This window comes from Carex rostrata, chromosome 34 (assembly GCF_964058835.1).
Source record: "Carex rostrata chromosome 34, lpCarRost1.2, whole genome shotgun sequence".
Classification (NCBI taxonomy): domain Eukaryota; kingdom Viridiplantae; phylum Streptophyta; class Magnoliopsida; order Poales; family Cyperaceae; genus Carex; species Carex rostrata.
In genome coordinates this window covers 4,846,711-4,907,658 of record NC_135951.1, presented here as the reverse complement: position 1 = coordinate 4,907,658, position 60,948 = coordinate 4,846,711, and the positions used below count along the sequence as shown (strand labels likewise).

The window sequence follows — 60,948 nt, the reverse complement described above, 5'->3', positions numbered from 1 at the left end:
GTAATTTATGGAGGTCTTTTTTGAATAGTTCGCAAAATTGGAATCAAAGTCGGACTCAGTCACTTGACTGTGAAATCGAAATTCATCCTGAGTAGGCCACAGAAATTCATCCTGAGTTACGCATCCAGTTGGAATGCATGTGTTTGTTGAAATGTGGGCCTGTGCCTTCTAAACATACTTAGTTCAACACGCCAGCTTTGACTAATCTCACGTATACTGACACACAAGACAACACTGTCCTCTCTCTCTCTCTCTCTCTTCCAAAAATTGCAAGAAGAATCCATGGCGGATCCGTTGACCACCACAGCAATCAGCTGGGGGTTCTCGGCCGCCAGTTGGCTGATCTCTCCTATTCTAATCCGTTTCTTGAACAAATGCTTTGATGCACTCGGCATAAATCAGCAGTTCCAGTCTCAAAAGCAAATCCTCCTTGTAAAATTGGAAAAGCTCCAGACCACACTCCTCCCTCAGCTCCTCATCCTCACAGATGCTGCACAACAGAGCCCCCACCGGCCGTTCCTCGACAAGTGGCTTCAGAAACTCAAGTCCGCTTTCTATGAGGCCGAGCACATGCTCGGTTTAGTTGAGTACCAGCGACTAGAAAAGGAGGTCCATTCCCTCTTTCCTTCTACTTCTAAATCTTTTTTGAAGAAATTAAAACACAAGTTTTCATCTGAGAAGACAAATCTCATTAAAAGCCTTGAGAATTTGGAAAAAATTGTTAATGAAGCAATGGAATTTGTTCCCCTACTGAACCTACCGAGCAGTAGTAGCAATAGGTCAACTCGGAGCTCTAATGAACAATATAGGAAAACCATTTCTGCGCCAGGTTTCACGGTTATTGGTCGTGAAAAGGACAGGGATTACATTGTAAAATTGTTGCGGGAGGATTTTCCAGAATCATTTAGTAATTCTAAGAGCTACTCCGTTATCGGAATATGGGGCATGGGTGGGTCAGGAAAGACAACCTTGGCACAGTTTGTTTGTGAACATGAGAAAAAAGCCAAGTATTTTGACTATATCATTTGGGTATACGTTTCTGAGAAATTTAATGTCCATGCTATTATGAGAAACATCTGGGAGTCGGTTTCAGGGAGCAGCTGCCTTAGTTACGAAAATTTGGATGTGCTAATATCCCAACTTGCTGAGCAATTAAGAGGGAAAAAGTATTTGTTGGTGTTGGATGATGTTTGGTGTGAGAAAGGAGTTAGTGAGCAAGAAATCAACCAATTTTTTGCTCCTTTAAGATATGGTGAGCGAGGTAGCAAAATATTGGTGACAACTCGGAATGAAGAAGCTGCAAGAGTTTTGGGCGCTATGGATCTAATGAAATTGCCAGAAATTACAGATGAGGATTTTTTATCATTATTTATGAGCCATGCATTACGTGATGTAAAAGTCACTGCGAATTTAAAGAAAAGATTAAGAGAAATAGGGGAGAAGATTGTGGGAAAATTATGCCATTCGCCACTAGCTGCAACAACAGTGGTAGGCCAATTGCGTACAAGGCCAGATCTAGAATTTTGGTCATCCATGCTAAACAAAAGCTTGTTAAATTATACAATGGGAGCCTTGTTTTTGAGTTATCAGCACCTCCCTCCCCCATTGCAACGATGTTTTGCATTTTGCAGTTTGTTTCCTAAAGGGCATCAATTTGGACATGACCATCTGGTTAATTTATGGATTGCAGAGGGCTTCATTGAAACCGAAGATAGTAATGAACATATGAAGGATATCGGTAATCGTTATATTTTGGAGTTAATTTCTAGCTCTTTCTTTCAAGATTACAAACAGGGTTATTACTTTACTATGCATGACCTAATCCATGATCTAGCCCAACATGTTTCTGATGGTGAATATATTAGAATTGAAAGTGGTGAGAACAAGGAAATCCCTGCCCATACTTGCCACATATATTTTGAAAAAAATCATATGCCTGGGGAGTATGTGGAGAAAATATTTAAACTCAAAGATCTACGTACAATTATTGCTTGCGGATCATGGTATTCTTTTTATGCCCTTTTTACGAAGTTAAGAAAATTATATGTAGTGGAAATAGAAGGGATATTGCTTGATGTTAAAAGAGTTTCTAAGTCCATGGTTCAGTTGAGAAACTTACGCTACCTCAATTTTAAGTATTCTAATTTAGATGCACATTATGTATCACTCTGCTATCAGTTACGTTTCTTATCTACTGAAAGTGAGAACCCTATTCCTAATGTTGGGAGACTAATATCACTTCACGAGCTGACATGTTATTGTGTTAGAATGGAAATGGGGTTTGAGCTAAAACAGTTAGAGCTTCTCAAAGACCTTTATGGATCGTTATCTATATCTGGTCTAAATAATGTCAAAAGTAAGGAAGAGGCAGATCGAGCGAAGTTATCTGACAAAAAAGGCCTCCGTAAATTACTTTTTGAGTGGGATTATGTAAGAGGAGATGTCTTTAGAGACAATGATGTTGAAATTATAGATAGCCTTTGTCCACCACCCCAAATAAAAGAGCTGGTTATTAAAAGATATAGTGGTAAGAGTTTCCCTAGTTGGATTTCAAAAAATAATGATAACGTTATTCATCTTCAGCATCTTGAATTTTCTGGCTGTGATGGCTTGGAAGCCCTACACAAAATAAATGAACTATCAGATCTTCTATCTCTTACCATCCGTTCTCTTCCTAGGCTCAAGAGTTGGGTACCTCTTCCCTTGAATCTAACTCAACTAGAAATTTCTAGTTGTCTCTCTCTTGTGTTTGCTGTGAAAGAAGACTTAGATATGATAATGTCAACAAAGGGTTACCGAATATCCCGAATTGTGACTTTCAAGGAAATGATGAATGATTTTATAGAGGATTCTGTTTCCAGCTTTTTTTCTGTTGTTCTCTCCATTGATTATCAGTTCAATGAAATTATGGAAATGATGAAATATGGTGATGATATAAAAGAAGAAACATTATCAACCATTTCAAAAGATATAAATAAATGCTTAGAGAAAAGATTAGACCTCATCTGCCAGCTTAAAGATGTTTATGGTGAACCATTCCTATCCCCCGCCCTCGAGAGGCTTTCAATTAAATTCTGCTTCATCACAGACAAAATCTTAGCTGTGTCTTTGCAAGGACTTACCTCCCTGACCCACCTGAGATTAGAGCATATCATAACTATCACATGTATATCTAAAGAGGTCCTTAGTTCCCTGACCAATCTCCTAAATTTTAAAATTCACGGATGCTTGTTGCTTACCTCAATTGGTGGATTAGACACTCATAGCACCCTTGAAACCCTCCATATATCACTCTGCCCCAACCTCACTACCTTTGAAACATCATTAGTTGTTGCAAGCTGCAGTGACACTATTGAATTAACATCATCATCACGCGAGAGGAGAACCAGATCTAGTACTCTAAAATGTGTTGAACTATTGGGTTGTATGCTTTCGGATGATATGTTACAAGGTTTCATATCCCTAGAAGAATTATGTGTTGTGAACATCCCAACCATGGTAAATCCTTATATCGATCATTTCAAGGTAATCAGTTTCCTAAAACTAAGTAATTGCCCAAACCTTGCTTCACTAAGGGGCTTAAATGAGTTGACCAATCTAAGAGATCTTGAGATCCTTGGGTGTAAAAATCTAAGTTCTCTTCCAGATGTGCCACCATCAGTCAACCATATTACAATTTGTGGTTGCAATGAAGAGTTCACAAGGAGTTGCAAGGATCCAAATCATCCAAATTGGCATAAGATTTCTCACATTCCTCACAAGGATATACGGCAATATTAAAAAGGTAATTTCTATTTGCACAAGCCAAAGAATTTTGTTTTTGCAGCTTTTGTATAATTAATGTAGTTATTTACATTCCTATCAAATTAATGCTTCCGCCCACGAATCTTAGTTTCATATTCTGGAGGCAAAAATCTATTCAATTGACCTCATATAAAGAAGTTTTTTTTTTTTTTTTTGAGATTTTGTTAGAAACTAAATATATGACTGCATTGACCTCATATAAAGGAGCAATAAAATAGGTAGCGAAAAAGAACCTAGGAAAACATGCAAGAAACATTAATAATTCAATTGGGACCAATGATTATGTAGCAGGTACAAATAAAAAAGTTTCAAGTACTACACTTGTACAGGTGCAAACCCGAAATCCATTGTTTTCCATCTTTTACTATAAAGGATGAAAAAATTTAGGTTGTCATAACAATTAATTATGGTGCATTTTATTAATGTATTTTATTACGCTTGCCAAGTTATAATTAACAGCAATTAATGTAAAGTGATTTATGCATCACTACTTAATTATGTCTCTAAATTATATATCAAATTATGACATAATTAATTTGTTGTTCTCTATATTTTGATTTGATTGATTGTCATTTTGGTGCTACTGCAAATATTAATCAACAATTTCTTCAACTATCTGCAGATTCAAGATGAAGTTTCAATTGTGCTGAAAATAAAAGGAGAGAAAAAAATAATATTTTTCTTTGTATTTGTTATTTTATTAAAAACAAGATAAAAAGAAGAAAAATGAAAAAAAAAATTAGCATTTTGTCTTGGTTGGTTGGAAGTTATGTGTTGTGTAGTGTTTTTATGTGGCAATTTATGTTGTTGTACCTAGTCATGTAATTAGTGTTATGCTTATTTGGGTTTTAACCCAAATTAAAAAAAATGGAGCTGGATTGGAGAACCCTTGGAACCCTAATTTGCTTTTGGTGTTTGTGTATCTTGCCAAGGACGAACTTATTAAGGTACATCACAATAAATTAAATTCTTTCTTTTAGATATCCAAATGCTCTTATTATAATTGTTTATAATTAAGCTTAATTATTTCATTTGTTTCTCTTTTTTGAAATTCCATATCTCATGTAGGTCCTTAATTTGATGCGGTCATCCTTTCAAGTTTCAACTATTTTCCTTTAGCCGGATGTGCATTTTGCTTTGGTGTGCTTCAAACAATGAAAAATTAAAGTTTGCTTTAATTGGATCGACTTTTTTTTTTTCTATTAATTGTTGCTCCCTTTCTTAACAAAGCACTTTGTATTGGTTTTATTAATTGTGTTATTGTAATAAACGGTTATTGAACTTATGGCATGCGTGATAAACCTCGTTGAAGTGTGTGAAAATGTTTTTTTTTTTCCTTTTGGTGGACAACTAGATGAATCTTGAGTGTGTTATTAACTCGGGATTTTTCGTTGATTTCATTTTTAGTTTTTAATACGGTTTTATGATATGTTTTTTTGTTAATTATTCCAAAATGCACGGGAACCATTTGATCTGAATTGGTCCATCAGAATATTTTCCATGAACCTAGCCCTAGCTAGTAAACGAAATTCAAAAGAACCAGTGTTGGTACTGAACTGGCATAGAAAATCGATCACGACATTTAATTTCATCAGCTCATACGCATAGATATATAATTTATTTCAAAAATAAAATAAAAGGCTGCAATCTTGTTTATGGAAACTAAAGAAAGAAAGAAAGAAAGAAAGAACGAACGAACGAACGAAATGTGTGAGAAGCAAGAGAGCGGAGATTTCAGGGGGCAACCACGCCTTCCTCACTTCGCCGCTCCTCGCCGCTACGATCTCTTCCTCAACCCCAATTTATCTTCCTGCGAATTCTCGGGATCGGTGGCGATAACCGTTGACGTCATTTCTCCCACGCGATTTCTCGTCCTCAACTCCGCTGATCTCAGCATCGATGCCACTTCCGTCTCACTTGGGGGAAAAGGAATCTCTCCTTCTAAGACAGAATTGGTGGAGGATGTCGAGATCTTGGTTCTGGAATTCGATTCTCAGCTTCCCTTGGGAGAATCTCTTCTTCGGATTGACTTCACTGGTACGCTCAACGATCAGATGAGGGGTTTCTACCGAAGTAAGTATGAGTACAAGGGGGATGTCGAGAACATGGCTGTCACGCAATTCGAGTCGGTTGATGCGAGACGGTGCTTCCCTTGTTGGGATGAACCTGGATTTAAGGCTCAATTTAAGATCACTTTGGAGGTTCCTTCTCAATTGGTGGCATTGTCAAACATGCCTGTCTCAGAAGAAAAAATCAATGGGGATGGTGTATTGAAAATCATCTCCTTTGAAGAATCTCCTCTCATGTCAACCTATCTTGTTGCTATAGTTATCGGCCATTTCGATTACATTCAAGGCATCACATCTGATGGTAATTTAATTTACTCATCAATTTTCATCTTACAATTGCAACTTATTTTTGGTGGTAACAGTACCAAACCGAATTAAAATAGGCAAACCAATGGTATATAATTGAGTTTGAAAACCATCTTACAATTGCAAAACTTGTTTGAATCTGTTCAGGTATCCAAGTTCGGGTATACACTCAAGTTGGCATGAGTGAACAAGGGAGGTTTTCCTTAGATGTTGCTCTCAAGTCCTTGAATCTATATAAAGAGTATGTACATCAAATCAATTCTTCCCTTTCCTTCCCCTCTTTTCTTTAAATCCTAGCTTTTTACCATATTAATTTTTGACTGAAAAAATCAAAGTTATTTTGCGGTTCCGTACCCACTTCCTAAACTGGACATGGTTGCAATTCCTGATTTTGCTGCTGGAGCAATGGAGAACTACGGTTTAGTTACTTACCGGGAAAGTGCATTGCTTTATGATGAAAAATTATCGTCGGCCTCTAACAAACAAAATGTACATAATTCCTTCTCTCTCTAAATTTTTTTATGTTATATTTTACTTTGTAGAGGAAAGTAATGCCAATCGATTAAAATATTTGTGTGTCTCAGGTGGCTATAACAGTAGCACATGAGTTGGCACACCAATGGTTTGGAAACCTTGTGACAATGGAGTGGTGGACCCACTTGTGGCTAAATGAGGGATTTGCCTCTTGGGTACGCATATATATATATATATATATATATATATATTTTTTTTTTTATATTCCAACTCTATCCTTGGTGCATCACACACCATTTGTGCTGTTAATTTGAGAATAGATTTTGACCAACAGGTGAGCTACTTAGCGGTTGATGCAATATTCCCTGAATGGACGATATGGACTCAATTTCTTGATGAGACAGCTTCTGGTATGAAGTTAGATGCACTCTCTGAATCCCATCCTATTGAGGTATTGATTTTACAATTTTTAAACAACCAACCTATACAAGTATGATTAACCCTTAATTTGGGTAATGTTGTTTTTGTTTTTCAACTTGTGATAATAATAAAGGTGGAGATAAAGCATGCAAGTGAGGTGGATGCAATATTTGACTCAATAAGCTATGACAAGGGAGCATCTGTTATCCGTATGCTCCAAAGCTACTTAGGTGCTGATTGCTTTCAGGTGAAACAAAAACTCTTCTTAGTTTTGTATATTCTCTACTTGGGAACTCAAGTATGATGGTAATGAACAGTGATGATTGAATAAGTCTTAGTTGTAAATGTATCAATTGACCATGTCTCAATACTTTTTTTGCTTGTAGAAAGCACTGGCTTCGTATATAAAGAAATATGCATATGGAAATGCAACAACAGATGATCTATGGGCCGTCCTGGAGGAAGAATCTGGCGAACCCGTGAGGGACCTGATGAGCTCTTGGACCAAACAACAAGGTTATCCTGTTGTCTTTATCAACATGGATTCCAACAAATTGCATCTTTACCAGGTCTATTCCTCCTTTCTCTCTATGTTCCCCTTTTCCTGTTCTATGTTCCCCTTAAGCTAGAAAATTTATGGAAAAGTATTTTTTTTTTTTTATTTTATATTATAGGAACAATTTTTGTCAGATGGGTCCTCTGGCTCTGGCACATGGATTGTGCCTCTCACATTATGCTGTTCTTCGTATGATATTTCCAAGAAGTTCATTCTGAAATCGAAATCAGATGAGTTGGATGTAGACAATCTAATTTTACATAAAGAGGGGAATCAAGAGACCTTTTGGATGAAGCTAAATACCGACCAGACTGGTTTCTATAGGGTAAAATATGATGATGAATTGGCATTGGGACTTAAATACGCAATTCAGGCTGATAAGCTTTCATTGATGGATAAGATTGGTAATATCTGCAACCCTTTCTTACACTCAAAAATCTTAATCTGATATTTGTTTTTAAAAAAGAATGTGGATATTTCTATGTAAAATCTAATTTAAAGATATTTCTATGATCAAAATGCAGGCATAATAGATGATGCAAGTGCTCTGTCTGTTGCTTGCAAAGTGACTTTGTCGTCACTTCTTTCTCTCTTGGATGCCTATTCCACGCAATCTCATTATACTGTGCTTTCTCGTGTCATCTCAGTATGTATTGCTTCATTCTTTTTTCTCCCCTCTAAAAAAATAGCATACCATTGGTCACAAGTGTTAGTGAATTGTCTCAGTATCTTTTGCTTTATTTTGGATTTCTCAGGTGAGTCTTAAGATTGCAAATTTGGTTGACGAGGCCACTCCTGATTTATCTGATGACATCAAATTGTTCTTGATCAAACTTCTCAAATCTCCAGCAGAGTAAGTTTTAGTATTTCCAACCCTTTTGCTTGCTTCTATATGATATGTGTATTGCTTTCATATGTTGACTTTTGAATGTGTATATATATATATATATGAAATAGGAAACTAGGTTGGGATGTAAAAGAAGGAGAGAGCCACCTTGACACAATGCTCAGAGCTGAAATACTGATGGCTCTTGTCAGACTTGGCAACAAAAGTACTGTCGATGAAGGAATAAGACGCTTTGCCATTTTCTTAAATGACAGGAACTCATCCGTTCTACTGCCTGATACCAGAAAGGTTTACTTTTTATCTTCTTTTCTCTTTTAGTTTTACAAAAACAAAAGAAAGTTGATATTTTTCTCTTGTAGGCTGCATATGTTGCAGTAATGCAACACTGCACCATGTCTGATAAATCGGGGTACGAGTCCCTTCTGAAAATATACCGAGAGACCGATCAGAGCCAGGAAAAAGTGCGGGTTATAGGTTAGTCAACTCATAGATTGTATTTCGTAAGCTTTTGGTCTAAAAATATGAATTGATTTGGAAGCTTTGTTTATATATATCCTTGTTTTTTTATAGGAAGTTTGGCATCCTGCCCTGATAAAGGCATTGTTCTTGATGCCTTGAACTTCTTATTAACTGATGAGGTTATCTTTCTTTATTTTTTTTCTGTTAACTATTACCTCTATGAATATCATCTCTAGTCTACCATTTTGCTCATTTTTTATCTTATTATAATTATTTGCTCACACCCGGAGCCCCTCCAATTTTCTCTACTTCAGGTTAGAAATCAGGATGCTGTTTATGGACTGAATGTTGTCATTCAAGGGCGTGAAACTGCATGGGAATGGTTGAAGGTACATTCAACAGTGGCAATTCTTAATGTTATATAGCATAATTCTGAGGTTTTTTAGTTTTCTATCAAACTGCACCCAATATTTGATAGTGTCAGCAATGAAAAGCAAACTTGCAACTGTAGGAAATTATACTACAAACTATCATGCTTATTTACAGAAGAAACTTTTTAAGTAATGAACTCTGATTTTGACAGGAAAATTGGGAATATATATCAAAGACATGGCCATCAAGCAGCCTTATTTCTAGCATCGTCAGTTCTGTTGTGTCTCCGGTAATTAGTAACAGAAGCTCTCTTTCTTTTGTCAGTTCTCTTTTGCTATACAATATTTGCCGATTTATTATTTTTGTTTCTGTTTACTTTCCACTGTAGTTTGCATCTTACGAGAAGAGTGAAGAGATTGAAAAGTTTTTTGCAAGTCGGATGAAGCCAACATTTGAAAGGGCATTGAAGCAGAGCCTGGAGAGGGTTAAGATCAATGCGCACTGGATCGAAGGTGTCGGGAACGACAAATCACTTGCTGAGGTGGTATCCCATTTGGTGCAGAAAGCATGAATTATGCATAGAGGTGACTTCACCTTCACTAACGCAACACATGCATTCAAAGGAGAGAAAGAAAGAGAAACTGATAGTTGAATAATCATGTATTCTGAAATTATGTTTACTTGTATTGGTATCAACAGTGAAACCTAATGCTTAATGGTAGGGCTACACCCTGTTGCTCTCTCTCCCTCTCTTACACACAAAAATACAGTTAGTACAGTCTAATCCATTGACATGATCCACAGCACAACGACCTAATAAAGTGCCCCATATATACCAGCACCATATATGATATTTCATGTGGCACACATATACCAGCAGACGTCAATGAAAATCCCCCATCCACCTCAAATCTGACATCAAGAGTCTCCTTCCTATCCAATAGCTGAACAAAATGTTCGTCTATACTAAACGGTTAAACAAACCGCTTCGGTACTTAATTGTAGAACTCGTTGAGTATCATTACACTGCAGACAAATGTAATTACAAAGGCCGGCTATCATAATCATTCCAACCTTCTGGATCAAAGGTTGGCCATACTTATCCAACAGGCCTAATGTGCAAAAAAAAAAAAAAAAAAAAAATTCACTTCCTTGTAGACCTTCATAGACACATGAAATAAAAATATAAACCTGAAATAGTCTATTTCATAGCCTAATAAAATGAAAGTGAAGTCTCATATATATACATGAAATAAAAAAAGAAAACCCTGAAGTAGTCTATTACAATTCAGATTTTCTATCCCATTCACACATCAAAAAGAAAATATAGACAAACAGTTGCAAACACATATAAACAAACAAACAGATAGAAGCATGCAGATATTAAAATTCAGTTTCAGTCAGCCTTGACATTTTGAGCCTGGAGGAGGCCATCACGTATCTGGGTTGCGACGTCCCTGACAGCGCCAGGTCCGTGGGGAATGAACACAGCTGACGACTTGGAGGAGGCACCGATCTCTTTCATGGTGTCAAAGTACTGAGTCACAAGGACCATGTCCATGATGTCCTTAGCCGAAGTACCAGGTACATTCCCAGAGAAGGCAAGCACACTATCACGCAAGCCATCAGTAATGGCCTGGCGCTGACGTGCTATACCAAGTCCAGACAGGTATTTGGCTTCTGCCTCTCCTTCCGCACGCTTAATCTGCAAGATCTTCTCCGCCTCCGCCTTATCATTAGCCGCCAGCCGCATCCGTGCTGCAGCATTGATCTCATTCATTGCCCGTTTTACGTGCTCATCTGGCTCTATGTCCACTATCAACGTCTGAACTATCTCGTACCCGTACATCGACATTGCCTTCTCCAGCTCGTTTTCGACAGACTTGGCGATGTCGTTCTTCTGTTCAAACACATCATCCAGTAACAACTTGGGAACACTGGCTCGGATCACTGTGAAAAAAGTAAATTTCGCAGAGGTCGCTAAAATTTGTCCTTTGTCATGAATTGGTTACTCGAGTTTGATTTGTCTCTATGTAGTGTATGAACTTTTCATTTATCCCAATCAAGTCACTCTCTGACTTTTCCGTCCAAATTTTTTTATAAAATATAACTTTTCCACTAGTATTTTGGATGGAATGAGCATATTCCGTTAGTATATTGAACAGAATGAGTATATTCTGTTAGTGTTCTGAATGGAACGAGTATATTCCCTTAATTGTTTGGATGGAAAAGTTGGAGAGGACTTAATTGGAACAAATGAAAAGTTCAATGACTATAGAAAGACAAATCAAACTTGAGTGATCAATTCATGACAAAGGATAAAGTTTAGTAACCTCCAGCAAAATTTATCCAAAAGTTTTTTATAAGGCAAATTCAAGTGAAAAAGGAACAGAGAGAGATAGAACATGAGCAGAGAAGATACATACCATCAAAGACATAAGACTGGATCTGCTCACGGGTGTTGGTGAGCTTGTAGAAGGCATCAGAGGCCTTGTCAGCCATCGCACGGTATTGCACCGATGCAACCACGGTGATAAACACGTTATCCTGTAAAATCAAAAAAAAAATAATAATAATTAGGATCCAATATATGTAGATTTGTGATGTAGAAATGCATGCAATTACCTTGGTCTTGGTCTCGCAATGGACATCGAGCTGCTGGACTCGAAGAGATAGATAACCTGCAATTTGTTTGCCTATAATCCAGGGCAAGCAGTGACAACCGGGAGTAAGCACCTCCTCAAACTTCCCAAAGCTCTCCTTGATCGCCACATTCGACTGGTCAACCTGTATGCAGCACAAAGCCGGCCCCATTTCTCTTGATTTCCTCTTAATTGATTACCTTGATCTATACAAATACCAAAATACTCATCATTTAGTTAACTCTACATAGATACAATATGTACAAATACCAAAATCCATGGCAAGTAGGAAATAAATATGTTGTTATTCCTTTGAATAACATGAACCTGTTATTCTGATCCCAACCGTTGGTCTTTGTTGAGATTTGTGCATGAAAAACTTACTTTCGTTGAGCTTGAGCATGGAAAAGTTTGAATGGTTATATATGTGTGTGTGTGTGTACAGGTTGGCTAAGATCAAAGTGATAGTTCAAATAATCAGTCTGAATATGTTTTTCATATTAAAATGTGCTTGAGTTCCAAATTTTATATTTTTTGAAACCTTTTTACTATTTTTATGGGTTCTTAAAAATTACTGTTTGAATAATTAGAAAGATGGAGGTGTTATTTGCATGATTGCATATAAGAAAAAGTTAAAAGTAGTGAACCTTGTGAGCAGGAAACTTGAAGAAGAGAAGAAATTACACCTTGGAGGGCTGAATTACAAGGAGAATTGAATTGGTGAGAGGAGATTGAGAGGCGTTGCTTACTCTGCTTGCTTCAGGAGCAAAGCGAAGAAGTTGAGACCTTTCGAGTCGTTACTAGAATTTGAGAGCACTGCGAATTTAGAATGAATTGAAGAATAAGAATTGGCTTTGGCCTTTGCTGTATATAAGGGACCCGTTAATTTGGAAGGATCCAATAAGGAAACAAAGTAAAAAAATTGGTAGAGAAAAATCTGTGAAAGGCAACAGCAACAGGGGACCCAAGAGTATTAATGGGCAACTAGTGCATGTCCATTATCCATTAGAAGTTTGCACAATGAATAAAATGTCTCTGTAGCGTTCGTGCAACGAATAAAATAGAAAGTGATCGATACTTTGATTTGACCCGTAACCACCCAATTTTGAATAAAAGGAACACGTATCCTCTGCATTCACTCAAAAGAGAATTATTAATTCTCTTTTGAGTTAATGTATCTCTTGTTTTTAAAAAGAGAAAAATTTAATCGTTTAATTTTAATATTAGTGTGAATTTAATTTGCACGGATCTTAAAACTAATTACATAATCGACATGCATTAACTCAAAAGAAAAAAAATTTAGTTAATGCAGAGGATACAAATTCTTGAAGGAAGTGCCACTTAGTGTGCTTGTAATTATTATTAGCTGCCCATGATTCTTTCTTTTATCGATACTTTTAAGTGCCACGCAAAAAAGTTATCCATACTTATAAAGGAATTTTATTTATAAACCATAATTAGAAAAAATGTTTTTATGAAATCAACATAATTATTTTCTTTTTACAAAAATCATAAGAATTAAAATGCTATTTCGGTCCTCTTTTTTCTTGGAGACCGAAATGATATTTCGGTCCCAACTGTTTTTGTAAATTTCATGAAAAAAAACATTGAAAAATTGTAAAACTATCTGGGACCGAAATTTTTATTCACAAACTCAATTAAAAAGAATTATGCAAATGCCTTTGATTTTTTTTTTTTTTAAATGCCTCTATTGTTCATATCTTATTCCATAAACATTGATGTTTTTGCATTAAAACATATATATAGTTGTACTAAAATTAACTAGGGTATAAAATGTTGGCACGTCATCAATGTTTTTGCATTGAAACATGGATGGGGAATTAATTGATGTATTTTTTTTTTTTTTGAAAATTCTCAAACAAATAGCATATAGATGGAGGGTTAATTAAGTAAAATTGTTCATTAATTAATTAATTTAATGATGAATATCAACCTCACAATATATAATTCTGATTAAATGTTAATCAGAACAAAACATAAACACTGTATTAGTTTAACTAAAAAAAGAAAGCAAATGATGCTTCTTATTTTTTGTAATATTAATACTCAATTTTAGAATATTTATTATCGAAAAATATAATGAATAATTAACGGATCATGAATCAGAAATAATTTTAGAATGTTGATATTGTGTGCAACATGTGCTGAAGAAACTCAGTTTAATTGTTGCATGTGATGCACACAAATCAGAAATAATCATGCACAAAATGTATGATATCTCCATATTATACCTTAATTACGGCCCTGATTTACACTAAAACCTGTGTTTTAATGCCTATAAGTGTGGACTTTTACTTATATTTCGATGAAATGTGGTACTGCTATGCTTTGTCTGGTATTTTGCAGGAAAAAAGGCAAAAAAATGGATCTGACAATTTTTCATACGGCCCGTATGACATTCCCTACGGGCTGTACAAGATCTGCCCAACCACAGAAGGTTTCCACAACAGAGGCACAAAGTCTCCAAGACAAAGCACAGCCCTACGGGCCGTACGGGCTCCCCTACGGCCCGTAGGACGCTAATTCGGAAAATCCAGCTGGAATCTGAAATGAGCATAATTTAAGGAGGCCGAAAAGGAAGCCTTTTAGGGCGCGATCTGAAGCATTAATTGAGATATTTCCTCACCAAAAAAAAGGATTCACCACTGGAACTTGGACAAGCTTTCTTGGAGCAAAAGACAAGAAGAGGAGAAGAGGAAGAGAAGTGAAAAACGCGAGTTTGCAACGGATCTTCGGATTTCTCCACTGTTTTGTCATGAACTCTTTTATTTTCTGTTATTTGTGTTATCTTGTGAACATGAGTAGCTAATTTACTTTGTTTCTAGGGTTAAGATGTAATTTCTAGTTAGGTTTTATTTGCATGCTACTTGGATTTTGTGTTGAATGCTTTGTTTTTACCTTGTTGAGTAGTATTTTGATTGCTTTATTTGTGCTTGCTTGAATTGATTAGTCATCCCGTTAGATGAATGCGCACATCTAAGTGTTAGGAGCCAAGTCTATGACATTTAATCCAACCGAATAAAGTATATGAAGTAGGGTGAAACCAAGGAGTACCCGAAAGGTGAAACTTTCCTTGAGGCGAAAGTCCTTGGATACTTTTAGTAAACCAACAAGTAACTTAGATAAATTAGGCCAAAATGCGAAAGTTGAGGTTTAACGCATCTAAGAGGGAAGTATTTGAGTCCGGTAATCGGGTACTAGGCCAAAATGCGAAAGTTGAGGTTAGGTATCTAGATCTGGTCGATAGAAACCCTAAACATTAGCATCAACACAGAAAACAGTAGCTGCAGCATTAACTCGGGGTCCCCTACGGGCCGTATGGGCCGTATGCCTTGGGGCTGAACATAAATGAAATCTGAACCCTGAAAACGTCTTTTTATTAATTGAAAACAACTTTAACTCTCTTTATTGTCTTTTAAACTTGTCATAAATCATTAGAATTGTTATAACCAAACCAAACCAATTTCTCTCACTTCTAGAATCTCAAGTGATTTTAGGATAAGTCCGGTCATTTTCTTCCATCCCTGTGGATCGATACCTGAGCATACTCATCGATAGGATAGTACACTTGCTATCTGATTTGACAGAGTATAACAAAGGTTTAAAAGGTATAGCTTGCTATACTGAAACTTTGTAGCATATATTCTGTGCGAACAATGTACTTCATGAATTTTGCCATACTGTTATTAGCCCATCTGTCCCAGAAAAACTGGTATGAACACATCCATCAGGTGTGCCTCCCAATCATGGTTTCTGAAAAACCTATGGCGTGTAGAACCGATTGCACCGCGCGTTAAGCTGTTTGTTTGGAAAGCACTGCACGGTGCCATACCAGTTTGTCAGGTCTTGTATCACTGATTGCCGCAGGTGGCAGCCCTCTGCCCTTTATGCAACCAAGAACCATTTGTTTCATGAATAAATGAGAGAAAGAATGAAATTTATACCGACCGTGTAAATTATACTGACACTTGACTCAAGAAAACCCTGAAATACTATTCATCAAAAATAACGATATTTCTATTACAATTCAGATTTTGTATACCATTCACACAAAAAAAGAAAATGCAAGCCAAAAAATCAAATATGGACAAGCAGTTGCAAACACACATAAACAAACAAACATATAGAAGCATGCAAATATTAAAATTCAGTTTCAGTCAGCCTTGACATTTTGGGCCTGGAGGAGGCCATCACGTATCTGGGTTGCGACATCCTTGACAGCGCCAGGTCCGTGGGGAATGAACACAGCTGACGACTTGGAGGAGGCACCGATCTCTTTCATGGTGTCAAAGTACTGAGTCACAAGGACCATGTCCATGACATCCTTAGCTGAAGTACCAGGTACATTCCCAGAGAAGGCAAGCACACTATCACGCAAGCCATCAGTAATGGCCTGGCGCTGACGTGCTATACCAAGTCCAGACAGGTATTTGGCTTCTGCCTCTCCTTCCGCACGCTTAATTTGCAAGATCTTCTCTGCCTCTGCCTTATCATTAGCCGCCAGCCGCATCCGTGCTGCAGCATTGATCTCATTCATTGCCCGTTTTACGTGCTCATCTGGCTCTATGTCCACTATCAATGTCTGTACTATCTCGTACCCGTACATCGACATTGCCTTCTCCAGCTCGTTTTCGACAGACTTGGCAATGTCGTTCTTCTGTTCGAACACATCATCCAGTAACAACTTGGGAACACTGGCCCGGATCACTGTCAAAATTCAGTGTTTTGATTATAAGGCAAATTCAAGTGAAAAATAAAAAGAATGAATAGATATATATATATATATATAAAGCATGAAAGGAGAAGAAGATACATACCATCAAAGACATAAGACTGGATCTGCTCAGGGGTGTTGGTGAGCTTGTAGAAGGCATCAGAGGCCTTGTCAGCCATTGCACGGTATTGCACCGATGCAACCACAGTGACAAACACATTATCCTGTAAAACCCAACAATATAATTAATTTAATTAAGATCCTGTAAATGCACACAATTAGAAGATTAATTATTGAATAAATGAATGAATGAATTACCTTGGTCTTTGTCTCGCAACGTACATCGAGCTGTTGGACTCGAAGAGAGAGATAACCGGCAATTTGTTTGCCTATAATCCACGGCAAGCAGTGACAACCAGGAGTGAGCACCTCCTCAAACTTCCCAAAGCTCTCCTTGATCGCCACATATGACTGGTCAACCTGTATGCAACACAAAGCCTGCCCCATTTCTCTTGATTTCCTGGATCTGTACAAATACCAGAATACTCAGGAATTAGTTAACTCTACATAGATACAATATGTGGAACCCATGTAAGGATATAAAAACAACTCAGGGTGACAGCCATATATAAATTAATAAATAAAATAAATAAAAGAAGGTTGACCATAAAGCACGGCTTGTAATGAATTGGCTCAGAATAAATTATTAAGAAAATATATATTATAATAATAATAGAGCAATGATTTGTTGTTTTTAATTAGAAATACGGAGGTGTTGTTTGCATGATTGGTAAGAAATTGAGGGTAACTGAATTGAATTGAATTGAAATCGAAGGAAATTGGGAGGCGATGCTTGCTTACTTGCTTCAGTGGAATAGTTGAATACTCGAATGGAATGAAATTGTTCGTCTCCTTGTGGTATGAACAGTTACGATAAGATAAGAAATTAATAATCCCCTTTGGCTTTATAAGGGGAGAGAGAAGAAAGGAACGCGCAGACGCGGTGTCTGATTCTTCCTTGTAATCAGACGGAATTTTCGGCGCTTTGAAGGAAGGAAGGAAGTAATTAGGGATTACAATTTAAGAAAATTTCCAAATCGGACGCAAGTGTGAAGTGTAGACGCGGAGAAATACGATACCAATCAAATTCACGCGCACACTGATCTGATTTGGGGGAGTGCACATCCCCTGAGTCCTGAGATATCTCATATTTTGCGTGACCTACGTGTCCGGTGCCTAGTATTGTTTGAGCTTTGAGATTCGTGCAGACTGTCTTTGAACGGTTAAGATTTTCGAAAAAGTCGTGCAAAATATGAGATATCTCAGAGGATGCGAATTTGATTTGGGGACGTTCCCTTCTAATAAATAGATCAGGTCGAGTCCTTGTGCCGCCCGGTACCTGATGAGGTACAATCTACAAAAATGGATATCCAGATTAATCTCAGCTGGGCCAAACTCAATCCGAAACCAGTTGAGAGTTGAGACTGTAGGGGTCTCCTTTGAGATTCGTAGCTTGCACCTCAGGTTCATAGCTTGCACCTCAGGTCAGCGGTCAATCAATATCATCACCATCTCATATCATATAATCATATCACGAGTCACGACAGAGACATGATTTAATTAGTGTTTCCTAATAATAACTAATTTTATTACTTTTTTTTTAATTTTTTTATTTATATTACTTATCCCAACTAGACTGAGATCGATCCATATCCATTTGTTCACTGCTCTCAATTAGCAGTTGGGCCCATTTGTTAACGGGCCAGACCTGCCAGTTTCGGCCCATTTGTTCAATTAGCAGAATGCCAAACAGCAGTACCACTACTTTGTTAGTTTTGAGAACTCGTCACACTAAATTAAGCGTATACTCTGCCACACAAAATCAATCCCTCTGGTAATCAGAGAAAGAAAACTGGAAGACAAGAGAGAAGTAAAGAAAGAAAGCAAGCCTGCGCCGGAGATGGGAATACTAGGAGGAGGGAAGCGATCGGCGCCTCCAGTGGACACAGCCGCCGCCGCATGCTCTGAACTCCGATCTGCCTACCACAACTGCTTCAATCGGTATTCTTCTTTTACTCTCTTTGACTTGAAATTGAAAAACCTAATTTACTTACTTAGGCAATGGAATGGAATGGAATGGAATGGAGGTAGTAGAATAATTGATCCATCTGACTGACAGGTGGTACTCAGAGAAGTTTTCTAAAGGTGAATGGCAGAAAGAAGAGTGTACTGTTCAATGGAACAACTATCGATCCTGCCTCCAGGTACAATTCCTACTATCAATTCTTCCTCAAATGCTAATGAACAAATCCTCCTAATCAACAAATTATTATTTGGTCTCCTCTCCAGGAACATTTGGAAGATAAGCACCTCAGGAAGATTCTACTTGACACACTAAATTCAGATGCCTCTTCAAAAGCAGATTAATTACATTACATTACATTACATTACATTCTCATGCATGTAGCCTTTTCTTTTCTTCTTTTCTCCTTACTTTATAGGGATGGATGTACTTCTCATGTTTTCTGTTTCTTCATACCAAATTTTAGTCTCTTTACTTTCTCACAGTTTTGTGAACTGAAAACAAAATTCAAAGAAAGTAAATAAACAAATAAAACACACATTTTCAGATCAATTTCTTCTTACCACTCAGAACAAGGATTGGTACCTTCAACAATACTGGTACTAGCATAAACATCCAATTTAGTGATGAAGATTGCTACAATAAGAAAGCAAACATTGTGCAGTAAGTGAAAAGATATGTCTTACTTTGCCCATTAAAGCTCATCTGATACCAACAGAAAATTCACTTTCTACTCCCCCAAACTACCCGAAAGGGCCCATGTAGATTCCTCTGCCAAACATTTCTACTAAATTGAAAAGGAAATGTCTTTTTATATATTTCTTATTGATGTTTTTTATACTTCCTGTAAGTACTTTAGTCTGTAATACACATGGGCAGTGCTCTATATTCCTATTAAAAATGTGTATAAAATTGTCAAACCATTTTCTTTTATGAATCTGCGTGCCTCTTATGTAGGCTAGGATGAAGAGTTTTTAAAACCTCAAACTGAACAGTTAAAATGAAGGTCAAAACATAAAATCAAGCCTTATTTTTATCTATATATAATATAATTATATACAGAGAAAACAGTAAAGCTAACATAGTATGTATACATGTATGTATGCGTATGTATAAATGTCAGCTTGTCACATGTCAGCTAACATATTATTTTGAAATCTCCAATCTCAATGGTACATTTTTACCAAAGACGAGAAAAAGGCACCTCATCATCCTCTCTTAGTAACTTGCCAGAAAGCTGTGCGCACAATTGCTGTACTCAAGGAAGTTTTCTCAGTGCCTTCCCATTTTACCAAATTAAGATGAGAAAAAGGCACCTCGTCATCCTCTCTTGACACAAACCTTTCCATAACAAAGACAAGAAATACATAGTCACATGCATTCATTGAGATCGAGAGGGGGCACACAAGCTGCCAAGCATTAGCATTAGCATGCCCGTAGGCTGTATTCATTCATTATTCATCCTTCACAATTAGAGGTGGTGCTGCTTTTGCCATTGCCAGTCAACACGGGTTCATCACTTTGGGTTTTATGGCTACTGCTGCCTTTGATGTGTATACATGCATCAGCATGAGTCCAAGAGAGACACAGGAGATCTGGTTGGTCTTCTTGTTGTTGTTAAGATATACAAGAGTTAGAAGAAAATGCAAGACAGATAAGAAGAGGCATTGCGTAATAATTCAAGTTGCAAGAGAAAAAGAGAGATAAGGGCAAAACTGTCAAAAACGCCTTCAAATTTTACACCTATTCAATAGTCTGTAGCTGCTGAGTAGCAAGCAGGGAAATCAAATGACTATTCATCATTCACTGAAGATGATAGATATAAAAAAGCAACTCAGCAAAAGAAATTTCACTAGTCTCTGCCTACTCAAATGCCGGTTCCATTTCACAGGCAATCAAAAATACTGATATCAGCGTAAAAAAAGAAAAGAGAAAAAAATTTGGAAAACAGGAAACCAAGCCCCCCCTCCCTCCCAACTTTCATCACAACCACATCAACAAAATGGTCTCTCTAGCAGAAGAGTTTTAACAAGAAATAATCATTATTGACATTTTTATTTTATCATCAATTTTTGTTTCTCCTGTTTTCTTTAGCCCACAAAAAGACAGAGATAGAGGACAAGGCAATGCATGGCATGGAAGCAATGCAATCAAGGCTTGAGGGCGAGGGATAGGCCAAGCTTGGAGCTCTTCTCAATAGCCTTGGTGTCAACCTCAGCTGAGATGGTGAACAGAGACTTGGGGCGCCACTCGTGCTGGATGAGTGCTGACGCCTTGCCCGCACTGTCAAAACGTGCCTTCACTGTTGTCAGTGGGTCCAGCGCATGCTGTGTCCCGAACGTCAGTGTGTTCTCCCCACTTGAAAATGAGTGTATCAGCTCCGCCCCAACTGCCGTGTTTGTCAGTGGACTCACCAGGTGGTAGTATGACGCACTCAGCATCTCTCCCTTGTTAATCCTGTTTGTTCGTTTCAACTTTCAATCAGTATTTATTATTCAACAATTACTTCATTTAACAAGTCGTCATAAAGTCAACAATGACTTTGTTTTATGAGAATGGTTTTGTGCCAACACACTAAACTCCAATTTGTGCCAACGGTTGCATATAAACCTGTCCTCTTCAGCCTATATTAGACAGAACCACCAAATTTTCTACCCAGTACAACACTGCACTATCCTTGATAAAAAAAAATGGAAAAGAAAATCAAATGACTGTTGTTAAAAAGGACAATACTAGTGTTTTATCTCCATTTCATTTTCTGCTTGCAAATACTATGTATACCCAGTACAATATTATCTAGACCCAGAAATACGAGGAACATCAATCACAATACTCCCAAGTATGAAAAACATACTCAAATTATCGGGCATGTTCATGTGTATGTGTGCGTGTTATGGCCCCAACACCCCTAGCCTATCTACTATGAAAAAGATCTCGAATTTATCTATAATTCCTGCACAGCTTGTGTATATAGAAATATGGCAATGTTATCATACAAGGTAGCTGCTTAATTTGGGCAGCTATGCATGACATTTCCTGTTTACCAGTGGATAAGGTTACATTTTTCAGGTTTTGCAAACAAACTATGAACAGACATCTAAATATAATAAATGTTGATGATATGGCAATACAAAAAAATAAAAAGGGAAGGGAAGGGGAGAGAGAGAGCAAAACTGACAGGTTGACTGCAGCAATGAGATCAGCATTGGTAACACTGAGACCTGCGTTGTACTTGACAAAATTGGCTTTGGCAGTGTCAAAGGAGACGTCAGTTCCCACAGCAAAGGCCTTGGTACCAACAACAGTTGACATGCTCACCACTGGGTTTGTCGTCAGTCCCATGCTAGCCGTCACTCCTGCATAGTCATGCAGGTATTGGAGCTCTGCCTGCATTAAATGAATAAATAAACATTAACTGCATGAACACATGTACCAGCTCTACTGAAGAGTCTGACAGTAGCTTGAGCTCCTCTTTGCTGACTTTTGCAGTTTCTTAATTTCTAGGGGCTTTAGTGCTTATTTTCCTTGTTTTTTAATGTTCTGGAGTTTTAGGGGCTGTTATGCTTTTGTTATGCAACAGTGATGTCATTCTTTTGTGAATTCTTGGTTGTATCAGGTTGTTTCTACTTGTGTTATAGGTATTTCTCAATACCAGTAGGTTAACTCTGTTTTGATGCTTGGTACCAGTGAACAATGTATGGGTTCTCATTTTAATGTAAATCCGTGGAATATTCCACTTCTTTCAAAAAAGAAAAAAAACATTATGAACAAATGGGGTTGTATCAGGTTGTTTCTACTTGTGTTATAGGTATTTCTCAATACCAGTAGGTTAACTCTGTTTTGATGCTTGGTACCAGTGAACAATGTATGGGTTCTCATTTTAATGTAAATCCGTGGAATATTCCACTTCTTTCAAAAAAGAAAAAAAACATTATGAACAAATGGGGTGTGTGTACCTTGCCAGACTTTTGGTCAGGTACAGAGAAGCTCAAAATCCCCTTCAATCCTGGCATCCCAACCTCATGATGAGTCACTGTGGCTGTCAGCTGTTCAAATTAACAAATAAATTCTGTTCATACATATTGTTCAAAGAGAAAAAGAACAGTAAAAATGTTACAATGTAGAGTAGAGTAGAGAAGAGAAAGAGAGATACACTAGAATTGGAACTGGTCTTGATATCAAGTGTAACATTTTTGTTCTTGATCTGAGAATTGATCTCTCCTAGTATGAAGTCATTCTTCTTTGTGCCTGTTGCTGTGATAGCCTGTTCCAAACACCAAAGTAACAAAAAAACAAAATTATTATCAAATACAACTCCATTGGAAGTGTAAGTGGTGACAGAGAACTTCTGATCGGTGTGATAATCCTTGTAAAGCAGATCTGCACCAACGAATAGTCAGAAACGGTAAGTGAAACTGTGAAAGGTAGATTTAAAATCAGTAGTAACAATCGACGAAAAAGAACCTTTGGCCTTCTTTCCGATCTCGGAGTAGAGACCAGGACCCATTGCTTTGCTGATCTGATCAGAGAGAAAGAGATTGAGATTGAAAAAGAAGAACAGGCGGCGCACAAAATGGTAAATAAAAAAGATATCAATATAAAGCCCTAGCCTAATTGAGACAGTTCAGACTCTCTCTCTCTCTCGCTCCTTAATTTTTCTACTTTTGTCCTCGGACTTTCTGATATTTAAACTTTTTACGGAAGAAGAAAGAATTTGATTGGCTACAATTTACAAAATGGACAAAAAAAAGGGTCTATATAAAATTATAGAGATTTTGGAGAGCTAAATAGGAAAAGTGGTTAGAATAATAGAATTTGTGGTGCTGTATACGGGGCCACTCGAATTTCCTTACCAATAAGGCCTGGCCCAACTCAGAAAGAGGCCCAACAAAACAAAACAAACGGCATCAGGCCCAAACTCATCTGAAAACTTGCTTTGCCTTTCCCTTTCTTTTTCTTTCTTTTTAATTTTTATTTCGATTCTCCATGAAACCAAGAGAAAGAGAAAGAGAAAGAGAAAGAGGAAGAGAAGATGATGTCATCTCCGACGATGGTGGATGCTCCACTCCACCTCCACCTCCACCTCCACCGGCGCTGAGGCCTCCCACTGACGTAATTTGCAAGGTGTTCTCCCAGCTGGACTGCGTTGACCTTCTCAGTTGTTCCCTCGTTTGCAAGTAACTACTACCTTCCTCAATTTAATTAATTAATTAATTAATTAATTGGATGATTCTGGGAAATGAAAATGAATTCAAAGAGGATACTTGTTAGTTGTTGTTTCCTCATACCATTGCCACTGTTACTGGTACAGAAAAAGGCTTTATGTATCCAAGTAACAGGATTTATTTTTAATAATTTACCAGAAAAATGTTGCTTGCATTTGGGCAGCTAGATTAGATTATACATCTGATCTGGATATGATTGATGGTGTCATTTGATTGATTTCAGGCAATGGTACAGAGATTCATCAGAGCTGAGAGAGGGATGGAAGAGTGAATACAAGGAAGCATCAGCTTTGTTTTGTTTGGGTATCAAACGTGACGTGCATCCCCCTTCCTCTACTTGTTCTATCAGAGGCTTGCATTGTTGGTGCCCTTAATTTCATTTTTAAAAACTGTATTTGATTACGTACGCCCGCCTTTGCAAGGATAATTTTAATCTTACAAAATTAATTTTGTATGCTACTTTTATTATTGATATATGAGAAGGTCTGAGATAAGACCAGTGGCTTAGATGTCCATGGTGCTAAATTCCTGGTATAGTTTTTGTTTCTTTTCCATTATAATTTTCATTAACCAGCTTGATGACAATAAAATGTTTTAACATCAACACTTCAACAGCTTTTTTCAAAGTCTATTCTTTTACCACCACCCCTTTCTGTTTTTTTTTTCTTTACAAAATTGTAAAATTTCATGAGCAAGAACTAAGATATACCTCCCTTTTACAAAGGCAGCCTGTGTTACATCTATTAGCATATTCATCAATGATTCTAGTCTATTGGTAAGCAATTTAAAGATAATTTTTAGTCTACAATTAACCAAAGAGATAGGTCTATATTGCTTGACAGATTGAGCATCTTTTTCTTTAGGGATTAAGCAGAGAATCACTGCTTTATTAAAGCCACTTTTTTTTTTTTGGTTCTTATTAATATTAAAGCCACTTTTAACTCCACATTATTATCATAAAAAGCTTGAATTATACACAGGCCCAAACTAAAGAATTAATTCCTGGTATAGTTTTTGCTTCTTTACATTATTATTTTTATTAACCAGGATGATCACAATAAAATATTTTATTAATTTAACAGCTTTTTACATAACAGGTTAAAATAATTTCTAAACTAAATAATTAATTTTTTGGTATTATGTTGCCCTGTTGGGCTTGTAAAGTAGGAGGTTAATTGGCCATTAACATTTATAAAGTATTAGCACTTCTAAGTAACAACGATATCTAATTAACCCATTATTGGTTGAAATTTCTACTTAACAATACTTCTTCCATAAATTTCCAATTCACTTTACAAAATTGTAAAATTTCATGAGCAAAAAAACACATTATCTAAGATTAAAAGGCAGCATGTCTTACATCTATTAGTATATTCATCAATGATTCTAGTCTATTGGTAAGCAATTTACAGATAATTTTTAGTCTACAATTAACGAAAGAGATAGGTCTATATTGCTTCACAAATTGAGCATCTTTTTCTTTAGGGATTAAGCAGAGAATCACTGCTTTATTAAAGCCACTTTTAACTACACATTATTATCATAAAAAACTTGAATTATACACAGGCCCAAACTCACCAGAAAACTTGTTTTGCCTTTCCCTTTCTTTTATTTATTTTTTTATTATTATTTCGCGTCGCCATGAAACCAAGAGAAAGAGAAAGAGACAGAGAAGACTGCAGCGACGATGACGTCAACTCCAACATCTTTTCCAGGTAAATGGTAACCCCTATAGCCTAGATTAGAAAACAACTCTTCAGTTCCAATTGATTAATTAATTGAGGTTGGGAAATGAAAATGAATTCGAAGTGTTCTTTCCATTCTGATCGCGAGAAACTAACAGTGGAATTCCATCAGGAATCTGGGACTGGACTGGCAATGTTAATGGTACGGTGCTTCGATTGTACCATTACCAGTGTTACTGGTACAGAAAGGCTTTATCCATCTGACCGAATTTTTGATATTTACCATAAACATGTTTCGTTGCATATGATTGATGGTGTTATTCAGGTATTGGTACAGAGACTCGTCAGAGCTGAGAGAGGGATGGAAGAAAGAATACATGGGAGCAGCATCTTTTTATCGTGCCGGCTTCATACACGACATTGTCGAGATGTTTTATCAGAGGGTTAAATACAAGTGGAAGAGGAGATGGTAAGAAGAAGAGGAATAAACAAACCCTAAAACAAAAATTAATGTACATTCTTATCGGGTGTTCTTAATGAACTGGTATGCTACTGGTATGAATCCAGGACTTCAGAGTGAGCAGCTGGTACACTGATAAACAACTCACTGGTAAACAGCTCACTGCTGAACTGGGGTTTGGGATAACAGAAAAAGAGACGGGAGCTGGGAGGTGAACAACTCACTGGTACAAACAGGTATACTACTGGTATGAATACAAGCCTGATTTCCGAATGATGAGATAATAACGTATTCTTCTTTTAAATTTTTTCGTCTTTTTTCCTTCTACGTTAAAACTGTATTTTTTTCATATTTTATGGTTGAATTATAATTTACTGTAAATGAGTGAAAACCAGCTACAAGAGAATGGATTACTCCAAATTAAGTAAATTCCTTCATATTTAGAAATGTTAAATAATATAGTTATGGAACTTATTTTGAAACAGAAAGAAGTGGGGCTGATTTCTACTCTAGTTTGGAACATTTTAAATCTGATTAAAATCTAACTCAAATAATCACCATTGTTTTTCATTTACCGTTGACAAGAATGAAAAATTAATATAATTTTTTCCATTAAAGTGAATCAAATCAATAAATTGTAAGGCGTAGCATGGTGGTACCCGCAATTAAAGTGACTGTCTCATCGGACATTCACAATTGAGACAGAGAGAGGAGGAGAGCTGAGAGAGATGGATTAGATTGGAAAGTGAATTAGCTTAGCGGATTTGGTTATACGAATTGGGGTTAATTTGTAGAGCGCTCTGTTAATCAAATTCTTAATTTGATTTGTATCTAACGGCTTAGAGAAAGGGGAAGAGGAAGAATATAATGGTCCATACTTTATATATTAATATTTTGTTCTGAATTTTAAAGTCTTAAAATCATTATTTTAGTACTTTCGAATAATTTTGATATATCTTAGAAGAGAACATCATTTTATAGTGATACATTATGACATTATATGTTTATGAGTTATTTTTGTGATTTGAAAATGCAAACAGTCGATCCGAACCGTTCAACATGATCTCTATATTAAAATGTGCTTGGAGACCAAATTTTATATTTAAAAAAATATATTTACTATTTATTTAAATTTTTTTTAAAATCATTGTTTTAAAAAAAAAAGACCGTTAGAAGCTATCAGAAAATCATTATTTTTCAATTGTCTAAAATTATTTAAAAGAGTTTGGCTAATATAACATCAGTGTAATTTTAGCCTATATAACACCAATTCTAAAACCTATTAAATCAACTTCGAACGACTAATCCAAACTGTTCAAACCGATTTACATTATGAGTGATGTATTTACATACAATTTTTTTTTATATTTTCGAGTTATTTTAGTATCAAATCAAGCGGTAAAAATATTGAAAAATGAATGTATTAAAATTAACTTAAAACTCTCCCATTTGACCGCTTGACTTAATACTGACTAAATTTGAAAAGTTATAAATTTTGCATGTAAATGCACAACTAATGAAGTAGATCGGTTTGAACGGTTTGAATTTACCGTTTGAAGTCGATTTGATAGGTTTTAGAGTTGGTGTCATATAGGTTGAAATGACACTGATGTTATACTAGCCAAACTCTATTTAAAAATAATAATTTTGTGGACATTTTAATAAATTTAAAAAAATTCAAAAAAATATAAAATTTGATCTCCAAATGCATTTTAATATGAAGATCATTTTGAACTTTGAAATCGTAAAAATAACTTATAAAACATATGGTATTAAAATTTGTCACTATAAGATGATGTTAAATCTTCTCATTATCTTATCTTAAAATTATATTGAACAAATATTGAGTTTTGATACTTCTGAAGGATAAATATGACATTACAAGGTTTTAAAGGGGCAATATGTAATACTGAGGTTTGTGAGGGAATATATGAAATTCCCCTAAAATCTTGTATATATCATTACTCACGAGAAAACTTTTTTTTTTTTTTTTTTTCAATTATTATTTCGCGTCGCCATGAAATCAGGAGAAAGAGAAAGAAAAGACTACGGACACGATGACGTCATCTCCGACGGCGGTGGATGCTCCGCTCCACCTCCACCTCCATCTCCACCTCCACCGGCGCTGCGGCTTCCCAGTGACGTCATGTGCAAGGTGTTCTCCCAGCTGGGCTGCTATGAACTACTCATTTGTTCCCTCGTTTGCAAGTACTCTCTCTCTCTTCCAATTAACTAATTAATTGAGGTTGGGAAATGAAAATGAATTCAAAGAGGGTTTAGGGTTTAGGGTTTAGTACCATTGGCAGATTTGTAATACTCAGTTGTTGGTAGGGTGCTTGGTACCATTGGCCGAAGCAAATCTGCTCCTTTTCTTGAGAAAAGGAGGACCCTCCTATTCTGCAATCTAAAACATTCAAAATCAATCAAACGGCTTCAATTACATCTGATTCGTTTTAATAGATTATATTGATATAAAAGAAAAAAGTAATTGAAGCTATTTGATCAATTTTTAACGGTTCGGATTGGAGAATAGGAGGTCCTTTTCTCAAGAAAAGGAGGAGATTTCATTCCACCATTGGCAGTGTTACTGGTACAGGAAGGGTAATTTTGATATTTACCAGAAACATTCATGTTTCCTTGTTCCTTGCATTTGATTGATGGTGTCATTTGATTTGATTTCAGGCAATGGTACAGAGACTCATCGGAGGTGAGAGAGCGACGGAAGAGAAAATACATGGCAGCATTGGCTTATATTTGTGACAATCTCCCACGCGACTTACTCGATTTGTTCTATCCCAGTGTTAAAATTGAGTTGAAGAGGATACTAGAAATTCCAATAGAATTGATTATTCCCAATTGGAGCTTTCTTTGAAATGCTGTTGTATCCACTGAAAGTATGATCCTAGTTTGCCAAGTTATAATCCCTTGTAGAGAAAGTTTAGACCAACCTGGTTATAATCTAATCTGATGTATGTCTGCTATTTACTGAGCTTCCAGTTTTTGTGTTGGTTCTCTAAAGCTTTCTCTTTTAATATTATATATGTGCTTCTCCTAGATTTTGTTATGTATCCAAGTTATTAACTGTGTACAAGTGATCAAATATATAAGGGAGGGATTAAAATTGTTTAAAGACATTCTCTCTAGTGAGGATGGTTTGAATTTTGAAGCCTCAAATTTATTAGAAGAAAATGAACAGTTGGAATCGACATGATCAAGTTTCGATCTTTTTAAATTATATTTAATTTCATTTGTGGGTGTAGTTTTATAATTTATGAGTTTTATATTCCTGTAATTGTCAATTGTAAACAATTACAAATTAATATGGACAGGTATGCTAACTTAGCAATTTGCAAGCAATTATTATTATTATTATTATTTTATAACAGTGGGAAAACCCACCGATTTTCATATTAATGAAAACCTATCGTACAAATTAAAGTTTATGAGAGATCGATACCAACATGCATGCTGGTACCATCATATCATACAAAAGAAAAAGGAGAGAATTAAGCAGCAAAATACCTATGAACAACAAAGACAATTAAAAATATCAACAAAAACAGAATAATTAAGCATTAATAGTCGGGAAACTTGTAAAACTTGTTCGTCTGAAAGGTCTTCCCAAATCATCTTGTCATCCTGAATCAAGTCCCATCCCTTGCCCAAGCATTAAAGGTATGTATATATATATATATATAGGAGAACCTCCTTTAATTTGTATCAAAAGGAAAAATAAAATAAATTATATTGTAAGTTAGAATTTGCATCATACGTACCTCTGGCTCTGGTGTTGAGAGATCAATACCAACATGCTGGTACCATCATACAAAAAAAAAGGAGATAAGCAGAGCTACAGCTACGATCTGCACTCCCTTCTTCCTCCTCTTTTATAATTTATGGTGTTGTTCGGCAAGGAGAGATTAATCCTTCTTAAGGCTCCTTTAGCTTCCTTAGTGTTTAATTCTATCGAACACCCGTTCCTTAGCGCGGATTAAATTAAATCACCTCCTTAAACATCCTTTTGCCCGGATATTAATTCTCTGCCCGGACCTTAAGGCACCTCTACCCCTTCCTTTAGCTTCTTTAGTTTTCACTTACAAATTAAAACAACCAAACATCAATTCCTTAGCACAGATTGATTTAATCCTAATTGTATTACCGAACAGCTCCATATGAGTTTTATATTCCTGTAATTGTCAATTGTAAACAATTACAAATTAATATGAACCGGTTTGCTAACTTAGCATTTTGATTTATATCATTATAACAAAAAAAATATAATTGTTAAATATACAGAGAGGAGGGATCCACTTACAACATTTTATAACAATTCAGTTTTGTAATTTTCAAAGTCCAAATAGTCGATCCAAACCGTTCGGCATGTTCTCTATATTAAAACGTGTTTGGAGATCAAATTTTACATTTATTTGATTTTTTTATTATTTATTAAGTATTTTACAAAACTATTGTTTTAGACAATTTTCGACCACCGAAAACAACATTTTTGTAAAATACTTAATAAATAGTAAAAAAAAAGTTAAAAAAAAATGTAAAATTTGATCTCGAGGCACATTTGAATATAGATATCATTTTGAATGGTTTTTTTGGATCGATTGTTTGGACTTTAAAAATTGTAAAACCAAATTGTTGTAAGATGTCGTAAGTGAATGCCTCTTCATATATATATTAACATTTGCAATTGCTTTTGTAATTGAAGAATTAGATCCAAGCAAGCTGGGTATATTGTGAATTGGCGGAGAGAGATAAAGAGGGCAGAGGAGAGTGATCAATCAAAGCAAAGGAATTATTCTATTATATTGAATAATTAACAACGTACATAATTAGAGGATAAATCTATTTATAATATGAGAACCAGCTTTGGTCGGGCAAAGGCAATATTTCACACATGTTCGAAATTCAAAATAGACAATCTTTTTTAGATATTAAATAGTTGAATAGTTTGATATTTAATCTTTACTCAGAAAATCTATTTATAATATATATTGGGATAATTTTTATGGTGATATATGATGAGAAACCTTTTTATCGCATTAATAGTTTAATTTTACAATTTTCTAATAGCAGAAAGGTACATATTATTATCGTTCACAAGCAAATTAAGTATATTGCTTGTTTGGTGCATTATCAACATGTTGAAAATTTTATTTGCACAAACATTCACCTAATATCGTTGTATTAAATTAATGAACTATTTTTTTTTTATGAACAAATTATTATAGTCCATGTTAAATATAACAACGTGATCAATTGTTTTGAAATCTGAGGTTTAAATTCTAAGTTAATCCTTGCTCGTACAAGCATAATAATAAAACTAGTATCATACCCGTGCGTTGCAACGGGGACATATTATAAGAAACAAATATATCAATGAAAATAATAATTATCTAAAAATTAAAACACATGTTAATAGAAAATTTATATGATTATGTATTTTTAATTAACTTTAATCGTGATCTCTGATAACAATTTGATGATGTGATGATTCTTTATTTTTAAGTACCAATGATATCAAATAATAGCTCGATTCGAATCTAATATCAAATATCATACAACAATTCAATATCAACATATAATATGATATAAAAAAACATATATAAAAAGTGTTATCGTTTGTATGTATAGGATATATACACACACACACATATTATAAGAAAAATATATATTCACACACACGTTCCAATTTATATTCTTCTTTGTTTCCAATTTAGAATACACACACGCACACACACATACACACATTGATATATTATATATTAGAAATATATTCTAAATTGCCCACACCAATATGTATAGAAATAAAGAAAGAAAAATAAGGAAATTAAAAAAAAACATATGATTTTCATTGTGATTCGTATAGAAACGAAGAAGTAAGGAAATAATAAATAAGAAAATGGAAGGTTGAGTCTTCTCAATTGAAGAGAAGAAATATGAAAATAAAGGAATAAGGAAACAAATAAATATATCGCTAAATTTCAGAATTTGTTCATTTTAAATTGTAACGTATCGTGTGGCAGCACATGTGGTGGGTATGTTTTTAACTAAATTTAGACTTCTATATATAAAAGAGACACATTTAATCAAAAGAAAACAAATTATATAATTGGAGAGCTGAGATCAAATCCGAAGTTTCATCTCTCAATCGTAGCCGTTGGCGGATCGGACACCCAACATGCTTAATAATAGAATGAAGATTCACGAATAGTTTATTTTAACCCCATCTCAAAAATATAGAGTAATTAAAAAAAATTATAATATTTACAAATTATATGATGAATTTATTCACCATCTCCAATAATTAAATAGACGAATTATACAAAATCTCAAATTTTGTCCTAATTAATTATTCACAAACTATATATATATATATATATATAGAGGTAGGCTAATATACAATTGATTGTTCCTGAGGTCCCGTACAACCAAGTCATTTTCTGATTTTTAAAGTCCAAATGATCGATCCAAACCGTTCATCTTGTTCTCCATATTAATATGTGTTTGGAGACCAAATTTTACATTTTTCTGAATTTTTTTACTATTTATTAAGCCACTTTGAAAACCGCTGATCCAACGGTGGCTTAACAAAACAGTAAAACCAGAAGCTACCGTTGGATCAGCGATTTTCAAAGCGGCTTAATAAATAGTAAAAAAATTCAAAAAAATGTAAAATTTGGTCTCCAAGCACATATTAATATGAAGAACAAGATGAACGGTTTGGATCGATCATTTGGACTTTAAAAATCGGAAAATGACTTGGTTGTACGGGACCTCAGGAACAATCGATTGTATATTAGCCTACCTCTATATATATATATTACAAATTAAAGTTATGAATTAGTGTGAAATTATTTGGGACACAAAAGATCCATATATATACACGGCAGCAGCCAGCAGTCATTTCAAGCACGCATGCAAGTCTTGATTGTTTGATTAGTTAATTAATTAACTAATTAACTACAGTTAGCATGCATGTAACAGAATCAGTTACGCTCTCTTGCTCAGTTGCTCTTGGATTAATTAACTGGATCATCATCTCTTTCTTAATTAATTACTACTCAGCTCAGCTCACTATATATATACACACATAATATACTGTCGCTAACCACAATTCATTCATTCAATCTTTCTCTCTCTTTCTCTCTCTCTCTCGCTCTCTCTTATACAATACAAACAATCACTCTCTGTTTTCTCTCTCAGAATCAGATTGTTAATTGAGGAAGGATGTATCCAGTGCAGTCTCTCTACGTTGGTGATCTTGACAGTGGGGTCCTCGAAAATGATGTTAGCAATGCATTCGGCAAATTTCCAGGCCTCGTCAGCGTCAAGCTCTGTCGTGATCGCATCTCCGGCCGCTCCCTCTGCTATGCTTACGTCAACTTTGAAACTGTTCAACAAGGTACCTATCTTCCCTAGCTCCATTAATTTGCTTTCATTTCTTGCTATGCTCCCTTCTTCCTTCTTTCTTGTTTTCATCTCTTTCTCCCTGAAAAGTTGGAATCTTGGTCCCACTAATTAGTTCTTGTTGTTAATTATTTGCTCTGTTCCATTTTGGGTATGCATTAAAAGATGCTTTCTTGAATGATATATGCATCATATTTATATGGTAACAATCAATTGCTGGTTTAATAACTCTGTTGGTGACTTAATGCATGTACGTACTGTAATTCGAATTACAATTCAATTTCATGAAATCTTGCATGCTTAATTAATTAGTTAGTTAGTCCTTGTTGGTTTCTTGAACTGATTCCTATATATTAATTTGTTTTTAACTTTGCAAATGAATGAATTAAGCTGAGCTGGCAATGAGGGAAATGAACCATACAGCGCTAATGGGGAAGCCAATGCGGATCATGTGGGTCAAGCGGGACCCGTATGCCAGAAAAACCGGTGTCGGTAATCTCTATGTCAGGGTAATTTAATAGCTACTTGCTCCCTCTGCATGTCTCTTATCTTATCTTTTAGTAAAATGCTTAGTTTGCTATTTTGTTAAATCTGATATTGCATATATGCATGCAGAATCTGGAGCTGTTGGTGAGATCCAGTGACTTGGAGAGAGTGTTTTCACAGTATGGATCGGTACTGTCATGCAAGGTTGTATACGACGAGTGCAATGGAAAGAGCAGGCAATTTGGGTTTGTTCAGATGTGCTCTGACAAGACGGCCCAGAAAGCAATCTCCACCCTCCATGGCAGCAACTCCACCTGTCTCAGCAAGTCCCTGTCAGTATACTGTCAACATAACTATAATTAATTCTCTTTTGTTTAATTTTGGAAGTAAGTACTGGTCTTAATTATCCACTTACTTATTATTTCATAATGTAATGTAACCCTAACAGGTATGTGGCAAAGTTTGTGAAGAAAGGCCATGAAAAGAAGAACCTTTACATAAAGAACCTGGAGGACAGCATAACAAGTGAGGCTCTGAAGAAGAAATTCTCAAAGTTTGGCGAGCTGGTGAGTGCAGTTGTCATGCGAGACGAACATGGCAACTCAAAGGGTTTCGGTTTCGTGTCTTTCGAGCAGAGCCAAGATGCTGAGACTGCTCTCTCTGCCATGAATGCTTCAACCTGGGGCTCAAAGGTCGTGTACGTGGGTTTTGCACAGAAGAAGTCAGAGAGGGAGGCATTTCTAAAATGCCGAATTGCTGAAAAGGAGGAGGAAATCAGGAGTGGCAAAAGGAAGGGGTATGGTGTGTATGTGGGCAACCTAGAGGAGTCAGTAAGAGTAGAGGAGCTGAAACAGCTGTTTGAATCTTGCGGGCATGTTATATTTGCAAAGGTTGTGGTGGACCCAAGCCAGCGTAGCCGTGGCTTTGGCTTTGTCTACCTCTCTACTCCTAAAGGGGCCCAGTGTGCCCTTAGTATGGATGGAATGAGCATATTGAAAAGCAGGCCAATAATAGTGAAGAGAGCATTTGCAAAAGGAAGGCGGCTTCGTCGAACGACATCTTCTTCTCATGCTGTTCAACCACCAGTAATGTACAACCTTCCTCTGACATATATGAATGACATGTACAATGTGCAGTACATAGATCAAAACCCCAGCTACAGCTACAACTACACTCATGTGCCTTTCCACAACTACCCATACACTACCTATTCTCCTCAGCCTCAGCCTCAGCCACCACTCACCTTCTTTGATCCAACCATGCAATACATTCAGGTATATATAACCACTAGCTAGCTCTGTCATTCCATCAATTAATATATATGTTTTGTGCAATTAATTAAACTATCTGAATCTCTGTACCAGCAACCCAACATACTGGCAAGTGGATGGAACATGGGTTATACCCCAACCCCAGTTATGGATTATGCTCAGAGTTCAACTCCAGTTATGAATGCTGGTACCAGTTCTGGGAAGAGAGGTGCAAGGGGGAGAACTTGGCTGCGAAACAAAAACTGAGGCTTACTTGCCTGTACAGAGGAATTTATAAAGAGAGCTGTTGTTTTAGTGTGTTTTTTTTTTTTTTTGGTTCCCTGGTATTGTTTGTTTTCCACAGTTTTGATGTGGTGGTTTTTTCTTTACAGAAATTTTTGGGATGTGTTGCCCCTTGCTCAGCAACACTTATTAGTTCAGAAGACTGTTCCTTTTCTTTTTCTTTTTTAGTTTATGTACCCTTTTCTGTAAGAGTGACATGCTGGTCAATGCAAACATTTGATCCACAAAACAATCATTATTTCTATGAATACTCTAATTTTCTCTAGTTTTGCTTGGGCATCATCTCTCATTCACTCTCTACTTCTAACCAATTAGTTTAGTCCTATGGGAATCATCTTAATAAACAAACCACATTACCAGTTTTGTTGATATAGAAGAATCTCAATAAAAAATTGAATGAATGAAGCATGCAAGAAATAGCACCATAAGAAAAATGAGAAACTACGACATTTTGATTACCATAACCGAGGCTTATAGATAGCAAAAACTACTATATACCAGCTAATCACTACAGATGAAATGAAATGAAAAGCATATCATCTTACCTCTGGACATTGCCACTGCAATCCTCCAAAATACTGCGAACTTTTTTCTCGCTTTTAGTAGATGGTGATATCACAGCTGACTGTCAATATTAATATTGTAGTAATAAATTAAAATCAAATGTAATCTGTGAGAAGTTTAAAGTTTAAGAAAGAAAGCAATGGAGAAAGCAAAGATGGATTGGGATTGGTACCAAGAAAGAAGGCAGTAAGCCATATTGAAGAATGCTCTCGGCAAATATTCTAACAGTGCAGAAATGGATCCATGCACTGAATACTTGTGTTATGTACACTCAAAGAGCACAAAGGGTGATAATAGTTCCTATACAAACATTTTATATGTATATGTTGTGAAAGGTAGAAGAGTAGTACCTCACCATAGCTAGAATAGCACCACTGGAGAAGAGAGGAGCGCATGGTATCCTGGTCTTGCACCAACTTTTGAACTCTTGCTTTCTCGTGTCTTGCACCTCTGGACTGTGCTCAAATTCACGCATCTGAAATATAAATAAAAATTGATTGTCAGATGTCCATGTTCAGAGACACATAAGAGGAAGGGAGGGAGAGCAAAAGAAAAGAATCAGATGCCTGGAATCCTTTTTCCCGAGCAGCAATTTTAAAGTTGTCAGACATATTCTTGAAAAGAGTGACTGTGTAGAGAGCATATTCATTATCCTCATGTAGCTTCTTTGATGACCTTGGCACCTACATTACCAGTACAAACCAAACTACATACTGAGTTTCATTTTCATGCATATGTTATCTTCTACTATTAAAATGGATAAAAAGGTAAAAAGAAAAAGTATGGTACAGTACCACTTATTGAGTGAGGGTTTCATAGGAGGAGAGCCAATCCTTCTGAGAGTACTTGGGCACTACTGCAAGAAGCGTCTCCAAGTTGCTATTATGTCTTCTTCCTTCACCATATCTGACAGGTCACGCACTAAGCTGGCTTCGAACTGTGTTGTACTCTGATGCTCTCACCTGTTTAAAAAAATTTACTTTGAAATACTGGCACATCAAGATATATGAAAAATATAATAAAGGAAGAACCTTACCTTCACGTCACCTTCAATCTTAGCAACAAGGCCATGGATGTTGCTCACTATATCCTTCAGCGGAGACATTGTTGGATACCTTCCTTCATCCCATGCAAACCTACATACACTCCATATCATATATAATCCATAACCCAAATCAATCAATAAATAAAATCCAACAATATAAAATGGAAGGGTAATGATTGAGTGAGTACACCATCGACAGTGAGAGCACCACCTTCGCCGCTAGAGACCCTCTCCAATTCATCGATCTGGCATCTGATCTTATGCGACACTGCCTCAATGAATGCATTTGACTGCAAAACACACAACTCTACTACTTGAACAAGGCCATGTAATTAATTGCTCACTTTAGACATTATTATGCAACGAACAATGAACTAACCATGCTGGTTTTTGGGATTAAAATTGAAAATGTGGTAACTTGTTGGTAGTTGGCACATGTTAGATCTTTTGATTTGCACCTAAGAGAAGAAATTGTACCTTGAATAAATCATCACTGAGGGATAAGAGCGAATCCAAAGTGCCAACCCTCAACTCTGGCACATTAAACTACAACAAACAATCCAACACACAAATTAACTTGGATTCTGTAACGACCTTAGCTCAATCCAGACAGATTATGCTCAAATTGAAACGAAGAGGTAAACTAATTTTATTCAATTTGAGTAAAATGGATACAATGGAAACGTAAGAACAAAACTTAAAGAAATTATCAAATTAAGATATCAGCATTCATAATCCTAATCCGTAGGCTAATTCTATATATATATATATATAGGCGAAGCTCCTCTAATTGGAATCAATCAAATCCGTTAGTTGAATATCTCAATTGGATCTCCGCCTTCCAACTCAGCATCTGCGTGACTGCGTGGAGAGGGATGCTTAGGTGTCTTCATGTCCTTCTCAACGACCTCCTCCAGTTCTGCTATTATGGGCCCCGCTTGCATAGGTTGAACGGCTGACTTCCCGTTAATGAAACTGGGCCCCTCGTGCAGTGTCCCTGACCTTTTGATTTCCCTGCCCATTACTTCTTCTGCTCTGACCGCGTTGCCCCAGCTCTCTCCTTCTCCTTTGCATAATCTGATCGATTGAATCGGCCCCAAATTGGCGTCAGCTTCAGCTCCTGACAGATTCAGATTCAGATTCAGATTCAGATTCAGATGATGATATCAGATAATATGAGTTGGAAATTCATACTCAATAGATGGAAGTGTCGAACGCATTTTGAAACCGATTCGCTCAATCGTTTCCATAGATCGAATGCGGAGTTGTGAACTGGGAGAGAAACGATCCAGTAACGCGACGCCATTAATTGAATTGAGATATTAGAAGAGATATCGATCGAATTGGTCAAGGCTGGCGAGATCAAATTCTCAAAGTTGCCATCTTTTCTCTCAGAATTGGGGTTTCCTTGTAATCGGGAAACACAAAATATTTCGGACCAGGAAGGATTTCTGTAGACCGGTTCCACAGTCTCACCGTCTTATGGGCTCCTAATCTCTGTTTGATGAAACGGGGTCCACTATTCAGTTAAATATGCATGAACCAGGTCCAGGTTAAAGTTATCTCTGTGATACTCCGTTTAATCCAATTTTTTCTGAAGATAAAAAAATTAGTTGATAACATTTTTAATCGGCATTTATTTATTTTTTTTAAACTCAAAAGTCAAATTTTTCAAAAAAAGAAGAAGATAGAATAAGAATACAAATCATCTTTATCAATTTGTCACTCAAAACTAGAAAGAAAGAAAAAAAAAATTGAAACCAGGCCTTAAAAGAATCATAATTTGAGCCCAATATGTTCGGATCAGCGCACACGGCTGTGACAAGACCCAATAATAATTTGTTTATTTAGTGTAGAAAAAAAGAATCCATGCATCACAGTTCATGCTCCCTATCCGCTCCGTTTTCACCCCTTATGATTTGCAAAGTGAATCATGATTTATTGGAATAGGTACAAAGCACTTCATCAAATTTGAACAATTAATTATATATTGTCCGGCATTTCACTTCATAAAATTTCATAAAATTTCATAAAATTCAATGAGCTCAGTAGTTCACCTTACTAGAGCTTAATTAGCTCCACACTGGTTTATTGTGCTTAACTGCTGCATAAGGTTATTCCAAATTTGCAGAGCTAGCTAATAGTTCATTCTAAACCGAAAATTAAATTAGTTTTGTTAACTGACATATATATGGACTTCTAATCACAATATATATATAGACTCCTCTCAGGTTTGAATAAAACTGAATAGGCTAAGCATGAGTAATTAGTATTTCAATCTGAACATGATATGATGATGAACAGGGCTTCATATATATTCCAATTTCAATCTGAACATGATATGATGATGAACAGGGCTTCATATATATTCCAATTTCAATCTGAACATGGCATTAAGTCCTAATTCAATTAACATCAGTAAGTTTTTATTGCATTCTATATTTTAATTAAGAATGAGAAAGAAATCTCCTTTAAAAATTTATTCTCCACGGAATTGTTATTAAACAAAAAAGCAAGCAAACAAAAATTTATGAGAAATATAAGCTGGAATCGTAATTATATATTTAAACGAAAATGGTCTAAATTACTAGCTACACTAAAAAAATTCTAGAAAACCCTTTTAAACTAATTAAACTCGTCAAAATGCTTTAGATACGCAAAACATCAACTATTTTAGTTACAGACAATAATCACAAAAAAACTACATATAAATAAAAATTGAACTATATATATATATATATTCAACTGTCTTGTGCACAATGTCAGACACATAATCAAAATATTTTTAAAACAACGATTTTCAAATCATCTTAATAAATAATAAAAATATTAAAAAAAAATAATAATTTGGTCTCCAAGCACATCTTAATATAGAAGTCATGTTGAATAGTTTAGATCGACTATTTGAACTTTAAAAATGCAAAACCGAATTGGTTTGACTACAGATCAGGGACTACCGTTTTAATCTTAGCCACTCAATATATATATAAACGTGTTTTACTCTATAACTCACCATAGCTCATCTCTTCTTATATGAGTTGGGCTACGGTAATTCGCAAAGTAAAGCGACTATTTTACTTCATACTCATATCTTGTGATTTTTAAGTTCAAAGCATCGATCCGAACTGCTCAACATGATCTCCATATTGAAATGTGCTTGGAGACCAAATTTTACATTTTTTGAAATTTTTTTTACTATTTATTAAGCTACTTTGAAAATCGCCGATCCGGTGGTCCAGAATTTTTTATTGTTTTTACTGTTCACCCGAATTTTCAGATTTTCAAAGTGGCTTAATAAATAGTAAAAAAAAATTCAAAAAATATAAAATTTAGTTTCCAAGCATATTTTATTATGAAGAACATGTTGGAAGGTTCAAATCGGCTATTTGAACTTTGAAAATGAAGATATTGCGTGGAGTATAAACGTGTTTTACTCTATAACTCACCGTAGCGCTCATCTCTTCTTATATTAAGCACATAGATGTCCTGAGCCGCCAATGGTTGTGATTAAAGATGAAATCTAAATTCTGCCTTCTTTTGATTATATGCATCCTTTTTTATGTTTGTTTACGTGTAGAAATATAAATTTATTTATATACGTAATCGCCACAAGTTTATTTAGTTTGTCTTCTTGCGATCTTGATTTATTTTAATTTTTTAAATGAAAATTTTAGATTGATTGATAATTGATTGATAATTGATTGTGTAATGTCAAGACATTGAATTTTTTTACAAATTAACCTTCTTTCTCAAAATATCAAATAAAATATTCTCTCACTATAAATTTTGATTGATGATTGATAATATACTCGCCCAACCATAAGTTTTTATTGCATTGTATATTTTTAAGGATGAGAAAGAAATCTCTTTTAAAAATTTATTCTCCACGGAATTGTTTATAACAACAAAGCCAGGAAATTTTTTTTAAGGGAAATGCTATCAATTATCTATACAGTATTGTTAAGTGTTTGAAAGCCAATAAAAATGTGACAAATATAAGCGGGAATCGTAATTATATATTTAATCGAAAATGGTCTAAATTACTAGCTAGACTCAAAAACTTCTAGAAAACCCTTTTAAACTAAACTGGTCAAAACACTTTATCCGCAAAACATCAACCTTTTGAGTTGCAGACAATAATCTCAAAAAAGCTATACATAAAAATTGAACTATATTCAGCTGTCTTGTGCACAATGTCAGAGCACACAGAATCAAAATATTTAAAAAAATATTTATATTTTATATTTTTTTTAAAGTTACAAAATATATTTAAAGGCAAATTCTGGAATGGATAAAAAAAAATTTGGACCGTCCATCTAGTCATGATCGAACGGTTCAGATATTTTGTAAGGACCAAAACTCTTCGTTAAAATTTAACGGAATTTTTTTTCGGAAGGATAAAATAGGTATTTAGATGTTCTCCGTTAACCCTTTCTTCCAACCATCCCTGTGACACGCAACCAATCAGTGACGTTACCACTCCGCCTCTCGTTGCTCTCGCTTCCCCACCGTGCGACACTAGCGATAGCTCGTTGCCGGAAGCATCGTGAAATTGGTGAGATTCAGCAGGAGTTTATTTGGTAAAGGCGGGGCCAATTTATGTCCAGCGACAACCCTTCATCCTCCTTTTCTGTGTTCCGACTCGCCACTTCCAATTCAAGAGTGGAATTCGTGTGCATGGACCAGAGCAGGTGGTTTTCCCTAATGAGGTACATATTTATGAGGTTAGCATTTTTCTTAGCCTTATGTACAGCTACCAACATTTCGTAGAGGTTATCTGTATGAATTGTGAAGTCAGGTTTTGAAATTTGTACAGTATGCCAATAATTAATTGATGAAATTGAGACCAATATGTTAATTATCTAAGAAAAAAAAATGGTATATGCCCTGTACTTGGTTCATTGTCATCAATGTTACAGCTCAAGTAGTTTTTTACTTATCACTAACATTCAATTTTTTAATATGAAATGATTTTAAGATTTCTACAATTACTACTTACTGGGCTAAATTTGAATGCTTATTTCAGAGACTATGTCTTATGCTGGCTAAGCACTTGTGTAATAGAATTACTTATTTATAAGTCTAGGACAACTTACAAAAACATTTATTTTCAATTAAATTCCTAATTCTCTGCATTGCCTTGCATTCAAAACTTTTTAATTCTTAACAACTTATTTCAATGATGCATCTATTATTATTTTTCAAATAAATGTAATAGCATATATTGTTTATTAGAAGATCAGCAACGACACAAGGCCATTATTATCCAATCACCAAGAAACCATTGGCCTCCCTTATGTTCATCAATACTTCGAGGCCACATCAGCAACACTTGTTCTGACTGGGCCAACCAGTAAACCTCCCAACACAAATGTTGCACTCTCATTAGCACCCTTCAACGATGTAATGCTGTATCAGCAATGCCTGAATGGAACAACAGTAACACCTTTTTCTTATTTTATCTACCAGCAAACCTCCCAACACAGAGAGCAAACCCTTGTTGGTACCTTCTGATAGTGTAATGCTACATCAATCTAAATTTTCAAGTTTCTCCCCTTTTTGTTTTGTTTTATCAAGTACAAACTTGTAAAGTCTAACATAATATTGTATGAGTAACTAATAGAAATTTTACTTGAAGTTGTAATTATAGAATCAAGGCTCGTGAATATACTATTGGATATCCTTTTTTCCTCCTTGTGAGGCATATTTGCAGGTCTAATCAATGTTTATGGTATTTCTCAGTAATTCTGACACTTGTTTTGTGGTTGTATCAGGAAGAATAGATGCCATTCGTTGTCTTTTTTTTTTCAAACATCCAAATGATCATACATCTAATTTTCACACTTTCACACAACCATACTGACCCTATGTAATCTGGTATCTGAAAAGCCATAGTCAAGCTTATTAAACCATGACTAGATCAATTCTTAACTATCATTCTACTATGAAATTCTGCTATGTTTATTGGTAAGGAAAATTGACTGATATGCCCTTGTATACTGGTGAGGGAAATTCTTCTATGTTGAATTGTGATTCTTCTTTGCTACTTTTAATTTCATTTTTCTCTTCACTTAATTTACCCGTTCTCTTTTGATTGATATTGCACTAGAGGAGAATTTTAACTATGATTCTTTTGTTGGTAAGTGGCAGTAGTAGTTACTTCCATTTTTGTTACATTAGTAATTGCTTTTGTTATCACAACCACCATGTAGAGAAGATTTAACATTGTTTCAGTGCTTTCTAAAGACAAATCTAAACAGAAATGTACATCCTTTCATTACCATGTCAAGTTTTGTTTTACAAATTAGTTTCCTTATTAAATTCTGAATTTAAGTTATGTCTCAACTGAGAATTAAAGCTGATGGCAAGCAATGTAATTTTGGCACTTCAGATTTCCCTTTAGGGGCCCTTACTTTGTTCCCTGAGATGAAATCCACATCAGTTTAAATTCTGGCATTGTTGCAGTAAGTCACTGTTTTGGTACCAGTAATCTAAATCCTTGATCAAATGTGAAAAATGTGGGCTGCTTGTAGACAACTAGTTGGTTTGTAAATGTAGGTGGAAGTTCTGAACCCAAAATTGTGCATATATATTAGGACCAAACATAGATTGTTTTTATGATAAAATTTATTGTGGTTGTCTTTTAAGTTTTTTTTTTGTGACACACGCACCCCTTTTTCATGTTTTGAGTAAGAACTATGAACCAATTAATGTGTGCCTCAATGGCTTACTTTGTAGATTGTAAAATGCAAATTATGCCCAAATTAACCCTACTAACTCAGCATAGTTTAATAATGTGGTACTTAGAGATCTTTATTTGTTTATTGAAAAGGATCAGACCATTTGGTACTTATCTTTATCTCTTTCAGATTCAAAAGCCTGTTCGTTTTCTAACTACAAGTTACTACTATCACTGTGATGCCGGTTAGACCCTGATCTGCACCTTGAAAGAGGCTTCGGATGTGGAAATAGGCCTAGTAAAGGATTTGGAATACATTCTAAGCATTGGTAATGGTAGTACTGATACCAGCACTGTGAAGAATCTCAGAGGATGCGAATTCACCCAATGGAGGGGGCGATCTACGAGAGGAAGAGATGACGAGAGGGAGAGATATCTCAGAGATATGTGAATTCGCCAAGGGAGGGGTGATTAACGAGAGGAAGAGACGGGAGCAATGTGACGGAGCTCTAACAGAAAGATTAACGGAAAAAATTATTATATGAAGCTATTCCAATTTTACCCTTTTGAAATTAACGGCTGCGATTACTTCGGACAAAAATTTGAAAAAAAATTCCGATCCATGACAGCATCACTCATATTTAAATTATAAAATACAAAATTATGTCTCGTTCTAAAATTAAACTCAAAACATATTTTTCCCCCTTATATTATAGCAGCTTGTTTTCTCATTCTTAAACATATACAATGCAATAAAATGCCCACAGAAAATACAATGCAAAAAAATAATCAACGAAAATTCGAAATGGTCATATTGTTTCAAAATAATATAAATCTTAACAAAAGTTTGTTGCAATTAAAAGACAGAAAAAGCAACAAGATTTTGACTTGCTTAATATAGAGATAGAAAGGGATGGATGGAGAGAGTAACCGGAGATATAGAGGGAGTGAAAAGAGAATATGGAGCCTGCACGGACATTTTATTAAGAAATTTGGTGAGAGGGTATTTTGTTTGATAATTTCCGGCCCGTCATCATTTTTTTCTATTTTTATTTCACATAAACAATTTCATTTGTCATTTAATTATCTCATTTAAGTAAATATGATTATATATATTATCTATTTCATGTACACTAATGCATATAAAATATAGGGAGAGGAGAATAACCCTTATAACAATAACAAGAATCATAATATGACAACATAAAGTGCCGTAATATGAAAACAACAAATAGTACAACTTATTTTGATGATTTTATTTCTCTTGTTTCCCCGTTAAGCAACATAACAAAAAAAAGTTGTTATATAATAACACTACTAGAATAATCGTTTTTTGCATGCCCAGCACTAGTTTGTTGCATGGTAGAGACGGCTCATGCAAAAGAAATGGCGTTTGTTGACTTTTTAAACTTGTTGCATGCGAATTCCCATGTAACAGGTATCGCATGCAATTGTGTAAAGTACAACCATGCAACTGTGTGGTGTTCAGCCATGCAAATTAGTTTTGAAGGTCAGATATTATAATTAATTCGAGGTCCATGCAACAACTCAACTCCATGGCCATGCAACTACTTAAAAACTTAGTAGATATTATATTTAATTAAAGGTCCATGCAACTACTTAATCCCATGGCCATGCAACTGCTTAATCCCATGTTTATATTATATTTTATTGAAGGTTCATGTAAATAGTCCACTATTATTCGCATGTAAATAGTCTGGACTAAAAGTTCCAAACAATTGCATGAGATTTGCCATGCAATAGTTTATTTACTGGAGACAGATTTATTTCTGTTTATTTGATATCTCCTTTTCAATGAAGCTTTTAAGTAAAATTCACAATAGCACGAATAATAACAGTATATAAGAATTTAATACTTTGATAACTTAAAATTCTTGCATTTAGAACAAATATTTCAAAATAATGGAGAAACAAAAATAATAGTACAAAATATGTGACAACACACATACATCTTTTGATTCATCAATATTAAAACTCTTGATCGGAAGCATCGAGGCCATAGAAATCAAATTCAAATTTGATTGTAAAAAAATTACAAAAATTTAAATAAAATACTACAACACCTTGCAATTTGACTAACTATAAAATACTACAAATTGCATCAGTTTTCAAAATTGAAAGCTGGTATGACTAATGCATTAAATTTGTTGTAATTCTAAGGAGAATTACAAGACTGTAATATTTTATCTCCACCATTAATGAGATTTGATTATTGAAATTAAAAGAATATTTATATTGCTCCTTTCTTTCTTCCTGCGCTGCCCCTCTCTTGCCCATATTTTTCACATTTTATACAAGCGTTATCAGTTGGTTTCTCACAAAAGTAAGCTTTTATATGAAAGAATAAAAACTATGTCAGAGATTTGAGTGGCCTGAGTTCAATCTACATATTGTCATTCTCTTTATCCTCTCAATTTTGATGCTTAAGCTCTGAAATTGGAAGAAAATTAGAAAAATAAGTTGATAAATGATACTATTAATTGTACTTGATGAGTAGATATAAACATGATTTTAATTGAGTGAAATTTTTTCTTTACTAAGTACCAGTATATACATTACTCAGATACTCGATGCCTCAAACAGAACCCTCTTGCAAATCAGACCAGAAACCAGTGAAGAAAGTCATAAATTAACCAAATACTTGCATAGATGGATATAAGACATTACCAGAAACTCACAGAAACAAACCTCAGATTTTTGTGATTTTTATACAATTAATTAAGGACTTTCAAAAATCAGATTTCAAAAATTCCAGCAACTGGTACAATGGGTGATTGGTACCAAAACTGAACAGTACAAAATTACTAGTTTGACCCAGTTAGAAAATTCAGAAAACTTTGAGATTAATCTAGGTGATAGTACATGATGTTCTAAGAATTTTGGTACCAAGAACTCCTGATTTGGAGCAGTAGTTTGCTCTGTGCAAAAATCACAAGGCAGCATGCCAGAGAAAGACAAAACTGCCCTTCATACCCTGAAACTTGAAGAAATAAACCACTTTAAATCCTGTAAAAACTATGAAAATATATCTGAGAACTAGATACTTACTGTCAATTGTTTTTTAAACTTAGGTCAATGGTTTGGATACTTTATTGAGACGTAAGTCTAAAACACCAATCAATTTTTTCCTTAATCTAACATGAGCCCCAGCTGCACATTTGTAAAATAGATGCACACTCAAATAAACAACAATCAAGACATAGGCTTAGTTATGATTGTGCAGTTGGGGCTTTAAACTCATAGGCTTTCTTGCTACTACACCAATCAAGGCATAGAGTTATGATTGTGAAATTGTTTTGCTAGAACACAGATGTAAAAGAACATATCATCAAATGAACTAAAATTACTTGAAACAGGAATTATGATGCCAAATACTGACGCGCCAGCTCCGAGTCTGATTGCCCCTCTCCGATGGTTTCTCAATGGAATAACAGTAGAAACACCTTATGTCATTTCATCGAACACCTTACTAAACACTATACTACCAAACAAAGAAGATTATCAGTTTACTAAAAGCTTGTGCACTTATGTCATTTCATCGAACACCTTGGGTGCACATAATCAAACACTTGTATACAACTTCTAAAACTAAAAAAAAAATTACAACAAGGAACTAAGTTTGAGAATTGGACCGGATAATGATAGTAAATCTTGAGAATTGGAACTAATTTTGTCAGACCAATTGATACAAAAGAACCTTTGCTCATTATTCAAACAAAGTTTAGAACATAAATTATGAATCCACCTAAAAGAAGAGAAGAAGAATGATAAGTGTGAGAATTAGGAGGCAAACATCCTTTCCTTTCATGAATCTGACCTTACAAGCTTCAAATCTGACCTTGCAAGTTTTCGATGGGACTTGACAGGGTGGGGTGGCATCGGGACAGAGAGCGTTGGAGAAGAAGCGATCGGGGTTGGTGTTGGAGAAAGGCTCTGGTTGTTTTTGGTTAGATAGTTGAGAGAAAGGGTTTCGATTTGGTTTTGAAAAAAAAATGCCAAGTCCCCGAGTAGGAAGAACTCTGTGTCAACTCTCTGTGCAGTGTGTATGGCATTCACATTTCTGCCCACGAATTCTAATCATCTGAGGTAACATAATTTCTCCATTTTAGATCGGGGCCGTCTGATCAGATTTCACACGAATATTGAAGAAACCATTGCATTTTAACTAGAGCAGACCTAAACAGAAATATTATGTTACCACAGAGAATGTTGACTTCCCACCCATAGCCTTCAAAATGGAGACTTTATTTGAAATCATGACTCTTCATCACCCATCGGACGGTTCTGATTTGCAATATATAAATTAGGTGATAATTGCACAACAAATAATATAAAAAAAATTAAAACAAAAAATTTCTATTTTTTTACTTCTTCTGTGACTAAATCAAACTGATAAATGACAATTTTATATAATTTCATCGTTATTTGCTTATTAAAATTGAGTCAATAATAGCGGACCGTTCATTTTCACGTTATCCATCGACGGTCGATCTGCAATGAAATTATTCCAAACTTATTTTTAAATGATCAAGGGAAAACATTAAACAAAACCAACATAAAAGTTTTGAATTTTCATTATATCTGAGCTTCGATCCAATGCGAAATGTTTACAACCCTTCGATGTTTCAATATTCTGTCAACTCGATGGATAGATAAATAAAAATAAAATTTGATCAAACTTTGCTGCAAGAGACTAAATTGAGTGCTCTATAATTTCAACGGTTCCGATCGAGCAACGGCCGATATTTTTCCGCACGCCTTCATTGACTCACAAAGCTAGAGTTTATGAACTTGATTCATAAACTCTAGCTTTGTGAGTCAATGAAGGCGTGCGGAAAAATATCGGCCGTTGCTCGATCGGAACCGTTGAAATTATAGAGCACTCAATTTAGTCTCTTGCAGCAAAGTTTGATCAAATTTTATTTTTATTTATCTATCCATCGAGTTGACAGAATATTGAAACATCGAAGGGTTGTAAACATTTCGCATTGGATCGAAGCTCAGATATAATGAAAATTCAAAACTTTTATGTTGGTTTTGTTTAATGTTTTCCCTTGATCATTTAAAAATAAGTTTGGAATAATTTCATTGCAGATCGACCGTTATTTGCTCACGTGAAAATGGACGGTCCGCAGATATTTGCTAAATTTGAAAAGATAAATAATGATGAAAGTCACAATGATAAGTATAATTTATTCATAAAAGATGTAAATAATTTTAAAAAAAAATAAAATTGATTTTTTTTCATATTATCTGTTGTACATATATACTTTATTGTTAAATATCAAGCTCCAAGCCGTCTGATAGGTAATGAATGGTCCTGATATTTTCATTTAAAGCATTTTTGTTAGCAGAGCTGTTTTTATTTGATACAGCGCACGAACTATCTAATTTAAATAACGTTCAATGTATCTAATACCCTGCTTGAAGCTAAAACTGCTATGTTAATATTTGTAGTTCTCAAACTCTATGTTCCTCCATTTCATCCAGAGAGCATTTAGGCGCCTACTCATTTTCACGATTATTTCATTTCCCTCTCAGCCTGAAAATGTCTCGTGTTAGAAAATTTCGTCTAGGGTTAGCTTTTCCCCGCCCCTCTTTCCCTCCCCTTTTACAGTGAAATTTCACCAATTTTTCGTCTAGGGTTGGCGTTTGCCCGCCCCTCTTTCCCTCCCCTCTTTCAAAGAAATCAAACACCGATGTGGCGGTCATCCCAAATTCGCAAGCTTGCAAGTTTTGCAAGCTTTCATCGGCCCTTTCATTTCGCTCTCTCACGCTCCTCGTCGCTGCTCGAGCTGGAAGTCGCCTCTCAAAATTACCAATCCATCTTCTGCAATTATAAATTTATATTTGGACTTTCTGTTCGGAATATTTGGACTTCTGAAAATTACTCTATAGTCGCCTCGTTTCTCTTGTTCTTCTTTTAGTTGATGATATACTTTGCCAACTTATCATTTCCCCTCTATATTCTAATTTCCATAAGTTAAATGTTAAAGTCTTGTGGTTTCTATGGTTCTATTTCTATATGTGCAGGAGCTAGCCCAATTGATGTAACCAATCCAAAATGGGAGATAAGGTCATCAGAGAATAAATTGAGCAATAATAGTAAAGTAGAAATGCTAGGGTTTGCAACAGTGTATCACTTCTTTTACTACCCAGACTCTTCACGCATGCGAATCGGCCAGGTTTAAATTAACTATTTTTTATAGTCCAGATTTGTCTGAAAAACAACAGTGTACCGGTGTATGTATCTGAGCCTATAAGCCATTCCAATGGGTAAAGGAACATGGCAGTTGCACTTTTCATCAGGGACAATTTTGTAATATTAAATGGGCTGCTTCGATAGATTTCTCAAGTCTTTTGATATACAGAATTAGCTAAATTAAGAAATATCTTTGTTTTTAGTGAGCTCAAGTTATTTTATTGATTTTATGTTCCTGGTTTCAGTTCAGGTGCATGGACGAGTGCTGAGCCTTCTGTCAGCAATAATGACACCTTGCATATTACTGCAGAAACAAATGAGATGTATGAAACTGCGACAGCATTATTATAAAGTTTGTCAATGCTCTATATAAATAAGTAGTTATTTTAATCACCATTTTTAATATATAATTAATCTGTCTTTTATCAGGCAGAAGAGGAAATTGGATGAGCTGTATGATCAGTTACGAGAAGAGTACTAGTCAGCCAAGCGCTCAGCAATTCAACCAGCTAAAAGCTTCCTAAGAAACCAGCCTAATTTGTTCTCCGAAACCCTACTTCGATTTGTGTTAATTAATTTGTTGACCAAGTTACAATTCTAAAATCAGATTTTGTATTTATGCTGCAAGATATTTATGTACCGCTATCAAATATTTTTTAATATTATGCTTCTTCAATGAAGAGATCTCATTAATCTTTGCTCCAAACTAGAAATTCCCAAATATACTAGGTCCAGTACCGGTCGTTTTGCCTTTTATGCCTATTTTGTCCAGTAAATTGCCTAGGCCAGCGACAAGTTTAACATAAACTCACAGCTTGAGCATCTCCAAGCCAAATATGTCGGGATTGGCTATGTTGACCAGGGTCGATTAATTGTAAGCATCATTTCCTTCATCTCCTTCTAAATTTTCAATTTCTTACCAGCATTTACTAAGGATTTTTTTCTTTTTCTTTTTCTTTCTTTCGGCGAACAATCCAATATATTTATTCTTACTTGCCAACAGAACCCAAGTTTTTTAAATGTTTCGGTCACCAAAGATACTTCAAGATAATTGTAGCAAAACCCCAACAGTTACATTACTGTGATGATAAACTGTATATTTTTTATGGATTTTGAACTAGGTTTTAATTTTGAAGGTGGAACTAGTATATGTTAAAAATAATCTTTGTCATGCACCTATATGATGTATCCATTTAATTTAAGGGAAATTGGAGAACTGACTTCAAAATTACTCGTTTGATTTGGATATTGAATATCTTACTATACATCTTTTGTTACTGGACAGGTTCAACTAAAGCTGCATCAAAGGAATTTCAAAAGATTGATCAGTTATTTAATGTCCATGTTGACAAATCCTCTGGCACAATTGAGTGAGTTTCAAAATTTTCTGGTAAATTTGTATGGTGTAACATAGTGATAAAGTTAGTTATTTTAGATTAAGGATCTCTATGTTTCATAATGTGAGTTGTAAATTTTCATTTGGATAACGGAAAAAAAAGTCCAATCTGATACTGCTTATTGAAGAGGCAGCAATTATTGACTCACTTCAATTATTTGTTTTCTTTAATATATTCATTACCAAGTACATAATATGCTAATATGCTAATTTTGATTATGTTTTATACCATGTATTTAATTTAACCTGCAAAAGCTAATGTTTAAAATATTTTAATTTTACATTTTCTAATGTGTATTTTTATTTACACAACAACCCAGAGGGAATAGAACAACTTTGTTCCAGTTTGGAGGTCGATTATACTGATGTCAGAATCCTTATGCTTGCATGGTAAGTTTACTACACTTATTTTTTTTGCATGCTAGTCAGATCAGATTCTGTTACCACATAAATTAAACCCAAAATTGATTTTTGGTTGATATTTTATCGATCATTTTTTGTTCTGTGTTTGCATGTTTTAAGTTGAAAACTTAGATATCTTGTTAAACTCATTACTGTTACTATAACAGTTGCCATATTTTATCGATCACATCGATTGGACTTATGCACTAGCTACCACTTATGAACCAACCGCTGATGGTATAGTAGGAAATATGGGTTAGGTGCATGGTCCCACCTTTCAACTGATGGTAGTCACAGCTAATAACTTCAGATAAAAATCTAAGTGATTTTAATGTTACAAATCTGACAGGATGGTCTCACTTCTCAACCATCTCAAGAAGTACCCTCACAGTTGGAATTGGAATTCAATCAGGTAAGTACTTTTACAATGTTGGTTGTACAGTGCACTTATTTAAGTTATTTTGTGGCTTCAACTGCATAAATAATTGTTATAAGTTATAACAATAACATGTTCTAATATAACAATTTGATATACATAGGATGCTGCTGGTTCTATACAACCAAATCAGGGGCCTTTCCAAGCATTGCTGAGTTCTCAGAATGTACAAGAAATTGCTGGACATGATGCCGCAATGTCTGATTGGTTGGCCAATCAACCTTCAACATGAAGCAGGGAGGTCTAGTGTGGTTGGCAATAGTAAGGGTAAATTATTTTGGTAATATTTTGGGTATATTTTGCAAACTCAGTGGGGATTTGTTTTATTTTGTTAATGCTTGAAAGGTAGGTATATTTTGGTTATATATAGAAGTTACTCTTCTTATCTTCTTATCTTGGTAACTGATTGAAAGGTGATGTTTTACTGTATTTATAATGTTGAAAAATTGTATGATGACTATAGTCTTCTGGTTATATATCGAAGTTAATTACTCTTTTTATCTTGTTCATTGTTTTCTATGGATGTACTCTTCTATGTGTTATATGTAAATTTTGTTGAATGGTAATCTGGAAATTGGTAAACAACACTGGATTGGTACCATATTGGTACAGGGAGGGAGGATTGTAAAATTGGATTATGCTTTATTGCCTCCAGTTAGCTCATTTTAGACGTCGCTATTTCCACGCAAATATTGGTAACTTATGTGCATGCAAAAAGTGCAAATCAATCATATCCCTACATTGCTGTCATCCATGTAATAACTACATATTCCTCTCATGTTATAACGAAATCATCTCCCATGCAAATAAACATATGGGGCCCACGTTAACTAACCTTGCAAATAATCAAGTAGGTCCCACGTTATCTATCCTTGCATATAGTCTAGTGGGTCCCGTGTTCCTTTGCCTTGCATATACTATGGTGGGACCCACGTCCGCTCCTTGCAAATAGTATGATGGGACCCGCACTCTATTCCCTTGCATATACTCCAAACTGGGTCAACTCTCGAAGTAGTTGCATGGTTAGTTATTGCATGACAAGTCTCATGTAACAGACTTTTTGCATGGCTGCCCTTGTAAATACTGACTATTTGTATGGAAGGCATTTGCATGGTTGCACTTGCATGTCTAAGGCCATGCAAAAAGCCATTTCGGGGCTTGTTGCATGTCAAAGGCCATGCAACAAGCCATTTTCGTTGTCATGCAATAAACGATTATTCTAGTAGTGTAATAAAAGGAAAGCTCATAAATATGTCATTAAAGAATGAGCTTTACATTTGTATGAAAATATGTTGGTCCATTTTTTTTATCGTTAAATAATTATCTTTTTCATTGGTCTAAATTTTTTAATTAAAATATGTCATTTTGTATGAGATTTTTGTTTTTTCTTATAATGTCCTCTATTGTAATCAAGGTTCTAAATAGCGTTTATCGCGTCATAGCGGGAAGCCAAAAAAAAAAGCTATAGCGAAAGCTATGCCACATAGCGTTTTTTTATTTTTATAAAAATTATATCATATATTTGTACTAAATATCAACATTATCTAAGTCTCATAGAATAATAAATAACATCAAATTGATTAAAAAATTATAGTATTCATATTGAACCAATACAAAGTCCAAATTGCGACTCAAAATATCCATAGTATTACTAATATCATAAACTATCGATCTTTTTCTATTCAAAATATATTCAGCATCATGACATATCTATCTTTTTTCTATTTAAATTTCAAAATAACCTAGACATCATGGCATAATTAATTATCTTAATCTATTCAAAATATTCAAACTACCATATAGTAAGTATCATTTTGTTACTTCAAGAAATATCTTAATATATTTAATATAAGTCTTTATTTAAAGCCCATATAAATTAAAAAAAGAAAAAAAAAAGCTCATGTTACATAGCGCGCTGTAGCTTCCTTATTTGATCTCATTTAATAATTAATAATTTTTTTATCAAAATAATAATTAATAATTTAATATAAAGCTTAGTATGTCAATTATAAAAACAAATCACAGTTAAAATCCAATCTGAGCCTTTATTTAAAGCTCATATAAATTGAAAAAAAAAAAAACATGTTGCATAGCGGGCACTATTTGCGCTACACGCTATGCGCTATAGCGGACCGCTATTACCGCTATAGCGTCTGTAGCTCAAATAGCGTGTTTTAATTGTATAGCTTAGCGTTTAGGGTCCAAAAATGCTATAGCGCGCTATTTAGAACACTGATTGTAATGCACGTGCACAATACTTGTAAATGATTAAGGAGTCAATATAATTTACTGAATTATTTTGAAATAAAAAAACAAATAGATTTTCGAGGATGACACATTCTTATCTTGAATCTATTCATGATATTCATATTTTGTATTTTTATTACATGAAAAATACTCACAAATTCCACATTCATATATGTTGCACCAATAAAGGATTGTACCCTTCAGAAGACATGATGATCTCAGAATACATTCATATATGCTGCATCACAGAATACAGTCACACTAAGTAAATTACTTTACCTTTACCTTTGGTGTTTTCAAGCTGCTTTTTCTTATCATTAATGTCTTCTATCCCGGCATGATGATCTATGTCCAGCCATTCAATGACCTTATCTGCAGCCTCCTCCAACGCTCTCTTGTCCGAAGCAGACACACTAGGATCTCTAGCTTTGGCTTTCACTTCGTAGGCCAAATTCTCAAGATGATTCAGTGCAACAGCCCTCGCCTTGTTCTCCTCGTCAAGTTTTTTATAACGATCTGCTGTTTCCTTCATTTCCTTAATCTCCTCTGTTGACAGGCTGCCATTATTCTCCAACCCAAACGACAAGGATGTAACATCTTGGAGCTCGGATATGTTAAACTTCTCACAGTGTATGTCGTCGTTACCACTTAAAATGGCAGCTTGAACAGCAGCACCGTAGACAATTGCTTCATCAGGATTCATGCTCTGGCAGAGCTCCTTCCCATTAAAGAACTCCTGCAATTGTAAATTTGTAATGATCAACAAGCACATTAATTAGCTTCACTATACAGTGTGGATATTATTGATTTTATCCCTACTACTTTGCACATTAGCTAAATTCATTTAGTGATTAATTAATATGTAGAAAAAGCATGCATGATGCAACAAATTAAATTTACCTGTAGAACCTGCTGCATCTTGGGAATTCTTGTGGATCCGCCAACCAAAACAACCTCATCTATGCGGCTCGTGTTCATTTTGGCATCTTCTAAGCATCTCTTCACACAGCTGATGCTTCTTTCAAAAAGACTCTTGTTAAGTTCCTCAAATTCTTCCCTGGTTATAACACTATAAAAATCAAACCCTTTATCTAAGGCATCAATTTCCACCACAGTTTCGGCAATAGTTGAGAGGACTCTTTTTGCCTTCTCACAAGCTGCTCTTAGCCTTCTAAGAGACGTTGGTTTCTTACTAATGTCTCTTTCCTTCTCCTTCATGATTTCAACAAAGTGACACACCATGTTGTTGTCAAATTCTTCACCACCCAGTTCAGTGTCGCCAACAACAGCCTGGACTCTAATGGTGCCCTCATTAATTGTTACAATTGACACATTAAGATTTCCACCACCAAGGTCAAAAATTAACAATGTTTTCTCTCTAGAGCTTTTGGCACTAACTTTTTGCAAAAAGTAAGCAATTGCTGCGGCGGTCGGTTCATCGAGTAGTTGCATCACATTAAGGCCTGCAATGTCTCCAGCATCCTTGATTGCTCGTCTCTGAGAATCACTGAAGCAAGCAGGGACACTGACAACAGCCTTTGTCACTACCTTAGTCATGAGGTGGGCCTCAACAATCTCTTTCATCTTTGCAAGGATCGTAGCAGCGATTTCCTCTGGTGCGAAGAGCTTCTCCTCATTCTTGTATTGGACAGATATGATGGACCTATTTTTACCGTCACACTGAATTTTAAACGGTAGAGATTCGTTATCTTTCTGGATTGACTGATCGTAGCATCTACCGATCAAACGCTTGATATCTACAAAAGAAGTTATATTTTTAAGTCTAAAAGAATGCACTGAAATGATCTAGAAAATCTTAATTAATCAAGTAAAAATAATTGAGCCTGCGGCAGTCACATGGCAAACAACAGTGCAGATCCAAAATGAATAACAATGGTATTGTAAATAGTTTGGAAGCTAAAGGTAGTAAACCATAGGTTATTTTGTTGAATTATAAACTTAATTTTTTGTAATAAAATTAGGTTTATTTAGAAATATAAATAAAATTCCTTTGAATTCTACCGTGGAGAAAATTTGAGACTGACTAAAGAGGGATTTTAAAAGGGCAGATGTGGGTCAATCTTGGTGTATGACCTATGGATTTAAAGGGGCAGATGTGGGTCAATCTTCAAAACTAGCCTCGCTCTAGCCCTTCAATGGTGTAGGCCGCTTCCAATCCCGCCACCACTCTCTATCTTCTCTCTTCTACAATCATACTAATCCCCCCTTACTACCTCCTATAGAAATATAAATAAAGTTAGTTGGTGTTTGCAGTGTCAAAGATTGACCCACATCTCACCCACATCTGTAATAAAGTCAGTTGGAGTTCCCTATAGATGAAGGGACTTCAGAAATTTAGTATTATAAGAAGTATTCTGTTGTTATAAGAGAGAATATTAGGATTTAAGAAAATATTGAGAGATTAGTGAGAGAATATGTAAGAGAATATTAAGAGGTGATAATAGCTAGAAAGTAGTTTGTTTGTATCCACCTAAAGAAAGTTGTTATATCCACCATTTATTTTTCATCTGATTTGTTATCCACAACAACTCAAAACTTTCTTTGACACTGTTTGAGCTGAGCACCACCTAACGCATGAGCATATTCTCAAAATAAGTTTTAAAGAAGAAAAATCAGTGAGAGATGTAGAGGTCATACTGGGAATGGTGTTTTCAGGGTCGGTCGTGGCTTGCTCCCTCTGGACCTTATCACCAATCAGCCGACCAGTATCAGTGAAAGCCACGGCTGAATAGGTTAAGCGGCTTCCGTATTCGTTTTCAATGACCCTGACACAATTTTGTTGCCACACTGCTACGGATGAGTAGGTTGTGCCGAAATCGATCCCGATAGCATATTCTTCCGGTTCTTTATACATGCTCGGAAGCTTACCCTTGGCATTTTCTTTGTACCGAAAGGCTTCCTGCACTAGCTTTGAAGAATCCTGGATGTTATTGTCAGTTATGGTGATGCTATTCTTTATTTTACTACAAATATCCTTAGCCATAACCGTGAGAGTACCATTTTCATGTATTTGAAAGGAAACGTTGACTTTACAGCTTTCATCAGGAAATGTAGAGAGCTCAAATGCACCAAGTAAATTGTTCTCGATGATCTGCTCATCCTCATAAACCTCGAATAATTTTGTCATACCGTTACATGGACAAAAGCGTTTTTTCATTATGGTGGGAATAGCAGTGTTTTTTGGAACGCAAACAGCTATCTTCCCTAGTGGACATTGTATGCCAAGAGAAAAAGGTGTAATATCGCACAGAGACAAACTATAAACTCTTTTGTTATCCTTAACACTGCAAAAGAATGCTTGCATGGCTACTCCATATGCTGTAATTTCTTCTAATTGCTCGCTTACTTTCAACTCCTTGCGTTTGAAATACTGATCGATATAAGATAGTAACAAGGGAAACCTTATGAACTCATCAGCAAGAATAACCTCATCTACCATATTTGCATCCATGTTGGCTTCTTTGAGGCACGTATCTGTAAGAATTTTAACGAAATGATCTACGTTGGTGCTGTTAAAGTCTAATCTAGGAAGGTGAACGTTCCCTGCAGTGGCTCGTACTTGGCACATGTGCTCTTTGATGGTTACTACCACGACATCAAGAGTTTCTGCCCCAACATGATATATAATCATGTTATACTCAGGCTCACCCAACACTAAAGAAAGCACCTTAGATTTATATGTCTTGGAGCTTTGAGACTGCATTTCTATGCCATAGAACAAAGCACTAGCTGCTGGAGCACTAATAATTTGCATAAAATTAAGTCCGGCAATCATGCCAGCTTTTTTGATCGCTTGCCGTTGTTTATAGTTGAAATGAATTGGAACAGTTATCACAGCATCTTTGATTATGGCACCAAGGTTTTGCTGAGCATTCTCTTTCATTTGCATCAGGATCATCGATAAGATCTCCACTGGTGTGAACTGCCATAACTTGCTTTTCCAGCGTACCTCTACCAGCAACCTATCATCTGGACTGGCTTTAACTTGGAATGGCCACAACCTAATGCCATTTTGAACCGAAGGATCAGAGTATCGCCTACCAATTAAACGAGTGACATCTGTTTCATAAAGATAAAAATATATCAGTAGTTACGACTTGTGATTTTATATGTTGTATTATGTACTTATGTTATTATTTTACCATTTCAACATAAGGCTCAAAGGTGAGGATAAATATTAATAGTGAAATAGGGTTATTGCTTTCTTCAGTTAATTGAAAGAAGAAAATTTAAAGATGAGAACTGATAAACCATATTAAAAGTAAATACATCACTACAATTACAAGAGAACAGAGAAATAAAAATTAATGCTACTTATGAAAGCAAATGTACGAGTTACAACCTTGAAATGATCAGCAGTTGATTAAAGTGATGTTGCAATTCTAATCAAACAGTCCCTTAAATATTATAGATAAAGTATCTCTGGCTAATGTCTGGATCAAAAAATCAATACATCTTCCTGGGTCAACCCACAAATCAATTTTTGTTAACTACGTACGCTAGTAATCAACAACAGAGTGATCGATCATTAGATTTGGAGGACATTCAAGATTAAAAAAGTAAATGAGAGAAATAATTTCCTTCATTTATATTTGTTCGTTTGCCTATGTTTCAAAATTCAAATCATACACTGGAAAACAGAGACGATTAAAGTAAAATAGTGGTCATATGCAAATTAAACGGCTGACCAAAAATGGTATTGGTTGGGTTGTTTGGAGCCTGCTTTTTGGCTGCTTCGCCGACAAGTAACCCTGAGTTGGTGAAAGCCACGTAGATCGGCATGGAAGAGTAGCCATGATCATCGGGGATCATTCTCCACTTGCTGCCATCATAGACAGAGACACGCAGGTCGGTGGTGCCCAGGTCGATTCCGATGGGAGGCCCCTTCCGCTGCTCCATTTGATATTTGATCCTGAATTAAAACTAATTAGTCAACGCTATAAGATCTTGGTGGTGCTGGTGCGCTTTACTTTTTAGTTTGAGCTCAGAAGACGTTTCCATCTGAATGATAATTAAACGGAAAGGTTAGGTTGACCATCTCCTAGTCAACTCGATCTCTCATCCCATAAAAACTCGCCAATTCGTCCCCTAGTTTTCCAAAAAAGAACAGAAATCAATTTCCCGTTTAAACTTAAAGTCGATTATAATAAATAATAATTAAAGAGAGATAGTACACTATCCTAATTAAATTAGAAGAAATAATAAAATTATATAAATGAAAATGTTGATGATGTGAATTTACGGATGATCTTAGTGATTTTTTTCCCAATCATGAGAAATGTTCATATTCTATGTTTAAACTTTTACCACAATTAACTACATGATTCGCAATGCGGATAAAAAACTACGTAGCAATTTAATTAAGTCAATTAAATTTGAATCATATATATATATATATATAAGTTGCGGTTTTAATTATGTTATGGTCATGAATGGTAAAAGTATATAATTTTATATATGGTGAAAATGAAAATGAAAAGTCTCCTAGCTTGATCGCATGTTGCACGTTCTTCTTTTAGAGTTGTCATTATTATTTAATTAGTTTCGGATTTCTACAATGAAAGGTTCGCACATAAAAAAAAAATAAAAAAAATACCATAGATAATATAGAAAATCCTGGAAAATTAAATAACACATTCCTTTTTTTTAATACCTTTTGACAACTATGAAAGAAAAATGGATGTACCAAACATATAAATGTACGCAAGCTATTGCTTATACATGTATTCACGCGCATATACTCTCAAAAACTTCAAAATTACGTATTTCCCTCTCTAAACTTGAAAACCTCACAAATTTACCCATTTTATTGTCATTTATATTAAAACTCATTTTAAATTTATAAAATACCCATTTTACTCTTTATTAAAAGCATAAAACACCCATCGTACTCAAATTTGAATATGAAGGGTTCCTCCACTGTCCCATCTACACACACCGCATTAAGATCTGTGAGCATCATTTCAATATACGTGCGTGTTCGCTTCAACATTCGTGTTGATCTATCAAGCTTAAAGCAAATCTGATCCGTACGCATCACATTAAGATCTTCATGTTGCTTCAATATCTGTGTGTTCGCTTCAAGATTCGTGCTGATCTAGCACGCGCATATCTTAAAGCAGCTCGGATGGTAGAGAAATCCTTTGGAATTGAAATTTGAGTTTCATGGGTGTTTTAGGCTTTTGATAAAGGGTAAAATATATATTTTATATATTTAGAATGAGTTTTAATATAAAAGACAAAAAAATAAGTAAATTTGTGAGTTTTTAAAATTTAGAAAGGAAACATGTAATTTTAAAATTTATAGGGGGCATACGTAATTTTGAAGTTTTGGAGGTGT

General features: G+C 35.2%; 9 protein-coding genes and 2 long non-coding RNA genes across 13 annotated transcripts; 6 read left to right on the top strand and 5 right to left on the bottom strand.

Annotated features, from left to right (window-relative positions):
* The first annotated feature begins 268 nt into the window (after nt 1-268).
* Nucleotides 269-5,154, top strand: LOC144548802 (putative disease resistance RPP13-like protein 1). The gene is made up of 3 exons (XM_078297523.1): nt 269-3,784; nt 4,427-4,751; nt 4,873-5,154. The coding sequence occupies exon 1, from the start codon at nt 283-285 to the stop codon at nt 3,778-3,780; it is 3,498 nt and encodes a 1,165-aa protein (XP_078153649.1). The 5' UTR covers nt 269-282; the 3' UTR covers nt 3,781-3,784; nt 4,427-4,751; nt 4,873-5,154.
* A 314-nt stretch (nt 5,155-5,468) lies between these two features.
* On the top strand, nt 5,469-10,053 carry LOC144549045 (aminopeptidase M1-B-like). The gene is made up of 16 exons (XM_078297805.1): nt 5,469-6,174; nt 6,327-6,420; nt 6,515-6,668; nt 6,764-6,868; nt 6,988-7,104; nt 7,207-7,320; nt 7,460-7,642; nt 7,748-8,033; nt 8,154-8,275; nt 8,385-8,482; nt 8,587-8,764; nt 8,836-8,950; nt 9,047-9,114; nt 9,250-9,324; nt 9,519-9,596; nt 9,696-10,053. Exons 1-16 carry the CDS (start codon nt 5,511-5,513, stop codon nt 9,876-9,878), a joined length of 2,634 nt encoding a protein of 877 aa, XP_078153931.1. The 5' UTR covers nt 5,469-5,510; the 3' UTR covers nt 9,879-10,053.
* Nucleotides 10,054-10,474: 421 nt separating this feature from the next.
* On the bottom strand, nt 10,475-17,606 carry LOC144549043 (hypersensitive-induced response protein 1-like). Its single transcript, XM_078297804.1, has 4 exons — nt 17,546-17,606; nt 11,933-12,155; nt 11,734-11,854; nt 10,475-11,257 (listed from the first exon to the last, which is right to left on the bottom strand). The coding sequence occupies exons 2-4, from the start codon at nt 12,119-12,121 to the stop codon at nt 10,704-10,706; spliced, it is 864 nt and encodes a 287-aa protein (XP_078153930.1). The 5' UTR covers nt 12,122-12,155; nt 17,546-17,606; the 3' UTR covers nt 10,475-10,703.
* LOC144549042 (hypersensitive-induced response protein 1) lies at nt 15,944-17,688 on the bottom strand. Its single transcript, XM_078297803.1, has 4 exons — nt 17,546-17,688; nt 17,003-17,210; nt 16,788-16,908; nt 15,944-16,677 (listed from the first exon to the last, which is right to left on the bottom strand). The coding sequence occupies exons 2-4, from the start codon at nt 17,189-17,191 to the stop codon at nt 16,124-16,126; spliced, it is 864 nt and encodes a 287-aa protein (XP_078153929.1). The 5' UTR covers nt 17,192-17,210; nt 17,546-17,688; the 3' UTR covers nt 15,944-16,123.
* Nucleotides 17,689-18,543: 855 nt separating this feature from the next.
* LOC144549070 (uncharacterized) lies at nt 18,544-19,095 on the top strand. Its single transcript, XR_013509560.1, has 3 exons — nt 18,544-18,745; nt 18,875-18,948; nt 19,034-19,095. It is a non-coding gene; the product is annotated as an uncharacterized LOC144549070 (long non-coding RNA).
* A 1,506-nt stretch (nt 19,096-20,601) lies between these two features.
* LOC144548801 (mitochondrial outer membrane protein porin 1-like) lies at nt 20,602-23,388 on the bottom strand. The gene is made up of 6 exons (XM_078297522.1): nt 23,232-23,388; nt 23,080-23,147; nt 22,921-23,031; nt 22,724-22,813; nt 21,946-22,154; nt 20,602-21,224 (listed from the first exon to the last, which is right to left on the bottom strand). Exons 1-6 carry the CDS (start codon nt 23,272-23,274, stop codon nt 20,918-20,920), a joined length of 828 nt encoding a protein of 275 aa, XP_078153648.1. The 5' UTR covers nt 23,275-23,388; the 3' UTR covers nt 20,602-20,917.
* A 259-nt stretch (nt 23,389-23,647) lies between these two features.
* On the top strand, nt 23,648-28,959 carry LOC144549226 (uncharacterized). Of its 3 annotated transcripts, XR_013509626.1 has the most exons (5): nt 24,366-25,707; nt 26,003-26,146; nt 26,245-26,373; nt 28,165-28,345; nt 28,820-28,959. XR_013509626.1 is itself a non-coding variant. In XM_078297959.1 (3 exons), the coding sequence occupies exons 1-3, from the start codon at nt 23,754-23,756 to the stop codon at nt 26,255-26,257; spliced, it is 348 nt and encodes a 115-aa protein (XP_078154085.1). In that variant the 5' UTR covers nt 23,648-23,753; the 3' UTR covers nt 26,258-27,821. The 3 variants fall into 3 exon arrangements, 2 of the variants coding, with proteins under 2 accessions (XP_078154085.1, XP_078154086.1); XM_078297959.1 differs by lacking the exons at nt 24,366-25,707; nt 28,165-28,345; nt 28,820-28,959 and adding an exon at nt 23,648-23,944 and having other exon boundaries at nt 26,245-27,821; XM_078297960.1 differs by lacking the exons at nt 26,003-26,146; nt 26,245-26,373; nt 28,165-28,345; nt 28,820-28,959 and adding an exon at nt 23,648-23,944 and having other exon boundaries at nt 24,216-24,526.
* Nucleotides 28,960-33,072: 4,113 nt separating this feature from the next.
* Nucleotides 33,073-38,703, bottom strand: LOC144549165 (uncharacterized). Its single transcript, XM_078297899.1, has 10 exons — nt 38,399-38,703; nt 37,682-37,750; nt 37,393-37,494; nt 37,196-37,295; nt 36,954-37,121; nt 36,726-36,842; nt 36,510-36,634; nt 36,332-36,407; nt 36,141-36,220; nt 33,073-33,638 (listed from the first exon to the last, which is right to left on the bottom strand). Exons 6-10 carry the CDS (start codon nt 36,768-36,770, stop codon nt 33,269-33,271), a joined length of 696 nt encoding a protein of 231 aa, XP_078154025.1. The 5' UTR covers nt 36,771-36,842; nt 36,954-37,121; nt 37,196-37,295; nt 37,393-37,494; nt 37,682-37,750; nt 38,399-38,703; the 3' UTR covers nt 33,073-33,268.
* Nucleotides 33,427-35,337, top strand: LOC144548817 (polyadenylate-binding protein 2-like). Its single transcript, XM_078297534.1, has 4 exons — nt 33,427-33,551; nt 33,947-34,065; nt 34,172-34,374; nt 34,491-35,337. Exons 2-4 carry the CDS (start codon nt 33,958-33,960, stop codon nt 35,335-35,337), a joined length of 1,158 nt encoding a protein of 385 aa, XP_078153660.1. The 5' UTR covers nt 33,427-33,551; nt 33,947-33,957.
* Nucleotides 38,704-51,389: 12,686 nt separating the features above from the next.
* Nucleotides 51,390-52,778, top strand: LOC144549192 (uncharacterized). Its single transcript, XR_013509618.1, has 4 exons — nt 51,390-51,476; nt 51,823-51,892; nt 52,254-52,316; nt 52,444-52,778. It is a non-coding gene; the product is annotated as an uncharacterized LOC144549192 (long non-coding RNA).
* A 2,065-nt stretch (nt 52,779-54,843) lies between these two features.
* Nucleotides 54,844-59,507, bottom strand: LOC144548886 (uncharacterized). Its single transcript, XM_078297596.1, has 4 exons — nt 59,297-59,507; nt 57,246-58,667; nt 55,488-56,344; nt 54,844-55,323 (listed from the first exon to the last, which is right to left on the bottom strand). Exons 1-4 carry the CDS (start codon nt 59,505-59,507, stop codon nt 54,844-54,846), a joined length of 2,970 nt encoding a protein of 989 aa, XP_078153722.1.
* Between the last annotated feature and the right edge of the window lie 1,441 nt (nt 59,508-60,948).

Coding starts and splice junctions, on each gene's coding strand:
- LOC144549042 (XM_078297803.1), bottom strand. CDS start 17,191: ATGGGGCAGGCTTTGTGTTGCATACAGGTTGACCAGTCATATGTGGCG. Junction 16,909..17,002: donor GTTGCGAGACAAAGACCAAG/GTAATTCATTCA, acceptor TGGGTTTTACAG/GATAATGTGTTTGTCACTGT. Junction 16,678..16,787: donor CCAGTCTTATGTCTTTGATG/GTATGTATCTTC, acceptor GAATTTTGACAG/TGATCCGGGCCAGTGTTCCC.
- LOC144548802 (XM_078297523.1), top strand. CDS start 283: ATGGCGGATCCGTTGACCACCACAGCAATCAGCTGGGGGTTCTCGGCC.
- LOC144549043 (XM_078297804.1), bottom strand. CDS start 12,121: ATGGGGCCGGCTTTGTGCTGCATACAGGTTGACCAGTCGAATGTGGCG. Junction 11,855..11,932: donor ATTGCGAGACCAAGACCAAG/GTAATTGCATGC, acceptor TTGATTTTACAG/GATAACGTGTTTATCACCGT. Junction 11,258..11,733: donor CCAGTCTTATGTCTTTGATG/GTATGTATCTTC, acceptor CTTTTTTCACAG/TGATCCGAGCCAGTGTTCCC.
- LOC144548817 (XM_078297534.1), top strand. CDS start 33,958: ATGAGGGAAATGAACCATACAGCGCTAATGGGGAAGCCAATGCGGATC. Junction 34,066..34,171: donor TCGGTAATCTCTATGTCAGG/GTAATTTAATAG, acceptor ATATGCATGCAG/AATCTGGAGCTGTTGGTGAG. Junction 34,375..34,490: donor ACCTGTCTCAGCAAGTCCCT/GTCAGTATACTG, acceptor TAACCCTAACAG/GTATGTGGCAAAGTTTGTGA.
- LOC144549165 (XM_078297899.1), bottom strand. CDS start 36,770: ATGTCTGACAACTTTAAAATTGCTGCTCGGGAAAAAGGATTCCAG. Junction 36,635..36,725: donor CTCGGGAAAAAGGATTCCAG/GCATCTGATTCT, acceptor TTTATATTTCAG/ATGCGTGAATTTGAGCACAG. Junction 36,221..36,331: donor GCTTACTGCCTTCTTTCTTG/GTACCAATCCCA, acceptor TAATATTGACAG/TCAGCTGTGATATCACCATC.
- LOC144548886 (XM_078297596.1), bottom strand. CDS start 59,507: ATGGAGCAGCGGAAGGGGCCTCCCATCGGAATCGACCTGGGCACCACC. Junction 58,668..59,296: donor CCCAACCAATACCATTTTTG/GTCAGCCGTTTA, acceptor TTTATGAAACAG/ATGTCACTCGTTTAATTGGT. Junction 55,324..55,487: donor AGATGCAGCAGGTTCTACAG/GTAAATTTAATT, acceptor TTACAATTGCAG/GAGTTCTTTAATGGGAAGGA.
- LOC144549226 (XM_078297959.1), top strand. CDS start 23,754: ATGAAACCAAGAGAAAGAGAAAGAGAAAGAGAAAGAGGAAGAGAAGAT. Junction 23,945..26,002: donor AGTTGTTCCCTCGTTTGCAA/GTAACTACTACC, acceptor GGTGTTATTCAG/GTATTGGTACAGAGACTCGT.
- LOC144549045 (XM_078297805.1), top strand. CDS start 5,511: ATGTGTGAGAAGCAAGAGAGCGGAGATTTCAGGGGGCAACCACGCCTT. Junction 7,105..7,206: donor CTGAATCCCATCCTATTGAG/GTATTGATTTTA, acceptor ATAATAATAAAG/GTGGAGATAAAGCATGCAAG. Junction 7,643..7,747: donor ACAAATTGCATCTTTACCAG/GTCTATTCCTCC, acceptor TTTATATTATAG/GAACAATTTTTGTCAGATGG.
- LOC144548801 (XM_078297522.1), bottom strand. CDS start 23,274: ATGGGTCCTGGTCTCTACTCCGAGATCGGAAAGAAGGCCAAAG. Junction 22,155..22,723: donor CTGACCAAAAGTCTGGCAAG/GTACACACACCC, acceptor CATTTAATGCAG/GCAGAGCTCCAATACCTGCA. Junction 21,225..21,945: donor CTCATTGCTGCAGTCAACCT/GTCAGTTTTGCT, acceptor ACGAACAAACAG/GATTAACAAGGGAGAGATGC.